General features: G+C 49.0%; 7 protein-coding genes across 11 annotated transcripts; 5 read left to right on the forward strand and 2 right to left on the reverse strand.

Annotated features, from left to right (window-relative positions):
- Positions 1-3,579: 3,579 nt before the first annotated feature.
- LOC120675748 (U-box domain-containing protein 16-like) lies at positions 3,580-6,169 on the reverse strand. Its single transcript, XM_039956956.1, has one exon. The coding sequence runs from the start codon at positions 5,900-5,902 to the stop codon at positions 3,833-3,835; it is 2,070 nt and encodes a 689-aa protein (XP_039812890.1). The 5' UTR covers positions 5,903-6,169; the 3' UTR covers positions 3,580-3,832.
- Positions 6,170-27,177: 21,008 nt separating this feature from the next.
- LOC120674116 lies at positions 27,178-28,993 on the forward strand. Its single transcript, XM_039955236.1, has 3 exons — positions 27,178-27,735; positions 28,059-28,096; positions 28,521-28,993. Exons 1-3 carry the CDS (start codon positions 27,573-27,575, stop codon positions 28,731-28,733), a joined length of 414 nt encoding a protein of 137 aa, XP_039811170.1. The 5' UTR covers positions 27,178-27,572; the 3' UTR covers positions 28,734-28,993.
- A 1,813-nt stretch (positions 28,994-30,806) lies between these two features.
- LOC120674112 (CBL-interacting protein kinase 11-like) lies at positions 30,807-35,233 on the forward strand. 2 transcript variants are annotated; one of them, XM_039955228.1, is made up of 3 exons: positions 30,807-31,212; positions 32,401-34,274; positions 35,093-35,233. In XM_039955228.1, exon 2 carries the CDS (start codon positions 32,690-32,692, stop codon positions 34,244-34,246), a length of 1,557 nt encoding a protein of 518 aa, XP_039811162.1. In that variant the 5' UTR covers positions 30,807-31,212; positions 32,401-32,689; the 3' UTR covers positions 34,247-34,274; positions 35,093-35,233. The 2 variants fall into 2 exon arrangements, with proteins under 2 accessions (XP_039811162.1, XP_039811161.1); XM_039955227.1 differs by lacking the exon at positions 35,093-35,233 and having other exon boundaries at positions 32,401-34,492.
- Positions 35,204-37,716, forward strand: LOC120674113. 4 transcript variants are annotated; one of them, XM_039955231.1, is made up of 5 exons: positions 35,204-35,349; positions 35,621-36,767; positions 36,927-36,985; positions 37,121-37,220; positions 37,394-37,716. In XM_039955231.1, the coding sequence occupies exons 1-5, from the start codon at positions 35,332-35,334 to the stop codon at positions 37,540-37,542; spliced, it is 1,473 nt and encodes a 490-aa protein (XP_039811165.1). In that variant the 5' UTR covers positions 35,204-35,331; the 3' UTR covers positions 37,543-37,716. The 4 variants fall into 4 exon arrangements, with proteins under 4 accessions (XP_039811165.1, XP_039811166.1, XP_039811164.1 ...); XM_039955232.1 differs by having other exon boundaries at positions 35,624-36,767; XM_039955230.1 differs by lacking the exon at positions 35,204-35,349 and having other exon boundaries at positions 35,393-36,767.
- Positions 37,717-37,915: 199 nt separating this feature from the next.
- Positions 37,916-41,200, forward strand: LOC120674114. Its single transcript, XM_039955234.1, has 3 exons — positions 37,916-38,064; positions 38,157-38,399; positions 39,808-41,200. The coding sequence occupies exons 2-3, from the start codon at positions 38,271-38,273 to the stop codon at positions 41,020-41,022; spliced, it is 1,344 nt and encodes a 447-aa protein (XP_039811168.1). The 5' UTR covers positions 37,916-38,064; positions 38,157-38,270; the 3' UTR covers positions 41,023-41,200.
- Positions 41,201-41,253: 53 nt separating this feature from the next.
- On the reverse strand, positions 41,254-47,734 carry LOC120674115. The gene is made up of 2 exons (XM_039955235.1): positions 41,640-47,734; positions 41,254-41,548 (listed from the first exon to the last, which is right to left on the reverse strand). Exon 1 carries the CDS (start codon positions 43,326-43,328, stop codon positions 42,420-42,422), a length of 909 nt encoding a protein of 302 aa, XP_039811169.1. The 5' UTR covers positions 43,329-47,734; the 3' UTR covers positions 41,254-41,548; positions 41,640-42,419.
- Positions 47,735-52,012: 4,278 nt separating this feature from the next.
- LOC120675810 lies at positions 52,013-53,160 on the forward strand. Its single transcript, XM_039957019.1, has one exon. It carries the CDS (start codon positions 52,101-52,103, stop codon positions 52,782-52,784), a length of 684 nt encoding a protein of 227 aa, XP_039812953.1. The 5' UTR covers positions 52,013-52,100; the 3' UTR covers positions 52,785-53,160.
- The last annotated feature ends 16,062 nt before the right edge of the window (positions 53,161-69,222 follow it).

Consider the following 69,222-nt stretch of genomic DNA (forward strand, 5'->3'; position numbering starts at 1 on the left):
CTAAGCATCTAGTCAGATTAAGTAATTAACTATCTAACTAGTGCCAAGAATAGGGATAACAAATCAAGGATGGATTATGCATGAAGATAGGTATCAAAATGCAATACATACATACTACATTTATAGCCCAACAATACCCAGTGGAATAGCTAAACTAAATTAGATTAGAAAGGTGCAAGGAATATGCTTAGCTGCTTGCCTGGGTTCACTTCCGACTCGACCACGAACGGGACTCCAGGTTCAGGCTCCACGGACTCGGCGGGTTCCACGGGTTCGTTCTCCGACGGTCCGGTCACTAAAATGCATGAATGCGATGCACGAATTAAAGAATGAACCAAACAACTAGCATAAACCATGAAATAATTTGAGCATGCAGAGCACATAACAAAGAACTCATGAAAATTGGTTTTGCAGCAAAAGCATTTTCCTACACATAACCATAAATATTTTAGCTTTCAGCCACTCTAAACAAGATAAATCGGGAAAGGCATTCAAACTGAACTAAACAAATCTAAGAAAATTATCTTTGAAACTAGGCAGCAATATAAGGCTAACAAAACTGGTTTCGCCATTTTCTCACTTTCCAACAAAAAGTTCTATACTAAACCATATGTTGGACAGCAAGCACGAAATCGAAATAACACCCTAACCAACAGCAAGGAAACACATGAGTAAGTTGCACTAATGGAAACTACACCTTACAAGGAGTCTAACAAAATTTGGTTTGACATTTTTCGAGCAGCACACAAATAACTAAGCAATAAACTCACTTTTGCAAGATAAAACTATAGATAAATCTACAACAAAGTAACATGCAAAACAATATTTTTATTGAGTAGATCTCAGCTAGAGGAACTTAACAAAACAAGTCTCACAATTTTTGGAGCTATACAAGATTTTCTATGGATTTTGCAAGCTTGCAGGAAAATAAAACCCTAAAAAAAACGCTAGGAACACCCGGCTTCCACGCCCACAGGCGCTGACGGGTGGGGCCCGTTGGCCAGCGGCCCACCCAGCCGGGTCAAGGCAGGGCACGCGCCCTGACCGCGGCGTGGGCGCGGCCACGGCGTCGCGGGCGACGCGCGGTGCGCGCGCACGCGTCGCGCGCAGCGACGGCGAGCGGCGGCGGCGCGAGGCGGCGCGGCGAAGTGGAGCCGAAGCGAAGCAGGGGAGGCGCGCACGAGGTGGACGGGATGGCGGCGAGCCTCACCGGTGGGGATGCGGGCGAGGAGTGGCGGCGAGACGGCGGCGCGACGAGCAGGGGCGGCGGCGGATGGAGGCGAGCGGCGGCGGCCTAGCAGGGAGGGAGAGGGGTCCGGGTTAGGGGCGAAATTGATCACGGGGAGGGAGATGAAGCTCCCAGCGCAAGGAATCGGGGCGGCGCTCACCGGCGACGGTGAATCGGCGATGGGGAGGGAGCTCGGGGCGGCGGCGTCAATGGAGGAGGGGGCTAGGGTTTGGGTTGGAAGGGAACGGGGGTCGACCGGGCGCGGATAAGGGCGTGGGGGAGGACGACCGTGGCACGGGACGCGAAGATGGCCGGCACGTGGCGCGTCTCGCGAGGATGAACGGCGGCGGCGACGTGTGCGGCGCGGCGCCGAGCGGAAAACAGAGAGGAGAGAGGGAAGGGGCTGACAGGTGGGCCCGGCGGGGAATTTTCATTTTCTTTTCTTTTCTTTTTTTTTCAGGGCTGTGACACGCAGGGCCCTGTTTGGATAGCTAGCACGAGTAGCACGCACATTTTCCGAAAAAAGAATCTTTAATGCATGGAGTACTAAACGAAGTTTATTTGCAAAACCTTTTCACGGATGAGTGTAACTTTTCACGACGAATCTAATGATAGTAATTAATCGATGATTGGCTACAGTGATGCTACAGTAACCATCCTCTAATCATGCGGTCAAAGACCTCATTAGTTTCGTCTCGCGAAGTAGTGCAAAGTTGTGGAGTTAGTTTTGTAAATTGCCTTTGTTTAGTACCTCTAATTATTGGTCAAATTTTTTGTGCTACTTGTGCTAGTCCTAACCAAACAGGGCCCAAAAACTAGGGGCCCTGTGTTTAGTTCGATTTTTTTTGGATTTCGTTACTAGCGCACGTACAACGGGTTGTTGATAGCCGTCGACATGCAGCACAATTTAGCAAAATCCCCCCTCACGAGCTGCAGTTAGAGCGGCGTCGTTGACTCGTTCATCTACGACCTGTTCTCGTGCTCCGAGGCATTTCGATGAGGCCGCCGCCCGTTGTACGGCTCAATGCGTGGAGATGGCAGCGCCAAAAGATTTGCTGCGCTCGGTGGAGATTCTTTTCGCGCGCAAGGTTCGCGCCTTCTCCGTGAAAGTCTCTTTCGCGCTCCTGTGAAATACTCCCTCTGCATCTCCCGAACTACGGCGAGGATTGCCCCAACAGCTGCCCGGCTAGTTCCCCCACGCCTCCAGGAACTCTCCCCGCCCTCATGCACGACCATGCCTCAACGGAGCGGGGCTCCCCGCGATGGCGCCCATGGCGCGGCGGCAAAAGGCGGCCAGAGCCGCTATGCTCGGCTAGAACCGCTCCCGGCGAGCCAACGGAACTGCAAGCACCACACGCACCTCCACTGCCCTCAACGCGACACCAGACGCAAAGGAAACGGCCCGGACATCGATCTCACCGGAGGCCCTGGGACGGCGACGCACAGAAGAAGTGCGACCATGGTAGGCAGCTATGGTGGAAGAGAGCTCGGAGTGGTTCAAATGGACTTGTGGGTCGCTAGTGGGGGTGTGCTAGTGGGGTGTGGCTTCAAGGAATCGATGGGACTCGGCTTGAGGACAATGGATTTCAATGTGGGCGGAGGCAAAAGGGGATGAATAGCAGGAGGAAGATGAACTGTAGGTCTTCAGCTTTTTGAATGGGCTTTGAACCATACGGGCACCCAAAATTAAACACTCCATCGCTTTGTATGTATTGTTCATTCTCTCATGTATGCAGCAAAATGGCTACAAAGATCAATTATGCACTAGATCACTATGAGTTTGTGTGTCAAATAATGAATTAATCATCCTGTAGACAGCTAAATAGACAGCTCATTGTACAAGCTGTCTGTTCAGCTGTCTGTTTGTAACAAAAAGGCAGCAGCTGTCTGCACTGTTGTAAATGCCCATATAGCACTTTTGTTTTTATTTGGTAATTAATGTCTAATTATGAACTAATTAGGCTCAAAAGATTCATCTCATCATTTACAGTTAAACTGTGCAATTGGTTATTTTCTAAAACTACATTTAATATTTCATACATATGTCCAAAAATTGATATAATGTGGAATTTTGAAATTTTTTGGAAACTAAACATGGCCTAGAAGCGCCAATGCAGCGCGGTCGCTTCGCCTTCTTCCTTCTGTTTACGCTGGATGGATGATGGAGCAGACGGGATGGACCCATCACTTGCCAATCGGAACAAACCCCGTTGCTTTCCCTCGTGTACCAAACAGTAGCTCAGACGTCCGGACGGTTCAGGAGCAAACAACCTCTTCTTCTTTTAGTTATCCTTGTTTTTTTTGAAATCTTTAGTTATCCTTGTTTGATGACAGGCCACACAAATAAGCAATTGGAGTCTCAAACTAATCCCATTTTTTTAATCATTGCGTGTTTAGAACCGCCGAAAAAATTCCGGTACAAATGGAGGAAATTGCATTGGGTACAGAGGTTTCCGTATGCACAGTTGATCAACCACTCGCCATTATCTCTCTCCGATCAAAGAATCGTGACAGCCTAAGCAAACTTTTTGTACATGATGAAGGGGAAGAGGGAAAAAAGTCGTTTCTTTTTCTGAGCTTATCCTATCTGGCATCACGACTCGATCATGTCGCCATCATGGCCGGCGGCACGACGCTGGCGGCGGGGCACCCGTTGCCGCGCTCGCCGTCGGCGGCCGAGGCGGCGGCCCACCGCCGGCATATCCGGCCGAGCGACGCGGCCTTGCGCCGGGCGCGCTCCGTGCCGGTGCCCATCAGCTCCCAGATGGCCCACTCCACGCCGGGCACGGCCATCACCTGCGTCACCGCGCGCGCGCCCAGCCGCCGGCACAGCAGCACCAGCGCCGCCGTCGCGTTCTCCCGGCCCCACTCCGTGCCGCGCCGCATCTCGGCGACCAGCCGCGCCACGGCGCCGTCCATGCCCACGATCGCCTCCGCGCCGCCGCGCTTCGCCAATGCGGCCAGCACCGCAGCCGCGGTCTCCTCCTCGCTGACCGCCGACAGGGCCACCTGCGCCACGCCGGCGTCCACGAGCTTCCCGACGTTCTCCCGCTCGCCGGCCAGCGACAGCAGCGCGGCCAGTGCGTCCTTCTTGGTGCTCGTCGGGCCGGTGCGCACCAGGTGCACTAACTTCTCCACGATGGACAGGTTCCGGCCGAGGCGGCGCCGGTAGGTGTGGACGGACGACAGGCTGAGCACGGCGGCCGCCGCGTTCTCCTTGGCGCGCCACGTCGCGCCGGAGCTCAGGATGTGGCCGAGCGCCTCCACGGCGCCCTCGGCGTGCATGATGCGCTTCTTGTTGGCCTCGAGGATGGACAGGTTCAGCAGCGCCGTGACGGCGTTCAGCTGGAGCCCCGCGTCCTCGGAGTAGAGCAGGGGCACCAGCAGCGGCACGGCACCGGCCTCCCCGACGAACGCGCGGCAGTCGTTGCCGGACTTGGACAGCAGCCGGATCTCGTGCACGACGCGGTTGGCCGCGTTAGGGGAGAATGAGATGGAGAGCTTCTTGACCAGGAACGACGCCGTCATGCGCGCCGCCTCCATCGCGGCCTTGTTCGCGGACACCGCCTGCGCCGGCTCGCTCTTGCTGGCCTCGCTGCTTTCCATGGCGACGCCATTCTCCCGGCACCACTTGGCGATGAGGTTCTTGAGAGCCTTGTTGGGCACGAGCTCCAGATTGGTGAGGACCTGCCCTGTCTTGGGGCACGTTGACCTGCCGGAATCGAACCACCGGGCGATGGGCTCGCGGTCGTATGTCTGGCCGCTGGCGACGACAACTGGTTCGCGCATGATGTCGAGGGTGATGGGGCAGCGGAAGTCCGGCGGCGGCGCCGGTGGCTCGCCCTCCTCGTCGACCTCGGGGTCCGTCTTGGAATCTGAAGGCCTGGGCGTGGCGCTGAACAGGACGCACTTGGCGTACCGGAGCAGGCCGACGAGCGCGATCATGGCGTCCGTCCACCTCTCCGAGGCGCGGTCGCCGATCTCCCGCTCGAGGGACTCGATCTCGTCGCTACAGCTCGCCGCGTCGTTGACGCCCACCTCGTCCAGGATCTCCTCCAGCCTCTCCCGCTCCGGCACGATCTCCCGCTCGATTCCCTGTATGAGCGACAGCACCCTCGCCTTGAGTGCCAGCTCCGCCCCGGCCGCCGGCGCGAACCGCCGGCACTGCCGCGACGCGAGCGCCAGCAGGTCCACGACGTCCTCGGCGAGGCCCAGCTCGGCGACGGGCAGGAGGTCGAGCAGCGTGGCCAGGTCCTGGTGCAGCTCCCGCACCTCCTCCTCGATGTCGTCCGACTGCAGCAGCAGCCGCATCCGGCTCCGCGCGGCGCAGTCGGCGGCGAGGGCCTTGAAGCGCTGCAGCACGAGGAGCACCTCGCGGAGGCACAGCGACGCGGAGCGCGGCAGGTCGCCCGCCGCGGCGCACATGACCAGGTCGTCGAACGCGGCCGCCAGGAGCTTGGACCGTCTCGTGATGGACGCGAGCGCGGCGCGCAGGAATGGCGCCGGCGTCTCGGCGGCGGCGACGGCGAACAGGTCCCGCGCGAGGCGGTGCAGCGACCGGAGCAGCTCCCCGTCGGACGGCGACGGCGGCTCGAACGCCGCCGCCGACGAGGAGGAGGAGCAGCAGCCGGGCGGCGACGGCGCGGAGGTCAGCACCGTTCTTGGATTAGCCATGGCGACTGAGAACGAGAATTGGAACTGCCTGTTCCGTAACTAACACCAGAGGAACGGCTGGTTAGTGGAAACGGTGTGCGATGACGGGGCGGGGAAGAGAGGGGGCAGAGTGGAAGGGTTATAAATGACGAGGCGGTAGGCGTGCGCAGTTTGTTGAGAGCTGGAGGGAATCACGCATGGGGTTTTGCTTTGCTTATCTTCCGTGATGGTTGTGCTCCATGTGCTTAGTTTAATGGTGGCGCCCGGGTTGAATATGGCTGGCCCTGGGATGGGTCAATCCAATTCCAATCAGGGCTCTAATCCACTCGCATATTGTTCAGCTGACGCGGTCAGAATTGTCCTGAGCAAGGTTTCCTCTCCTTTTTCTTCGTTTTTGTTTCTCCCTGCACAGTCCAGAGAGAGAGAGAGGGAGAGAGAGGGCGGCAGCAGCCTTGGAAGGATCCAAACACGTCGGATGACGAGGCTAATGCACAAGAGATCAAAGCAGATGCAAGGAGCTGGGCTCCTAAGTCCTAATTACGGGCGGCGGTGCCATGTGGAACAAGCCATCACCATTTTGACCCGATCGAATTCCAAGCCGCACGACGCCATTTGCAAGAGGCCACAGGCCACACGACCCGCGCCGCCGGCCGGGCCTAGCCGAACGGCCTGGCCACCTTTTGACCTGCTACTCTGTTAACCCCGACGGCCGCGGTTCGGCCGTCTCCAACCAGGCCGAAACCCGGAACGTGGTCTGGCCTGGCCTCGCCAGACCCTGCCGCCGACGCGGTGATGGTGCAGGGAACGTGGCCGATTCCCGAAGTTTGGATCCTTCACGTGTGCCTTCTTTTCGTTAAGCTGTGTGGGAGGCCTGACCGCTTTCCTTAACTTTCCTTGTGGTGGCGGGGCTTTCCGCCGGCTGCCCCGGCCGGCGTGTCCGGCACACGCGACGGCGTCTTTGCATTGGTTGGTGCGGGGGTGGTGGTGGGCTGGTGGCCAGACGGCCGGCGGCGCACGTAGACGCGCCGCGGCAAGACGGGCACGGCTCGAGCGCCTTTTGTTTGACTCGGCGGTCCTGGATTATATCATTATACGGTCAATTTAAGCAGGCTGCGCAGCCACCGATAATTGAATTCCGACCAATTTTGGAAGGCGACACCTAATTCGTAAACAGCGGGTGTTTGGGCTGACTGGATGTGGACCCATGGTCAATCGGTGCCATGGGATGGTATGCTCAGTGGGGAGTTATGTTTGTTGGGTCTCATGATTTACGGGCCTGGTTTAAAGCTGAAGAAAAAGATTTTTCCATGACTTGGGTGGAGATGGAGTCATTAACTAGTACTAGTCCTTACTCGCAAAAAAAAACCTAGTACTGCTCCTTGCAGTGATTAACAGATAAGTGCGTGCGCGTGGGTGTGTGGTTGGATGGTTCCTCCACGCTGATTTCCTCCACATGTTGTGTACCATTTATAATGACAACGAGAGTTCCTAATGAAAGTTCAAAAACGTATCCCATAGATTGAAATTACCAGTATGTTAAAACAGTTGCTGATAAAAGAAACTAAATTATGCTGCCATCATTTAATATTAATGTTGGGTATGTCCACACGGACATAGATGAATCATTGGTAGAGTTCTTTATGTGTACATCGATTGATGCTTATTCATCAAGCAGATCCTCTTATTTCTGCGCCTACCATTTTCTCTTGTCTCTGTTTTGCAGTACCTCATACTTACTTAAAATAGAGGAGGTATTAGGTTATTCTAGTCCAATCACACATTTATTCTCCCTTTTTATTTAACGATGTAGGGTGTACTAGTACGTTTTATTCATCATACGGATGATTGCGCTATCTTCCTGGTATACTATTGAAAGACGTCATCAATGTCTGTGGGGGGGAGAACAGACTGAAAGAAAAGGCAAAGGCACGGGGGAAAAGATACTAGTAGCATGATCAATGATATGATGCCGCACCTAATCTATCATCGAGATTTTATAAGCGGAGTCAATTAGGCACCTAATCTAATCATGAGTGTGCGCATGCTTGCATTCCTTCATCTTTAAGATGCCATAAACACTTGTTTCTGTACTACTTTTAGGACGATTCCCCCCCCCCCCCCCCCTTCGATCAGTAGTTCTATTGCACACTGACATCAATTAGACAGCAGTGTCATATAAAGGTTGGTTTGTGGCATCCGCATAAAAAAATTAAAATTAAAAAAAAATAGAGGGAACAAACCTATCGATCTTTTAACCCTTGAGCACGTAATGACCATCCATTGATATTCCTAACCCACAGAACCCTAGCTCAAATCGACAGAAAATATCAAACTCAAAAATATAGTCCACCTGCTAATTGAATGTTTGCCTATTGCTTCGTCCCCTTTCGTCCGTTTTGTCGTACGGAATTCAGGCGTGAAAGAAAGCTTGCACTGAACCAGCTGCTCCATTGTTTTATCCCAGCTGCTCCAACCAAGAAACAGCTTCTGGTGCCTGCGAGAGAGCGAGAGGACAGATGTATGGCCGGGAGCATAACTGGGGGCTCGTCGGACGTCGGTGCATGAAAGCTCGCACGACGACGCTTGTTGTAGCCGCGGCCGTATCAGTCGCCAGGGTGTCATGGATACGCCTTTTAGGTAAGTATGTACAGTAACTACTAACTAGATTGGAGGGGACATGGCTGGACATCCATGCGTGCATGTACCTGTGCTTTACCCTGCTCGCACAGAAATCTTGTTATCTGCAAGTAGTTGCGGTTGCCACACGCAAGACATTCCGGCGGTGGGGACGCCAGCTGCGGAGCACCGGCGCGGCAGCGAGCGAGACAGCCGCCGCCGCCGCGGATCGGAGGCGCAGCGCGCAGTGGAGCCTCGCCCTGCACGGCCGCCGCAGTAGGGATGAGACAGAGACCTGACCGACCTAGCTATCCGGGGCAAACAAATTGGCGCGCCTTGTGCGCTGGGTCCCCCGGCCGCCGGGGTGGTGTCAGCGTCGGCCCCTTGCCATTGAAGGCCGCTGCCAGTCCGAGCTGGAGCGATAAGCTCCGCCGCTGGTTTCGGTTGGCTCGGCTGCTCGCGACCGCGCGGCCCCGCCCACCGGATGGAACGGGGAGAATCGGGGCCGAGCAGAGCCGAGGCGGCAAGGCCCACGCCGCGCGCGCCGGATTTTGATGCGCCCCTGATCCTCTGAAGGTTAGGACGGGGCCGGCCGCGTCCGATCCGCCGCCGCGGGGTACCTCGTGGAGGGGAGACCATTTTGTATCGACGTTTCAGCACCCAAATCCCAAGCCATGTGCATCATCCGTGTCCCGTACGACGAGCCGTAGGCCGGAGGAGGAGCAGCGAGCGATGAGCAGTACCCTGCCAAATCGAAATCGGCCGTACGTGTGGCCGGGTCCAACCGATCCGCATTCTATAGCTTCGCGGTTGCAGCTAGTGCCAGCAGATCGAGCAGGAGCAAAGACTCGATCCGCTCGGTCACATCGCCCATCCCTCTCTGTCTCGGTCATCTAGAAGGCATGCGCGCCCGTCCTTTCCGAACGGTGGCATGTGGTTCTGGTTCAGCGCGGGACAGGGACGCAACAAGGAGAGACGAGAACAGCGCCGACGAGCAGAGACAGAGAGGGGGCGGATTAGGTCGGCTGTCCCTGCCTGGTAGGCCTGGAAACGGCGCTCGAGTTAAGAAAGTGGCCGCCCGGGTCCGGTCCGAAATGGCCGATCGCGAAAGGGCAACGGCATCTCCTCCGCTTGCTTTCGTGGCTGCCGCACCCCGCGCCCCACCGGCCTAAAGGAAACCAGGGCTGGTTTGGCTGGCTCCGGAGCCGGGGCAGCTCGGAGCGTTCCCGCGCGGCCGCCGGCGACGACGTGCCACCAACCTCGCATGCGGCATGCAGTCGCATCGCATGCACCACGTTACAGGTCCGCGTCCCCCTAAGCGCCAGGACGCAGCTAGCGAGCGAGTGAGCGACCTACGGTTGATTGCGTCGCGCTCTTTTCTGGGGCCGGGCCGCGGGGACGGCATCCAGCCATCCAGGTGACAAGGGGAGTAAACGCTGCGAAACGACTGTCGGAGGCGTTATTTGAATCTCGCTCAGGTGTCATGTCATGTGTGTGTCCCCACAAAGCACAGTGCGGTAGTATATGAACGCTGCGAAACGACTGTCGGAGGCGTTATTTGAATCTCGCTCAGGTGTCATGTCATGTGTGTGTCCCCACAAAGCACAGTGCGGTAGTATATGAACAGCAAGGGTCCGGTAGTACTATGTCAAAAAAAAAAAAAGAGTAAAAGCTTCACTTCGCGTCAAGCAGTCCCAACCCTCCAACTCAGCTGTTTTTTATGGCATTAAATATAGTGCCACATAAGCAAAAAAAACTGAGTTGGTAGGAGAGTTAACGAGGAGAGAAGAAAAAATATGAAGAAATTGGGTCTCATGAAAGAAACCATGTCGACGTGAAAATCAAGATAAAAGAAGAGGTGATTGGAGGGAGAAAAGAGAGAAAGAATATAATTGGATAGCAATTTATTTTGAAGAAATCATTCATTAGAAATATAATAGTGTCTATATGATATAAATATAGAAACTACTAGCCGTGTCGGTGTCACGCAGCTCCTGCAAAAGGAACGGGAATTAAAGCGAATGATTCTCTGCCAGGCGGATGGAAATGTGGAATCCAGCTATAGCTGTTGCCGTTTCAGCTGGATGGATTTCGCCTGCGGCCACGCCGGCCAGAGGACACCCTGGTGACGTTGACGACCGCCTAGAGCGGCAGGATGATGCCTGCAACTGCAACCGCTTCAACTTGCGGGTCACCCATCCAGCCATCCTCCTGTCACTCACCACGAACGAACCTTGTGCAACCTTGTGCGTCCGCGGCGTTCGGAGAAAGCACGACCGGTCGGTCCGTGCCCGTATCCGGACGCAGCCGCACCCGGCCGGCTCCGGCTGAGTCGGCATCTATCGGCACGCCCGTTCATAGTTCCTCAGCGCGATGCGACCCGCACCTCGCGTTGGTCTCGCCGTCGTCGTGCGGCCCGTGTGGTAATGGCCGATGATGAACACTGTAGTTGAATACAGGCGCGCGCCGGCGTGGAAGAGAATGTCAAGCATACGACAAGTTGAAACCGTTTTTTTTTCTAGAAGGACAGGCAAAGTTGGCGAGTTGAAACTCGTAGCTCGTGTTTGGACTTGAATTCTGGCCTTCTGGGCTCCCGCCGGTCATGCAAAATTGCAAATACACTGAAGGGCCTGCAGCTGCAAATAAGAACAGGCCGGCAAATGCATGCCCGGCAACTTGGGCCCATCTGGTGTGTGAAAAAAATCCTTCCTTCTTGCACCGCCTGAAAGTGTTCTTGGGCCTTGATCTGATCTCCACCAGGCCGTCGGGCGCCCTGCTCTCTTTCCATTCGGCTTTTGCGTTCGTCTCTCCGAGCGGCAAGTGTGCGCCGTCGCGCGCAAGCCTTTTTGGTACGTACTGTACAAGCTAATGCTAAGGTAAAATCTTAGCATGTTCTATTTGTGTTTTGAACGAAAATATAAGCATGGTGTCCCCGGCCTCCGGGTGTTTTTATGATTACCACGCAGTGCAGATGTGCAGATTCGGAGGCCTCTACTCTAAACTCAGCCGATCCTGTCGTGGCCTGGACCGGGACAGTAAATAACTCGCTCATTCGGTCATTCCTCAACCAGTCGGTAAGACATGGCCCTGTTTAGTTCTTTATTATATATAAATGCAAAAAAGTCGTAAACACATTAAAGTGAAAAGGAATCTTGCCAATTTGAAGTACTAAATGAAGTCTATTTACAAAAATTTTTGCATGAATGGGTTGTAAATCGCGAGACGAATCTAATGAGCCTACTTAACCCATGATTTGCAACAGTGATGCTACAGTAACCATCCGCTAATTATTGATTAAACATGAATTAATTAGCATCATTAGATTCGTCTCGCGATTTACAACCCATCTATGCAAAAAGTTTTGCAAATAGATTTCATTTAGTACTTCAAATGACCAAGATTCCTTTGCAAATTTTTTTTGCAAAATGAACTAAACAGGGCCATAGCAGGATAGAGCGTCCCGGTGGCTGGTGGTGCTCCCTGTTTGGTTTGGTCCATAGCACACGTAGCACAAACTTTGACCAATAATTAGGAGTACTAAATAAAGGCGGTTTACAAAACTAACTCCACAACCCCTGCGCTATTTCGCGAGACGAATCTAATGAGGTCTTTGATCGCATGATTAGAGGCTGGTCCTGTAGTATTACTGTAGCCAATTACCGTCATTATATTCGTAGCGAAAAGTTACACCCATCCGTGAAAAGGTTTTGTAAATAAACTTCGTTTAGTACTTTATACATGCAAGATTCTTTTTATAGCGCGAGTAGCGTAACTCATCCGAACAAGGCCAGTCTTGGAATTAAGGCCGTGAGTGCGTACGACAACTCGGATCGGCACGAATGGTGCTCCACGATCAGGCGACCTTGGAGACTTGAGTTTTGAGAGAGCCGACGAGCCAGCTAGTGGCGACCGGACATTCTCGATTCTTGTTACGGGCCATTCATGGCGGGAATCTCCCTCCAATGGGATCGAGCCGTCCTCACCGTGCTCGTTGTGAGGACACTTTCGGGTGGAAAACCTGGCCCTTCTTTAGTTGCATAATTCAAAATTCCAAAAAAAAAAATTCTAAGTCCGTGAGTGCGTACGACAACTCGGATCGGCACGAATGGTGCTCCACGATCAGGCGACCTTGGAGACTTGAGTTTTGAGAGAGCCGACGAGCCAGCTAGTGGCGACCGGACATTCTCGATTCTTGTTACGGGCCATTCATGGCGGGAATCTCCCTCCAATGGGATCGAGCCGTCCTCACCGTGCTCGTTGTGAGGACACTTTCGGGTGGAAAATCTGGCCCTTCTTTAGTTGCATAATTCAAAATTCCAAAAAAAATTCGACACCTGTATGGAGATTTAAATCTAGACGAAATAAAAAATATATTGCACAGTTTGACTGTAAATCGCGAGACGAATCTAATTAGGCCCTAATCAGACGCTAAACTGCTACAGTAATGCTACAGTAACAACCTCTAGTGATAAACTAATTAGACTTATTAGATTCGTCTCGCGATTTATAGACGAGTTCTGTAATTAATTTTATGATTATTCTATATTTAGTACTTCAAATATAAAAAAATTCTCTTTAAAAAATTTTACATCCTGCAACTAAACAAGCCCTGCTCCTCCAGCCCATGCATGGCATGGCGCAGGTCGTACGCCGCCCGCCATCGGCGTCCGTCCGTGCTCCTAGCTTGACCTTCCATACACGACGACGTCGACTGCTGCTGGGCTGTCGGTGACACTGATATCTATCACACGGGAGACCAGACCGGCTAGTCCATGCATGAACTAACGTGCAGAGCGCAGACACGGGTACTTGCACCGCGTTGCACGAACGCTCCGTACATCTACCCGCAAAAAGACGCTCCGTACATCTCTACCTCGTTACACGTGCGCAACAAAAAATGGTCTTCCCCGTAGAATCTCTAGTAAAAATGGTTTTTCTTTTACTGATGGTGTAGACGTTTAGTTGTTGCGTGACGTCACTTGTTCATTTTAGTTGCCCCGGCGGCCGGCGCAGCGAGTGTTGACCTTGCCTGCTGGTGGTGAGGCACGAGAACGGAGCAGCCGCGCCGGACGTATGTACGTGTCGCCCCCCGTCCGGATGCCACTGTTGCGCCACATGGCTCATGGCCCATGCCAGTTTGACACCAGGCCAGTAGGCAGTGGAGTCGAGTCGATGCCTTCGCATCGTCGTCTGCCGGATATGACCGCAGAGTGCGGGGCAGCAACAACTCCGATGGGACGCAACCTGTGGTGGAGGCGGGGAAATCTATTTGCCGCCCGAGTGGCTGGGAGGCGACACGTTGTAGAGGCGCTGTTCATTTTCAACCTCGCGACACGGGGCAACAGGGGAGGCGGAGCAGCGGCGGCGAGCTAGGGGAGGGAGAGGGGTGGCCGGGAGGGGTGGTGGGTGGGCGGAGCAGCCGCCGGCAAGACCGGCCGGGGTGGCGGTGGAGGCGGCGGATCTTTAGGGTTCGGGGTTGCCGGGGTCCGGGGGAGCTCCATGATCACCGGACCTAAAGGAGGGGGCCAGGGGTGGCGGCGGCCCAGCGGCGGAGGCGGTTCGGCCGGCGGAGGGCGCGGCGGCGTGGGAGCGCCGCCGGCCGGGCGGGGCCGGACCTCCGGTGGGCGGTGCCGGTGGCGGGGGCAAAAAGAAGACGACACGACGGTGGCTAGGCGGCGTGGTGGCGGGCTCGATTAGCGTGGCGGCGGTGGAGGGCAGCGGCGGAGGCAGCGGAGGCCGCCGGAGCCAGGGGCGGCGGGTGCGGCGAGGGCGGCGCTCGTTTCTGCGATTGGACGCCTTCCAATCGCAAAATGCGATGAATAGACGCTCCCTATGGAGGCTGGGTTGGACGGCGTACCCCGCCGGCTGCCGCAGCGTCCTGCGCGAGGGGACGGGTCAGTTCTGGGCGCCACGTGCGAGCACACAGACTTGTCGCCGGCGGCAGATTCCGGATCCTGCTGGCGAGTGGAGACGGCGCGACGCCGCCTGCTCGATCGATCAGGCCGACCAGGTCCTTGTTTAGTTGCAAATTTTTTTAGAATTTTGGTACTGTAGCATTTTGTTTGTATTTGGTAATTATTATCTAATTATAGGTTAACTAGGTTTAAAAAATTCGTCTCGCAATTACAGACAAAATATGTAATTAGTTATTTTGTTTAGCTATATTTAATACTTCATGCATGCGTTTAAAAATTTGATGTGAGGGGGAATTTTGGAATTTTAGATGCCACCACGCGTCGCCGGTGCCGGCCTTCCCTGTTCCTCGACGCGACCGAACTCCGTCCCGGCGCGCCGCGCGCCGCAAGGGAGCGTGACAGGACGGCGACCGACGACGGACGGGCGGCTGTTGAGCGAACAGGGGATACGTACAGGGATCGAATCATCGGATCGGGAAGCAGGAGGAATAACGACGTCGTGCCAGGACAAGGCCACCGCCTAATCTTTACTAGTACTGGGGAACATTGGTTGCCAGATGGCCTAGCCAACTGGCAATCTGCGGTTCTCAGCCGTCGTTAACGCGGTGTTTCGTCTCCTAATCACCGTGTTCGGCAGGCTGGAGCTGGAGGCTGGAGCTGGAGTGGTGTGAGAGAAAAACACTGTTCGGCAGGCTGGAGCTGGAGGCTGGAGCTGGAGGAATGTGAGAAAGAAATCCTGTAGAGCTGTTGGCTTGGTGACCAGCCGAACACGGTGAATTTGTGTGCGCGCGCATGCGTTCGTAAATTGGAGCGGGAATCAATTTGGGAGGGGTCCACAATCTGAACAGAGTCGGTGGCTGTGGTGGGAGAGAAGGAGAAGATACCAGTTTCATATTTTATATTTCATAATAAATTGTTTTATTACAAAACTTCCATAAAATGAAAATTCTATTTTTCAAACCGCGCAAGGAGCTAGATTTGTCGGTTTTCACATTTGATGATTATTATTGATGCCTGGCTTCATAGTTATGTCTTGAAAATTATTTTTTTATGATAGTTTCAGGGTGTGAATTGAACTTTTCACTTGATTCTAATATGCCATCCTCATTTTATATCTGACGGTATCCATTGTCTTGATTTACGCTCCATGCTCATCATTCCTGCTAAGGTTCTGTTTGGATCTAAGTACTAGCACTGGTTCATTCAAATGAGAGTGCTAATGAGGTGGACTAAGCTTTAGCTAAGATTTAAAAACTTTAGAATATGTATGAGTACTAATATGCGCTACAGTTTAGCAGTCAATTTTAGCTCATCCAAACAAACCCGAATCTAATTACATAATTGTTTTCTCAAAATGTAACGTACACATCGGTACTGGAACAAATTTGGATCTAGTTAGTTCCTGTTTGGAGAATAGTTTTTCTTATAGTTGCACCTATTACTTTTGAATAAATAAAATACAAACAGTTCAAAATAGTGCACTAACACAAGTTATATTTTGTAAAAAACAATAGTACCACTACCGTGTTTATATTTTGATATAAAATAAATTATTTTACATAGAACAGGAATTTTTTATTGTTCAAAAATGGGAAAAGACATTTGAAACCATACAAAGAGCTAAATTTGTCCCGTTTTGACATTTAAATGGGTCTATGGCAACTTCGATCCATTGCCACTTATGTGCTTTAGACAGTGTTTTTTTTTTTGCGAAACAAATTATGGGTTATGCTCCTAGGATTCTTGGTACGTTACTAAAACTATGCGATGCCTAGATGTTTTCTCTTCTAATTTCAAGTGTTGTACAACATATTGATTTCTCCCAAAATCTGAACGTTTGAAATTGAAGTGCTGGGTGTTGTAAACCGGAGATTTTTTTTTTACTCCAAGTCCTGAGTGCGACCTTGGAGCTGTTGCTGTGCGTGTGAGGACTGAGGAGTTGATTTCACCCGACACAAACTGCACCCCCGGTATGGATGGACCAGGCACGCAGCGCCAGCGCGCAGCTGCTCTGCTCTGTTCCTCGTTCCTCGCTGCGTGTGTGCACATTGTAAAAAGGGGGACCTGCGCTGTGTAAACTGTATAATCAGCAAAGCCTGCGGATCAAAAGCCGCTGCGAGGATAGTAAGAAAAGTTGGACGACTCGAAGACACAGTTTTAGGCGACAAGCTATCTTAGGATGCCTGCAGAGTCCACTAATAAGCTCGCCTAGTCCTCGTGGAGTTTGGTTCTTTCGTTCGCCCATGTCCATGGCCCCATGTGTTGGATTGATCTCTTTCACACGTCCTGATCGGGGGCGCCCAACCCTTAATGGTTGGTGCCCCCCGCTGTATAGCGCCGAATAAATAGGGGTGAGAGGCCGGGGCACTCGGTACAAAGTTCACCGCGCCGCCTACACCCTTGCCCACAGAAATCCTAAGCCGATCTACTAGGGGGCGCTGGAGCAGCGGGAAGTTCCGCCGCCGCCGCCGCAGCCGACTCCGTCCCGCCGTCGCCGCTACCGTCCTCGACATCGTCGCCCCAGCGTCGACCTCGCTGCGTCACTCGTTGCCGCCTTTGAGCGGATCTCCATCAACAAACCCGAGATGGCCGGCTCGAGCTCCACCGGTGGTACAGAAGGTCTTTCTCCCTCTCTGTGTACTCTCGTGTAGATCTAGGAACATCTTGTACTTGAACAAAGAAAAGAGAAAAAGATCCCTCTTGGTCGTGCATTGTGTTGATCCTAATTCTAACATTGGTATCAGAGGCCTACACTAAGTGTAGATCGAGATGGGGAATGCATATACGGTCACGAATCAAAGAATCAAGAAACAGAAAGGTAAATCGATGCAAATCGAAAAAGAAAAGAATAGTCGAAACCCTAACCCTAACCCTAAGGGAAAAAGGGCGGGGCCTTACCTGGGTCCAATCGCCGTCTCCACCGCTGGCCACCGGCCGCGCGGGAGCCCAACAGAGGGCCGGCTCGTCGGCACACAGATCGGAGTCGCCGCTCGTGGACTCGGGATGCCTTCTCCACGCGTGGGCTCGGAAAGGGCACCACCGCCAGGCCGCTCGACGGCGGCGTGCTCCCACACGGGGGAGCACGTGCGCCGGCGAGGAGGCTGGCGGCGGCGCCGCCGCTTCCTCCTCAGGCCAGCCTTCGGCGGCCGCTGCTCGATGCGAGACAGAAGGGGGGAGAGGGAATGAGCTAGGGTTTCGGGGTCTGCCAGCCGTCGCCGGTTTTGTTCGCGCGAGGCACGCGGGCGGCTGTCGGATTCAGATCCGATGGCGAGGGGGGACGCGGCGGAGAGAGGGCCAGATTTGTCCCAAGAGGGGCGCGGCGCTGGGCTGGTTTGGCGGCCTGGCCATCAGTTGTTGGGCCGAAGGCCCGAGCGCCGCACGCGCCGAGCAGGCCGGGCCAATTTTTGCGCCTGGGCTGCTGAACAGTGAAAGTTTTATGTTGTTTTTTCTATTTTTCAGAAGCATTCTCAATAGTTTTTTTAAGGGAAAATTCGATTCATGCCACCACAACTCCGTGAATTTGGGTGTCATGTTGAAAATCATGCCACTCAATGGCATGATTTTCAACATGAGATCCAATTTCAAGAAATTGGAGTGGTATGGATCCAACTAACCCTTTTTTTAAATAGTTTTGATTATAGTTTGATCTCTATTCTTTTTGTCACCAACGTGTACATTGTTTAGAGATAAAAGTCCATAGTATTGCTTCTGAAAATAGAAATTTAACATGTTTCCGCTGCAAAAGTTTAAAGTTATTGCTCTCTAATTTAATTCGAACCAACGAGACAATTAAATTTAAGAGCATGTTTAAAGTATTTTTGAGGATTATGGTATTGTTATTTTTCTGACCAACGTTGTTAATTACAATATTGTAATTTCATAGTTCTTGTGCATTTATTTCTATTTCTGCCTAACGATGATATAGATTTAAATGCATAAACAGTTGTATGTTCTATTTTTGACCAACGTTGGAATTATTACATGCAATTGTTGTTATATGTTCTCACTATTTTTTGAAATTTTCAGCGGGGATGAACTTGATGGGGTTCATCAATCACATCCCGACACTAAAAGGAGACAACTATGGTGAATGGATCAAGAAGGTTGATCTTGTTTTCGTCTGTGGAGAGGTGGATGAGATAATCACCACTCCAAAACCCACTGAGCCACCGGCTCCAGTGAGAGGGGAATCTGACACTGATGCTAAGTGGCCGAAAAAGAAAAGGGACTATGCTCCCTTAAAGATGGCTTATGATCTCAAAAAGACAAAGTGGAACAATTCCAACAAGAAATGTGTGGAAGTGATAAAGAACACAATTGATCCTAACATTTTGGGTTCAATTGGAGAGTGTGATTCTGCCGCAGAGTACCTTGAAAAGATAAAGAACCAGTTTCTTCAAAGACTTATGCCACACAGATCATAGAGCAGTTGATCACAAAGAGGTACTATGGCAATGCCGGTACTATAAGAGATCATATCATGGGGATGTGCGCCTTGAACTCCAAGCTCAAACCAATGGACTTGGATCTCAAGGAAGAGTTTATGGTGCACCTGCTGTTCGCCTCTCTGCCAAAAGAGTTTGCAACGTTCGTTGTAAACTATAACTCACAGCCAGAGAAGTGGAACATGGAAAAGGCAATTGGCATGTGTGCGCAAGAGGAAGATAGACTCAAGAAACATAATGGTGGGTCTATCAATTTTGTGCACAATAACAAGAAAAGACCCTTCCATGCTGCTTCTTCCCCTAAAGCAAATGTAAGCATCTAGGTTCTCTAGGTATGTTTCGGTGATTAATGGCAACCATTATTGTGACTAATGAGTTTGTGCAGCTTAATGAAACATTATTGCTCATTTGGTCATATGTTAAAGAGGCCCTTCAATTTCATTATTTAAAAAGGCGATCTCGGTATTCAACTCAAATATATAACAAGACTAAGGATCTTTCTAGTCCTAAGTGTCGTAAGGTTGAGAATGACACTTAGGTTAGTATAGGTTTTATAGTTTTGTAGAGGTCGCACTATTAAGAGGGGCTAAGGCTAAGTAACTTGAGCATGGACATGGTCAATCAAAAATGGATGCACACTATGGTCACTCAGGTTCTAAAGAAGTTCAAATAAGTGGTTTTCAACTTATATCTCAAGAATATTTTGATTTCATTCAAGACTCAAATCAGAAAAGGCAAAATCAGAAAAAGTCTATACACCGGTTTAACCGACGACTTCATTTTTCTATACGTCGGTTAAACGCAGTTATCAGAGTCTGGACAAGTATATACATCGGTTAAACCGACGATATGAAAATTAATGTCGGTGCAGTTGTCCAGAACGTTGGTTTTTCAGGGTGTTTCAAGGTTACATTCACCAGTTAAACCAACGATGTTTGAAATTAACGTCGGTGCATTTGTCCGGTGAGTTGGTTTTTCCAGGGATTTCAGAAGTTATACTCACCGGTTAAACCGACGATGGATTTGGGTAAACGTCGGTGCAGTTGTCCAGAGAATTGGTTTTTCAGTTGATCAGTGGACAACTACACTCACCGGTTAAACCGATGATACGTCGGTTAATCTGCCCAAGTTGTAACGGCTAGTTTTCCAAATGGGCAGTTTACATTCATCGGTTAAACCGACGATGACAATTGGATGACCGTCGGATTAACCGGCGTTGCGTACTTTTCTGGCAGTTTTTCTCCAACGGCTCTATTCGTGTGAGCTGCCTATATATACCCCTACAATGGGTCATTTTGCTCTATCTTGACACCAGGCAACATTCATACACTCATACTATTGTTGAGAGCCACCTTGAGCTTCATCTTCCACACATTTGTTCATTCAATCATTCAAGAAGCAAGACTAAGGACTTGAGTAGAGAGAAGCTTGTGTGCATCCGTTCTTGGTGATCGGTTCTTGCTCAAGTGAAGGCCCTAGCTTGTTACTCTTGGTGATTGGCAGCACCTAGGCGATCTTGGTGATTGAAGGTGTTTCTTCCGGAGCTTGCCAAGAATTATGGGAGCCCGAAGAAGTTTGTACGTAGCTTGAGCTCCACCACACCGAGATGGTGAACGGAGACTCTTAGTGAGCGCCCACGTCTCGGTGACATGGGAGGTGACAAGACTCTTAGTGAGTGTCACAATGTGGATTAGGGGTGTGTGCCAACACATCGACATCACGGGAAAAAATCCGGTTGTCTCTTGCCCTCTCTTTACTTTCAAGCACTTACTTTCATGCAATTATTCATGTGCTTGACCTTAGAGATCATAACTTAACTTTACCTTGCTTAGTTCCATATCTTGTTGTATCTTTGATAGCTTGTGTAGTTTGCTTAGTTAGCCGGTTGGTGAATTGAGCCTTACTAGTATTGCATAGGTTAATGTTGCTTTAATTTGTTTTAGAAATTTGAAAAAGGCTCAATTCACCCCCTCTTGGTCCATCGATCCTTACAGCAAAAGATAAAGCTCCCAAGCCACATCAGCATCAACAGCAGCGTCCTCCAGGAGGCAAGAATGAGTGCCACTACTGTCACAAGGAGGGACATTATAAGCAAGATTGTCCCAGCTACTTGCAAATGATAGTGGCAAAGAATGGTGAGAATGTTATTTAATTTGTAAATGAATCCCTGTATATAAAGTTTTCTAAATCTACTTGGTGGATTGACTTTGGTGCAACTGTGCATGTTGCAAATTTTTTACAGGGGTTCCGTTCGACAAGGACTACGCTAAGAAGCGAAAGACACATTAAAGTCGCGAACAGAGTACAAGCAGATGTGGAAGCTGTTGGCGATGTCTCCCTCGAACTAGTTAATGGTTTCATGCTTGTATTAAAAGATGTTTTATTTGTTCCTTCGCTTCAGGGAAACTTGATTAGTGTATCACGCTTAGATACATATGGTTTTGGTTGTCATTTTACAAATGGCAAATGTGAACTATGGTTTGATAATAATTATATTGGTGATGCTTTCCTTTACAATGATCTTTACTTATTATCTATGCATGACAAAGTGCATTCTGTATGTGATGTGAATGTGAATGAATCCTTGTCAGAGAAAGAAACAAAGAAAAGAAAGAGAACTCAAGATACTTCATCGAAATTATGGCACTGTCGTTTAGGCCATATTTCGAGGGGGGGAATTGAAAGATTAGTGAAGAGTGAAATTCTTCCTCCGCTAGAGTTCTCTGATTTTGAACAATGCGTTGAATGCATTAAAGGAAAATTTGTAAAGCAAATTAAAAAGGGTGCCAAACGAGGTGCAGGAACATTAGAAATAATCCACACTGATATATGTGGCCCGTTTCCTGTGAAAAGTGTGGATGGTTATGATTCGTTCATAACATTCACAGACGATTACTCCCGCTATGGTTACATTTATCCAATTAAAAAAAATCTGAGGCATTGGATAAATTTAAAATATTCAAAACTGAGGTTGAAAATCAGCTTGACAAAAGAATTAAAATAGTAAGGTCAGACCGTGGAGGGGAGTACTACGGTCGACATACCCCTTATGGACAAGTTTCTGGACCTTTTGCAAGGTTTTTACAGGAAAATGGTATAGTTGACCAATATTCCACACTGGGGGAGCCTCAGCAAAATAGAGTAGCTGAAAGGCGCAACCGTACACTGATGGATATGGTGTGCAGTATGATGAGTTATTCCACACTGCCATTGGATTTGTGGATGGAGGCGTTAAAAACCGCCATCTATATTCTCAACAGAGTGCCAAGCAAATCGATGCCCAAAACACCGTATGAGCTATGGACAGGAAGAGAACCCTCACTGACTCACCTGCGGGTCTGGGGGAGCCCAGCTGAGGCTAAAGTGTTTAATCCAAGTATTGGAAAACTGGATCCCAAAACTGTAAGCTGTCATTTTATTGGCTATCCTGAAAAGTCGAAAGATTTTCGTTTCTACTGTCCAGACAGACATACAAAGTTTGTAGAAACAAGACATGCTATTTTTTCTAGAAGACGAAATGATTAGGTAGAGCTTGGTACCTAGAGAAATTGACCTTGATGAGAAGAGGGTGTATATCCCTACTCCTATGATTCAACAGTCTTTTTTCTCACTACCTGTTGATGCTGCACCAAAAATTCCTGAAATTGTGACGCCAGTACCTTCTTCAGTTGTTGCTGTGCAAACTATTCCAGATATTACGGTATCAACACCTGTTGCAACTCCACCCAAACCAACAGTGAGCGAAGGTTTGGAACCTGTCATCCAGGAACCGCCTGAACCCGCGGTTGGACATGAGGAGGAGGAGCTACAATCCCCTATGGAAAATGTGCCAGAAGTTGAGGCACAAAATGTGCCACAAGCAGTGGCCCTTAAAAGGTCTCAAAGAGAAAGAAGGTCGGCCATTTCTAGCGACTATGAAGTTTATAATACAGAAGAGGTTCATATGGAGGGTGATCCCACTTCATGTGAAGAAGCCATGAGAAGTGTTCACTCATCTAAATGGCTGGAAGCTATGAAGGATGAGATGAAATCAATGAGTTCCAATAGTGTTTGGGACTTAGAGGAAATTCCTAAATGAGCCAAAATAGTAGGCTGTAAATGGGTCTACAAGATAAAACATGACTCCAAAGGGAATGTAGAAAGGTTCAAAGCACAACTCGTGGCAAAAAAATTTTACGCAAAGAGAAGGGATAGACTATAACAAAACTTTTTCTCCGGTTTTGTTTAAAGATTCCTTCAAGATTATAATGGCATTGGTGGCACATTATGACTTAGAGTTACATCAGATGGACGTAAAGACGGCATTCCTTAACGGGGATCTGTATGAAAATATTTACATGGCACAATCGAAAGTTTTTGTCGTGGAAGGAAAAGAACATATGGGATGTCGCTTAAAGAAATCCATTTATGGATTAAAGCAAGCCTCTAGGCAGTGGTACCTAAAGTTTGATGAGACAATAAGGAAATTTGGGTTTAAAAAAATAAGGAGGACAATTGCATTTATGCAAAGTTTAGAAGTGGAAAATTTATTTTTCTGATCCTGTATGTGGATGACATTCTACTTGCTAGTAGCGATGTTGGTCTGCTACTGGAGACAAAGAAATTTTTGTTCTCAAACTTTGACATGAAAGATCTCGGTGAAGCTTCATTTGTTTTGGGAATTGAAATTCACCGAGATAGAACAAAGGGGTTATTAGTACTATCACAAAAGACATATTTAGAAAAAGTTCTGAAGAAGTACAGTATGCATATGTACAAGCCTTCACCTGCTCCAATAGTCAAGGGCGATAGATTTGGGAAATTTCAATGTCCCAGGAACCAGTATGAGATCGATCAAATGAAAGCGGTTCCATATGCTTCAGCTGTATGAGATCGATCAAATGAAAGCGGTTCCATATGCTTCAGCTGTTGGAAGCCTATAGTACGCTCAAGTTTGTACACGTCCTGACTTAGTATTTGTTACCGGGATACTTGGCAGATATCAAAGTAATCCAGGACAGGCACACTGGATCATGGTAAAGAAAGCTTTACGTTATGTGCAAGGCACAAAAGGCCTCATGCTAACATACAGAAAATCTGATTCCCTAGAGATAGAAGGGTATTCAGATGCGGATTTTGCGGGGGACATTGATGACCGAAAGTCCATGTCCGGTTATGTGTTCACACTCGCAGGGGGAGCTATATCGTGGAAAAGCTCTAAACAAAGTGTCACTGCGTCATCGACGATGTACGCTGAATTTGTAGCATGTTATGAGGCCTCGGGGCAGGTTGAATGGTTAAAGAAATTTATACCTGGTTTAAGAGTGGTAGACATCATTCAAAGACCACTCAGAATGTACTGCGACAATGAACCAGCAGTGTTTTATGTTCACAACAATAAGTCAGGTGGTGCTGCCAAACACATTGACATAAAATTTTATATTGTGAAAGAGAAAATCCGGAATCACTCCATTACTCTCGAGCATATAAGTACGAAGAAAATGCTTGCGGATCCGCTCACTAAAGGCTTACCACCCAATGTGTTTATGGAACACATAGCTGGCATGGGTTTAAGGGAAAACATGTGATTTCTGGAGAATAAAAAGGGCTCAAAAGTTAAAGATTTTGTTTCAAAATAGCGATATGAGTGGTAGCTGTTGAGTCTATCGGTCTTGGACCGTGACGATAAAGCATGCTCTATTCATTAATCTGTGATGGAACGATTAAAGAAAAAAATTTCAAATTAAAGTACAAAGTGAGATCAAGGGGGAGAATATTGGATTGATCTCTTTCCTAATAGGCCCAACGGCCTATTAGGCCCCTTAATCACGCGTCCTGATCGGGGGTGCCCAACCCTTAATGGTTGGTGGGCCCCTGCTGTACAGCGCCAAATAAATAGGGGTGAGGGGCCGGGGCACTCGGTACGAGGTTCACCGCGCCGCCTACACCCTCACCCACAGAAACCCTAAGCCGATCTACTAGGGGGCGATGGAGCAGCGGGAAGTTCCGCCGCCGCCGCAGCCGACTCCGTCCCGCCGTCGCCGCTACCGTCCTCGACACCGTCGCCCCGGCGTCGACCTCATTGCGTCACTCGTCGCCGCCTTTGAGCGGATCTCCATCAACGAACCCGAGATGGCCGGCTCGAGCTCCACCGGTGGTACAGAAGGTCTCTCTCCCTCTCTGTGTACTCTCGTGTAGATCTAGGAACATCTTGTACTTGAACAAAGAAAAGAAAAAAGATTCCTCTTGGTCGTGCAATGTGTTGATCCTAATTCTAACACCATGGAGCTGTTTTATATCATTCGACTTTGTTGCCCAGCACTGACCAACCGCTACAAGCATCGGTGAAAACCCAAGAACTTGCCAAAAGAGAAACAGCAGAAGCCACGTCCGTTTTCAGCCAAGATCAGCTATGTTCATACTGAACGGTGGGCTTTGCAGGCAACTTGTGGCCGCCTTACAAACGGATCCACTCGTGCACACGGACGACCTCAAGCCCTAGACATCATCCGGCCCGCACGACGCCTCTCCTACAAATCTTGAACCCGAATCCACGGCTGCGCGTGTGCTCCTCGCCTCCTCCCACACTTGACCGAGCGCAAGGACGACCAGATTACCAGGCCCCTCACGAATCACGATCTGCATCTCTCTGCTGGACCACTGGCCGGCCGGGCTTGGCCCCCTATGTTTGTAGCGTTAACTTCTGCCAAGCACTGCAGGCTTTTCGGGCGCACATGCCATGCAGCAGCGCCCCCCATGCTCCCACCACCGTCCTGCCTGCGTTCCCCACCGTGCTCGGGTAGAGAGATCATGAGCCATGGCTCGCGACATGAGTGATGAAGGAGGAGTATTCGCCATCCGGTAGTATTTGGCCATGTTTAGTTGCGTAAACTTTAAAGTTTGAGTAAAATGCACTGTAGGTACATGAACTTGCAGTGCTGTGTCAAATAGGTCCATAAATTTAGAAACCGGACATCTAACCCCTCGAACTTGCGAACCCGTTCACCCCAAGTCCAGTCCGGTTTTGCATGGCTTGCATGGCACTGTGCGCCCGCGGTTACTACAGTAAACCCGGATTTGCTACAGTTGACGCGGTTTTGTTTTTTCTTTTCTAATTTATTTCGGCTGAATATTTGAAAAATCATAACTCTTCGATACGACATCGGATGAAGATGATTTTTATATGAAAATTGTAGCCCTCGACGAGATCTACAACTTTCTAGTTTTGAGTTTTTTCATTTGATGAAGTTAAGTTGCCCAAAAAAATTATACAAAAGTACAGCACCATAATAATCACGTACTTCTGCTTGTCGCACTAGAAAATTAATATATTTTTCTGTTTGTTGTCAAATGAAGACACTTGTATACTAAAATTTTAGTACTCTAAAAGATCTAGATTCTTAGAGTTTTAAGTTTTTATATTTGAAGTTGTTAAAATGTCGATAAAACAGTATAAAGCAGCATATTAAGTACACAAAAGACGTTGAGGCTTTATACTATTTTATCAATATCTTAACAACTTTAAATGTAAAAACTCAAAACTACAATAATCTAGATCGTTAAAAGTGTTAAAATTTTGGTATACAAAGTATCTTCATTTGACAACAAATAAAAAATATATTAATTTTCTAATGCGACAAGCAAAAGTACGCGATTATTATGGTGCTGTAATTTTATATAATTTTTTTGAGCACCTTAACATCATCAAATGAAAAAATTCAAAACTAGAAAGTTGTAGATCTCATCGAGGGCTATAATTTTCATATAAAAATCATCTTCATCCGATGTCGTATCGAAGAGTTATGATTTTTCAAAGATTCAGCCGAAATAAATTAGAAAAGAAAAAACAAAACCGCGGCAACTGTAACAAATCCGGGTTTACTGTAGCAAACCGCGGGCGCACAGCGCCATGCAAGTCATGCAAAACCGGACTGGACCTGGGGTGAACGGGTTCGCAAGTTCGAGGGGCTAGATGTCCGGTTTCTAAGTTTATGGACCTATTTGACACAGCACAGCAAATTCATGTACCCACAGTGCATTTTACTCTTAAAGTTTTAAGTACTGTAATATTTTTATTTGTATTTGTTAATTATTATTTAATTATGGGTTAACTATGTTCAAAAAATCGTTTCGCAAATTACAGACAAACTGTATAATTAGCTATTTTGTTTAGTTACATTTAATACTTCATGTCTGCGTTCAAAAATTCGATGTGATGAAAAATCTAGTAAAATTTTGAAATTTTGAAGGCAACTGAACACAGGCTTGGTGAGGCCGATTGACTGACGTCGGCCTGTAGCCGGCACTGGGCAGCCGCACACACCACAACTGGTGGGTAGAAGTCTACTAGTGACGAGTGAGGCGAGAGGCGGATGCAGAGCTAGCTACACACTACCGGAGTCAGTGCACAGTGCTTCCCTTCCGTCTCGCTGATGTATCAAGCTTGACGATCTGGTAGTCTTGTCCGAGAGAGCCGCAGCCGCGCCGAGATCTGACGCGGCTACAGTGGCGTCTGGTCCTGGGACTGGAAGAGGGGAGGAGTGTCTTTTAGGGCAGTGAGGGGAGCAGAGCACAGCCTCCCCCCGTCCCCCGTGCCTGCCTCTCTGCTTCCTAAATTTGGCCGCCTGCACTGCCGAGCTCCGTCTCTGCTCTACAGTTTTTGCTCCGGCTTCAGGGAATCAGGGTTTGTTGCAAAAGAAAAAAGGAGCCGTTTCCGCGAGGTGCCCAGCCCTGGCCATGGAGTCCGTCCGGGGGAAGCGGAGATGGAGGTGGAGTGGCGGATCCATGCTAAAGCTGGCGGGGCTGTGCCTCGCCGCGGCCATCTGCCTGTGCGGCGTTCGGTCCCTGGCTTGCGCCGGCGGCAGCGGCTGCAGGCCGCGTACTGTGCTGCTCCGTTCAGGTAAGGAATCAAGCGAGCTGTTCCGTTTTCACGCAGATGTTCGCCGCATTCCGGTAACTTTGTTTGGGTTGGTGTTGCACTTGCACATTTCTCGTCCGTTTCGTTCTTGCCGGGGATCATTCCTCGTTGCAATATGCATGCGTGCGTGTCGTTCTTGTTCCTCCATGCATCTGCTTATTGCTGCGCTGCAGCCTGCAGGCCTGACGAGAAAGTGAAAATAGACTAATCTTTGTTGCAACACTGGATTGCTGCATTTTAGCTTAGGACTGAGGATCGCTAGCTAAGAACTCTAACTTCGTTGTTCTCTTTCTTTGCTCTTTCAGACTTTTGGAGACGAGCTGCAGCTTCTTGCGGTAATCAGGTGCGTACGTGTCTCCCTCTTCTAGCTAATCTTCTCCTCTACTGCTTTCCGGTGAGACAGCGCAGAGATCAAACGGTGATTAGATTAGCTGTTCTCCTTGCGCATACTCTGCTCCGTGCACACAGTGTGCCAGAGCACACCGGCTCCGCCATGGCTGGTGCACACTGCTGCTCCCACTAGCGCGCACAAGGACAGGCACGGCCGCGCCAGCTCACGGCTCCCGTCCGACAACCCTTCAACGCCGCGGGGTCCCATGGCCTTTTGACCACGCGTCGCTGCCGATCGATCGATCAGTTCGACGCAACAACGCCGCGCACGACAGCGACCTTACTACCAACACAAGATGCCGGCACACGTTTGATGATTGAGCGACGGACCCCTCGGCGCTGACGGCTTCATCATTGTTCTCGCTGCTCGCTCGCAGGTGTGCTCTTGTGGCGGGCGGCAATGGCTTCGGCGGCGGCGGCTGCTGGCGGAGGGGCCGGGGTCCTACCCGCCGCGGTGCGCGTCCAAGTGCGGCGACTGCAGCCCGTGCTACCCGGTGCACGTGGCCGTGCCGCCGGGCGTGCCGGTGACCACCGAGTACTACCCGGAGGCGTGGCGGTGCAAGTGCGGCAACCGGCTCTACATGCCGTGAACGCCCGGTCCGCCGCAGCCGGAGCCAAGGAGGGCGGGCGGGCGGCCCGACCGGCCGGTGAGCCCGTGTCGACTCGAGCGCAGCCTGCCGCTCTGCGCTCGTGCGCAGCGCCGGTCGGGCGCCGCATTATTGCGCCGGGCCGGTGTGGCTCGCCTGCGGCGCGCGCGCACCAGCAGCGCATGGGCGGGATCTGCAGCGCGCGTAGTGGCGACCTACCACAGGCCCGGCCCGGCTGCGATACTGAAGACTGTGCGTGTCCTTTCTCCGTGGGGTGGGGATTGGGGAGGCGCTGGAATTCGTCGCACGGCCCTACCACGAGGCGTCCAGGCATGGCGGGCGTACGGCGCGTCAGCGCGTGCTGGATCGAGCCGAGGAGGGAGACGGCGAGCTGCGACGGGGAGATGCTGCTCTGCTGCGGGCGGGCGGGCGGGCGGGCGGGCGGCGGCCCACTCCTGCACGTGTCCGGAAACTCTGTTGAAGTGTTGGTGCACCATGTTTACAATCTCTTGTTGAGCTGTTTTCGGACCTGAGCTTGTTACAACATTTTATGGTCCATTTTGTAGCTGAAAGTAAATGACTCGTACTACTATCTCGTGGTACTCCTTCCGTTCTTAAATATATGACACCATTGACTTTTTTTTATTTGATTATTTGTTTTTTTCTACAAATATTTATGCAAATAGCCAAATCTTCAAGTTAGATTCAAGAGACTCTTGATAATAGATGTAAAGGTACTTATTTCACTTCATTTAACTAACTGATTATTTAAATATTATTGGTCAAAGTAGGAAAAAAAGTCAATGATATCATATAAAAAAGAACGGAGGGAGTAGGATGGAACCATTCGAACTAGGTGCAGTGTGGAGTAGAATGGAATTACTGTCTCTGGGTATGACAGTGTGCAGTCTCTGCATTCCTGCGTCCTGGTCCAGCCCAACACATCATGTGCGGCCGCAGTGCCGCTGTAAAACTCTCTGGAGTGTTTCAGTGGAATCGGACAGTGCGACTGTGGCAGTCTGGGCCTTGTAAACCTTTGGAACGGTGCCTTCGGACATGTTTGGTCCATACCATAAACTGGACCGAATGCCTGGGACTCAAGTCCGCTGTCCATATCGGTTTTACTGGGCCATGTAACCCAGTTGCCTTATTTGTTCTTTTCCATCATGCGCATGTGGCCCATAACCATCGCCAGGTGTTGATTAAGCGCTCCATGCCTGTCAGGAATATAGGCCCAACATTTGCAACGCATTTGAGCCCAGATACTTGACCGTATTTGCACGAGGCGGCGGGGGACTCGAACCCGTTCTCACAGGCCGAAAACAGCCCAAACTGAAGTTATTAGTTGATCAAAATCCAAAGAAACATTTTTTGCCTGCCCATTACGATGGTCGCGCTTGTTGGAGAAATACGCCACGAAAAGTTCGCACCGGACTTCTTCGAAAAAAGGTTCGCACCGGGCCCGGCCTAAAGACTGACGGCCTACGGAGATCTTTGCTGCTTTTGCCTGTGCTATCACTACGGTCTGCCGAGCTGAACCTGAACCTTGACCCTCGAAAGTGGACGACTCATCTCACCGCACACGTACGCCCGGACGGACGTGGCGCCCGTGAATTCGGCGCCGGCCGGCGGGTCGCCGCAATGATACACGACGGCTCGCGGCGGCCGCGGGGTCACGGGAAAGCCCGCGGCGGCGCTGCGCTGGGCCTCGTCCGTCCAGTGTGGCGACGTGGCGTGGGGGGCACTACCACTGCCACGACAGCTCTGCCCCTCTCCGCTTTGGTCGCCCGTCGTGCTTCCCTTCGCGCTCTCGCTTTGGTCTCCATCAACGGCCACACTATCTCGCGACTCGCGAGTCGCGCCGACCAACCGGCCGTCCATCTCCTCCTCTTCCGCATCTGCCCCTACGCTTCCAGGGGAACTACAGGTGTGCCACCTGGCCTACCGGGACTGGCCCACGCCCATCCGTCTCCACACCATCCCACCGGTTGTCGCCTGTCTCTGACAGATCGACCCCTAGAGATCCCTCGCGTCCAGGGGCTAAAACGTCCACTCCCACTCCGCACAACCAACCCACGACGGTGTACAGCTACAACTAACGGCCACCCGACTTGCGCCGCCGGCCGCCGCCAAACGCGAGGCCGGGAGCTACGGGCGGAATCAGAAGATCCCCGGGGATCCAACGCACCGAACGGCCTCTGCTGCGCCCGCGCGGAAGAAATCTGGGGGCGCAGCGCAGCGCCGCAGCAAACTCTAGACGGAAACAAGCTGCTGTGGCTGCCAGGGAGGAGGGCTCGAGTGCTCAACTGGGGCTCGGGAGGTCGGAGGCTCAGGCACCCGGGCCGTCTCGGTTTTTTATTCGCGAGACGGAGCTCCGCCCCGGAGCAGACCAGAGACAGGCGGCCGCGCTGGTGCTGTGGGTTGGCATAGAGATGGGGCCGAGATCCATCCCGATTCGGCATTGAGCTGCTCTGCTTTGCTGGTAAGCAACCCTAGCTTTGCTTGGATGGAATTGTTCGAGGAGCAAGTTTACCTGTAGGAGATCTTATTTTGGATACGCGCTGCGAGCAACGAGCAATCGGATCCAATCCAATAGTGATTCCTTTCGGTCCGTTAGGGTGGATTTCGTTGCCGCGCGGTGGCGTGGAGTGCCAATCTGCTCCGCTTTCGCTCGATTGGATTTCGCTCTTCTTCTTGTTTGGCGCGCCCATTATCTATCTCAGTCGATACCACAGGACTTGACACAAGGTCTGAGCCCGAATGCCCCCCACACTGTGTACGCCCCCTGCTTCTAGATGGAGTTTTAGTGAACTCTACATGCCTCTTGCTGGAGTTGTTTGGATGCTTTGTCGATCTCTGCAATAGAACTTAGGTGCTGTTTGGTTTCAAGGTTCCTTTAGCGCAAACGTAAACGGGGTGAGTTCACAACAATAATGAAAATGGAATGATCGTTCACCTGATTTGTTTGGTTCATCACGTAAAGGGATTGAATAGAACCTGATCGTGGCCTGCGGCCTAGCTCGGACACCACCGCATTTATGCCATCATCACAGGGATGCTTGTTGGGTGTGTCGTGCGAACTTGTGTGCGGATGGGAGTCGCACTGTGGGGATCGCATAATGTTGGGTCATGGGTGGTATTGTGGTAACGACTTCACATAGCACCGTATCGAATCGTGTTGTGAAGCGATTACATCTCAGCCCAACGAAGCGTGATTTAATGCTATCAGGTGGCGCTGTGAATCGTTTACGGGGCAAAGTAGCCCAATCAAACAGCACCTTAGCTTTGTGTTAGAACAACTTAGAATTTTGGAGGCTTACTGATATTGTTTCTTAGGGACTGAAATTAGAGCATTTTTATCTTGAGAACCATTATGGATCATGGCTGTTCTGATTGGTAGTATGTTTATTATACTTGTATGCCATACTTAATCAGACCATAATTCAAGGGAACTTGTATGCCATACTTAATCAGACCATAATCAGACCTTAGTCTGACCATGATTGGTAGTCTGTTTGATAGTGCAAGGACTGTGCTGGAGCCATAATTCCCTTTAAGTTCCCCTAATATTCCCTAGATCTTCTGAATTTTTGTTTAGCAACTGAGTCGCAGTTTTCAACACACCTATATCTATATCTGTTCTAATTTGGTTTGTTCTTCCACCTGGCAGTCTATAACCTACCACAGAAGACTTGGGAATGCAGAAAGATGTGCTTGCTCAACAAGAAGCAAATATTCCGTGCAAACGAGACCCGGGTTTTATTCAAGCTGATATTGTTGGGCTCTCATGGGAATTGGCTTCATGCTGATACCATTCTTCTTTTCCGTAATTTAAAGCACAGTAGATCGAAGGCCTCTATATTTGTAGTCCATCATCTTGGAGACGACGGTTTAAAAAGTTCTCTTATATAAGTGGTGCACTGTTTGCTCTTTATACTATAGCTGCGCAGCTTGATACGATGGACGAAAGGAGGACAATTTTGATGGGACGTTATGAAATCGGGAAACAGTTGGGACAAGGAACCTTTGCAAAAGTCTTTTATGCTCGGAATCTTACTACCAGCCAAGCTGTTGCCATAAAGATGATTAACAAGGACAAGGTCATGAAGGTTGGGCTCATGGAACAGATAAAGAGGGAGATTTCAATAATGAGGTTAGTGAAGCATCCAAATGTTCTTCAGCTTTTTGAGGTTATGGCTAGTAAGAGCAAGATTTATTTTGTCTTGGAGTATGCTAAAGGTGGCGAGCTTTTCAACAAAATAGCTAAAGGGGGAAAGCTCAGTGAGGATGCTGCGAGGAAATATTTCCACCAGTTGATCAGTGCTGTCGATTATTGCCATAGTCGAGGTGTCTATCACCGTGACTTGAAGCCCGAAAACCTTCTATTGGATGAGAATGAAAACCTTAAAGTCTCAGATTTTGGTCTGAGTGCTCTAGCTGAGTCCAAAAGGCAAGATGGTCTCCTCCACACCACATGTGGAACTCCAGCTTATGTTGCTCCTGAAGTGCTAAGCAGAAAAGGCTATGATGGTGCAAAGGCAGATATATGGTCATGTGGAGTAATTCTATTTGTTCTTGTGGCTGGTTACCTTCCTTTCCATGACACAAATTTGATAGAGATGTACAGAAAGATTTCCAGAGCAGATTTTAGATGCCCTCGGGGTTTCTCTGCTGAGCTGAAGGATCTGCTACATAGAATTCTTGACCCAGATCCAAGCACTAGAATTTCTATCTCAAGGATAAAGCGGAGTGCTTGGTACAGAAAACCGGTTGAAGTCAACGCAAAGAAAAATGAGACTGAAACACCTGAAAATACCTGCACAGGTGAAGCTACAACCTCTGGCTCGACAGAATGCAGCACATCTGAGGGGAATCAAGGTTCATTAAGCCTTCCAAACTTGAATGCATTTGACATAATCTCTCTCTCAACAGGTTTTAATCTCTCTGGATTTTTTGAGGATAAGTATGGTCTCAACAGGGAAGAAAGATTCACAACTAGGCAGTCTGTAACTACAGTATTTGCAAAGCTGAAGGAGCTTTCCAGACACTTAAAGCTAAAGGTTAAGAAGAAAGAAAACGGGATCTTGAAATTGGCAGCTCCAAAGGAAGGAAAGAAGGGGGTACTTGAGCTTGATGCAGAGATCTTTGAGGTTGCCCCTTCTTTACTCCTAGTTGAGTTGAAAAAGACTAATGGTGACACTATGGAGTATCAAAAGCTAGTGAAAGAGGAGATACGACCAGCACTCAAGGATATTGTTTGGGTTTGGCAAGGTGATCAGCACCAGCACTCACAGCCAACTCTTCAAGAACAGCAGCCGGGACCACTATTCTCACCACAGCATGATCAGTTGCAAGCATCATTACCACGGCAGGAGCAGCAGGACTTGCCCAATGCACCATTGGCACCACAAGAGCCGCTGGATCAGCTGCAATCGCCCTTTGCCCAAGAGCAACCAGAGCAGTTGCCACCACAAGAGCAGTTGGACCAGTCGCCATTGCCAGTTGCTCTGGAGTAGCCAAAGAACTAGTTCTAATAGCCAACTGGTAATTCATATGTCCTCAACCATAGAGTAGCTGTGCCGCTTTTACCCTCCTCTTTTTTTTTTCCTGTCTGCTTCTAATTCTTCTGCAATTGTAAAGCTGTATGCCTGTTTGTAATACAGAAGTGCCATATTTTTCAATTTGGAATCTACCGGAGAATTGATCTTGATGTTGAGCCAAAATTTTTGATAGAATAACTGAATAACAGCCATTGACCATCATTTTGAGTTTTATGAGTTATGATTGATAAATCTTTTTTTATTGATGAATTCCTTTACTGTCTCACCGTTATGAGTTCTGTGGGCTGTGGGCCTGCTATTTGTGCTGTGTATTTTTACAGATATAGCAACCGAGCTGATTGCCATGTGGTAGACAAGGCACTAAGGTAGAATGCCATGCTAACTATGCTGACCTCATTGTTCTTTACATTTCAATTCTCCCCTTTGTTGACACTGAAGAAATATTAAAGTCTGTACAGGTTTGTGAATACAGTCCCAGTAGTGGAATTAGGGCATTAGGCAGAAGTTAAGTCATTGCATAGTTTGGATTTTTATCTTGCAACTTTCAAGTTTATCTTTTTTGGTAGAGCCAACCCTGTGCAAACTGTGAAGTTATGATTACAAATTATTGAAATTTCTTTGTTTGGAGATGAAATGATTAAGATTGCACCTGCTTTGTAGTCATTTATGTATCCAAAAGTCTCACGGATGGTTTACAGTACAGCAGATGAACTTGTCTTGCTCCCATGGGTGAAAATTGAAATACAAGTGTTGGCCAAATTAGCAAATTAATAATGCCGTCTAACTTCCCTCCCATGACAGGTCAATGAAAAGTACATCGATAATTGATTTTAATACTTGTTGATCTGGTGGAAGAAGACGAAAATGATTGCAGCTTCCCTGATAGCTTCCTCTGCAAAGAGCAAGTCTTCGTCTACCCATGTGCACCAGCAAAACAAGAAAAGTCAGAATCCATCCATGTTTCAGTTTGTTCCTACATACGGTGCTCGCTCTGACCCTGCTGGCACAGACGGTGAGCTGCATTGGCTGATACCTGAGAAATGAATGAACAACTGCAGGTAACTTAACCTTAATCTGTGATAGATATCCGGATTTCTATTTGTTATATATCCTGATCTGTTTTATCTCTTGATTTTCACCACCACTGTGCACTTGTGCTTTAGTAAATTTGCCATGGAATAAGGGGTCTCGGGTTGTTTTTTGCTGTTTGGATCCAGAGTTTGTTGCGCCACATGATTCTGTAGTAGATGATTTATCTAAATTGTTTCCATGGAAATCTATCTTCTATGGTGGTTCTTACCTCTCTCTGTTCTTCAATTCTCTTTGCAGCAGGGATTAAACATCGAAGGTGGGCCGCCACTCCATGGAACTGGATCAACAGAGGAACTGGCAAAATCTGAGTCCGAACGGATAAAAACCTTCTACCAGACAATCCTCTCGGTGCTCGTGGTGTTCATCGTAGCGGCACTGTCAGGCTACAAGGACATCAAGGAGCTCTACTCGATCACGAACCACAAGAAAGTACATCTCAGTAACCTTCTTGTCGCTGAGGGCCTCTTGATAATCATGACCTTCTTGTGTGCGGTTGCCCTAATGATGGTCGAGTTCTTCGTGTACCAATATGCCCGGCGAGGCCGTTCCTGGGACAGGGTTGTTACCATCCTTGTCGCGGTCACCGGCACGATGCTAATTGCGGCCAACACGGTCCTCGTCATCGTCACCAACAGAAACAACTCGGCGCTCTCCGTTATTCTCGCGCCGGTGGTGGTGCTTGTCAGTGTGGCTGTGCATGCCGGAGCATGGATGGAGGAAGAGCGCAGCGCAACGCTTGGCAGCAGGTACGACATGGTGATGAAGGGCACCTTTGACATGGCCACCATTGGCACTATGGCTTCCTTCGCTCTGCAGGGGACCGTCGCCTTCGGCTACCTGAAAACCCCTGACAACAATCAGGGCAAAGGGGACCCGCCGCTGGACCTTGCTGTGTGCTTCGCCACCTCCACGTTCTCCCTGGTCATGATGATGATCTGCGCCATGCCTCTGGTGCTTCTCCCGGCCAACATGCTGGAGGATCTCATCAGGGTCGTCGAGAGGCTCAGGCACGTCGTGCTTGCCGCGCTTGCTGTGATGGCGCTGGTAGTCTCCGTGGAGTTCCTGGAGGGCTTCGTCGTGCTCACCGTCTGCCCGGAGGCTGTCGCCCTGGTCCTGTATTACGCGGTGGAGTTCTTCTCACGTGAGGCCCATGGGGGGAGCTTGCCATGGCTGGACTTCGTCTTCCGGATCGTTGCCGCTGTGGGATTCTCGCTCATGACCGGCCTTTATGGTGCTTTCCTTGGGACCGACCACTACAGCGTGTACCTCAAGGCCGCCATGTTCATCCTCCTACTGGCAGTTCTGTCAAGCTTGAGCCGCTTGGCCATCCCGCTTGACCTCCCTGAGGTGGGAGGAGCAGGAGCTCTTGAGATGGGCATCGCGGGTATAGTCAGTGGCGGATCCAGGTCACAGCCATAGGGGGGCTGAAGCCTTCTTCTCCCTTCACTTTCTCCTCCTCTAGCTCCCCTTGTTCCAATGGAGGTTGCAGCCCGTAGGGGGGACTGGAGCCCCCCAGCCCCCCCCCCTTTGGATCCGCCATTGGGTATAGTGGTCGCCTTCCCGGTGGCGGCGCTCCTGGCTGCCATTCCATTGGTGCTCAAGGTCTTCCTCGACCTCTACCTCAATCGCTATTTTTTTACAGTGTTTGGGGAGCTAGCAATTCTTAATGTCGCAGAGGGAAACGCTGTACACTAGTGAGCGTTTTTTTTATTCACTTGGTTTTGGTATGCATTCCAGTGCAGCTTCCTGTTGCATCAGCATTACTGTAGCAGCATCGTATCATGGAGCTTCGCTTTGCAAGCCCTATTTCACAAGGCAAACAATTTTTCCTTATGTGGTACGTGAGTTGGATTCCTTTGCCTTTGCCTTTGCCTTTGCCTTTTTGTGCTGTTGATATGATTTTCTAGGACCGGTTCTCCAGAGCTGTACTTGGCATACCAGTTCCATGCTTCTTCCAGTTCGTGCCGAATTCACCACTGTACCAGCAGCAGATAAATCTATTCCCTGCAGGGTGCAGACTGCAGGCTGCGGCATGGATTTGGCGAGGCATTCTGCTCCAGAATTGGGCAAGCAAGGACTTGGACTGGACGGTAGATGCTTTCCTTTGCTTACCAGCTCGCTGCACGGAAAGCAACAGCCGCCTTAACCCTTTCGGCTGAGGCTCGACAGCTGCTTGACCACGGAGACCATTTTTGCTGCGAAATTGTCCAGTGCGTCGACGCTAATAGGCTCTTGTAAGCTCATACTCGGCAACCGAGGGAACATGGAAATGCCACCAGCACAGCACAGAGCGAAAGGCGCATCGATGAGCACGTATTGTTGTTAACAAAGTCAAGCCGCCTCCATTTTGTCATTTGGTGTGGAGATGCTTTGCCGTTCCAATCACTGTTCAATCAGACGTGGACCCCAGGATTTTTGGCCGCGGTGTCGGCACTGCGATCGTGATGGTGGGGAGAGTACACCTAGGAAAATTATCTGTCTAAACAAGAGTAACTAAATACTCAGTTATACAAGAGCCAACACTTAAATAATAGCGACAGGTTTATAGTTTATAGTACTACTAGCAGGCTGCCAACACTCAGTTAATAGTGACAGTGAAACTTTTAGCTTCTTTACCAAGTAATCTACTTACTGAGCAGTGGTCATATCATCTCCAAAAAATGAAGATCACAGATATTAAGGTATTTTCCCGGGGTCTCAGTTGAACCATGCTACTAAAATTTTTCGGTGTATTTATGGTTAAAGTGTTCTAAAGTTTATAGCATCAATCTAGGATGAGATACACGGAGACAAAAGAGAACAGCGACTGCTGCATTATACAACTCTTAGAGAAATCAATTACTTTCGGTGGTCAGGAATTTCCCAGCAATTGATACGTTGACTGACTATGAACAGAAAGTCTTTCCGGCCTTGCTGCTTCCCCCTCCCCTCTTTCTTTCCTACTGTCAAGGACCACCTCTGCTTCCAAGTTCCCCCGGGGGTGAACGCCATGGCAGCAGACTCGCCTCCTTCACAGGTACACAGGCAAATCCTCCCTTGGTTCAATTTTTGCACCTTTTCGATGGCTATCTTCGATCTTTTCATGCGCGTTTTCCTAGTTTTCTTTTCCCCTTTTTCTGGACACAGATCTATAGTGAACTCCATGTTAAGCATGATTTCTGTCGCATCAATTAGATCTGTTGCAAAATCCATGATATTTCATAACATGTGTCTCCGTGTTCTGAACACAAGTACTAATTGTTTGGAGTCCTGACGCAAACTGAACTTGCTGTGCTGTCCTGTCTTGTACTATATTTAGCAATACCCATGTCAGCTTATCTGTTAGCAGCTTATCCTGTTTACACAGCAATCCACAAGAAATACGTAAGATGATCATTCTACAGATCTTTTGAAGTAGGTTTTGATTTTATTGTTAAGTTGAATTATACAATGAATAAATTGTTGATGCAATATTTATCTTAGACACACACACACCCTGCACTCAACGAAGCATATCTTAAGACAGTTAGACATACATGTACTGCTACACGTTTTCAAGTAGTTCTACGAAGTATGTCTCGATGCAGTATTTGAAAGTTGTTGTTTTACCTTGTCTGTTAACAGTATATGTCTTGTAGTATGACCTAATTTCTAGTTGATCAAATCTCTATCATGAGTTTTTTTAGTGTGTTGAAAATATGGCCTGAAGTTTATTGCCAACCTACAGCTGTACCTACTCTTATCTAGTCATATAAAGAACTTCCTTTGTTTCACAGTAGTTGATTCTTGATGGAAACTGAGCTTACTGCCATGCCTATTCCTATGTATTATTACTACTTGTATATTCATGCCACACTTAGAAATATTTTGAAGGGCAGTATGCAACATCTTGATCAGCATCTCCTTAGAAATATTTTTAAGGGTAGTGTGTAACATCTTGATCAGCATCTCCTTAGTTAGAAATGCCAATGCTTAATGTGAGCACACGATGTTGCAAGAGTTAAATGAAATTAGCCCAATAAGCGTATTATTATTGTCAAATATGAATACATTGGGTTCGATATTCTTGCCCTGACCTGTATAGTTCTTATTCCTCTTCTTATAGTGGTGTCTTGAGGAATTAAGTACGAACCGATTCCTAGTTGTTTACCTCTCTGACATATGTACTCTTTTGTGTTGAAAGCATTGTCCAAATTTGGCAGTGATCTTTCCTGTAAAGCATTGGGGCTGCTGGTTGACGTTGTTTCTGAAATCAGCTTTAGCTTCTGAAAGCAGTGTTCGTTGTGCTATGAATTGATTCCTATCTTGTACCTCTCTGAAGTGTATTAGGTGTGCCGAGATCATTGCACCAAGTGTTGAGGCTTCTAATAGACATTTATTCTAAAACCAGCTTTATCTTCTGAGAGATAATTTTTTAACCACCGATAAACTTTTCTTTTTTGAAGGTAAAGGGTACAATGGATGACCCAGAGATGGATTCTCCTCGCGAAGACCTAGACGAGCAGTCAACTCAGGCAACAAATAAGATACTGAAGCGTACCACATCGTTCGCTCAAGGCACCATTGCCACTGCAACTGGCTTCGTCACCGCAGGATTCTCCGTGCACAAAGATGTTCTCTTGCACCGGCATGTCCTGGTGGCTGGCGGTTGCTTCCTGGTCATTGCATACCTATCTGCTCTCCTGCTGGTATACTTGAAACTGTTCTTGTCAGGATACAGGCAGCTGCACAAGGGGCACATCCGGTTCATCCAGTTCCTCTGCGTGATCAGCGGCGCGGCTCTGATCGCGACGAACTCCCTGCTGCTGGTCCTCATAAGCGAAGGCAACTTCTTGTTGTCTCTAAATCTGCTTCCCATACAGGGCCTCATCGGCGTTCTCGCGTACCACGCGACGCCGACGGAGGACAGCATGCGCGACGAGGCGTTCGACGCGGGGATCAAGAGCGGCCGCAAGGTCGCCCTGTTCGCCACGGCGACGGCCTTCGCCGTGCAGACCACTCTCCTCTTCGGCTACCTCAGCAACTCCAGCTTCCGGGCGCTGGGCCACCGGTTCGACCTCTCGGTGTCCTTCCTGGCGTTGGCGCTCAGCGTGTTCCTGGTCGTCGCCACCTGCATGCCGCTCGGGTACAAGAGCGAGGCCTCGAGGGACAAGGTGCTGTCCCTCGTGAGGTACCTCAAGGACGCCGTCATCGCCTTGCTCGCGGTGACCGCGGTGACTATTGGCAAGGAGTTTCTCGGCGGCGACACCGTGCTCGCGCTCTTTCCGGAGATCACCGTGGCTGCCATGTACTATGCCGTGAACCTGTTCAGTGACGAGACCCCGGAGCTGGGCCGCCAGCGTGACGCCGCGGAGCACAAGATGGAGATACTGCCGGCCGCCGTCGTGGCGACGTTCGGCTTCGGCATGCTGGGCGCGGCGTACGCGGCGCTGCTCGGGACGCCGGAGTACGACATGTACACCAAGGCGCTGGTCTTCACCTTGGTCTCCGCCGTCATGTCCAGCCTGGGACGCGTGGCGGGGCCGCTCTGCAGCCCGCGGCGCGACAAGAACGCGGCGGCGTGCGTGGTGTTCCTGAGCAACATCCTCCCCATCGTGGAGATGCTGGTGGCCGTCCCGCTCGCCGCGAAGGTCGTCATCAACGTGCTCCCCGCGTCCTAATTCTGTACTAGTATTATGCAAATTTTTGTTGTTGTCAGACTTGGTACTGGAGATCTTTTGTTGTTCAGAGCAGTGGACTCAACTCTTGTATATAGTAGCATAAATAATTTTTTTTTCACACACTATCTGCTATCTATGCTGTGTTTAATTTATGCAGAAATGGTAATTATAGCTGTAACAGAGCTAGTAAGCCTTGATTTCAGTAGCTGATTATAGCCTCATTGTGTTTTTTACTCTCTGAAGGGCTGTCTAGCCTCCCTCCTTACAACAGGCAGATCCTCCTGCCGGTTCGTTTTTTTTTAACACAAAGTACTGTTTTCTATGTCAGCTGAACTAAACATTGTTATTAGCAAACAGCTACAGACATCTCAGAATTCTTGAATAAAGAATGCTTTGCCAGAGTAAAATGGGAGGCTTCTGTGCACGACTAAACTACAGCACTGCAACCAGTTCCGACAACTGGATGATATCCACAAACTGGACCAAGATATGCACAATTTATCAGCTTTCAGGAATCTTTGATCACCTGCAGAAAAAGAGAAAAAATTGAATGGCCTATTGACAACCTTACCAGACAGTCCTGAGATGTTATCAACATAAACAAGGCTCGTCCGCACCTTTTTTTTTTCTTGTTGCCTAAACATGATCCTTTTGCCCCCTGCAGAATATCCCAATTTCTATTCCACTTTCAAGTGAGACCAAGCAGCGCAATTTATCATCAGACCAACCAAACGAGGAAGAAATCTACAGAAACCCCCTCCCCCCGAAAAAAAACTATTATGGTTGGACTGCATCACCATTCACCCTCCAACTAAAAAAAAACCCAAATATTTTACCCTTCAACTTCACAAAACCGTTTACTTAACCCTTTCAGCTGGTTTTGCAAACCGGTTTTAGCCAGGTGTGCTGAGCTTGGACCCGCTGACATATGGAGCCTATCTATAAGCGACATGCCCTTCTCTCCTCTCTTTTTCCGCCCTATCTTTCCGCTGGCCCTCTTCCACCGCTGTGATGTGCTCCTCAGTCGGCACCAATGTAAGCAAGGACTAGGTCCTGATTGCCCCCGTTCCTTTCACCGGTCCTCTTCCCCCGAACGTTGACGAAACAAGGATGATCCTTGACTCGGGCCCATTGTGGGACCAGAGGAGGTGAACGGGAGCTGATAAAAAAAATCATACAAAAAACGCACTCCAACTCACTGCCCAAACACATCTTTTCTAATCGCCAAGATGACACGAGCCTACTGGTGACACGCTTATCATAGGAACAATTAGAAGTATTTAACACAAAGCGAAGCAACGCAAAAAGTATGGCGAAGAAAAACTTGCTCCGAAAAACAAGCTAAATTACTTCTAAAGCACCTTAACTTTTTTTTTTGTGCAACACCGGAGCTTTCATTACGGAATCACAAAGTTTTTACAATCTGCAGCGAGCAGGTCATGCAGCTCTGGTGGTGGACAAGGCCACTCCTCCACCAGCGAACTACTCGATACAAGTTTTGTGCATTGATGGGCTACTCTATTACAAAGTCTACCTTCAAACAATAAGACAAACCCATCTGAGCTCCGGCTTCGTTGTTGAATGTCCGCCAAGATTGGAGAAATCAGCGAGCGTTGACAAACACCCAGCTCCCATAACTTGACTAATTCCTGGCAATCCGTCGCCAAAATCAAATTCCTGGCACCTTTTTCAAGGGCGAACTCTATTCCTTCCTTTGCAGCCTGCGCTTCCATGGACAAAGCATCCAGAGAATGATTTTGCCATCTAGCTCGCGTTCCTGCAAAGGCACCCCGGTGGTCACGTAGAACTAGCCCGATCGCATCAGAACCGTCAACAGGATAGTAAGCCCCATCAACGTTGCATTTCATCCAGTCGATCTCTGGAGGCTTCCATCTCAACACGTCACGGGCCGGCTGGTTTCCATTCTTGCTATGTAAAATCTGCCAGAGATCAAAGGCTGTGTCTCTAGCCCAGAACACCGCTTGCTGCACTGGGATGGGCCTTTCCCCATGGCGTCTTCGGTTTCTTGCCATCCATAGCGCCCACATTCCACACATTATCACAGCAGCCTCCCTTCTTGAGCAAACTTTCGCTAGCAGGAGGTCCCTTGCCCAAGTATCCTGATGCGGGTGAGGTAACTTCACTCCTGCCAGCTTTTTAGTGTGTTCCCAAAAGACTTTAGCCATCGTGCATTCCAGTAAGACATGCCTGATTGTCTCCCTCTCCGCCCCACAGACTTCACAAGCTGCAATACGCTCAATGTGTCTTCTGTGAAGAATCTGTTTAGCGGGCAAGAATTCATGCATTACCCTCCATCAGAAAATTCTCACTTTCGGTGGCACTTCTAGCTTCCAGATTAACTTCTAGTCACCATCACTAGATGACCCAGGCCCATCTCCCTGTAGAAGCCGACATCTGTCATCATTAAGCATCTGGTATGCTGAACGGACTGTGTACATACCATGTTTTTCCTTTGCCCAAGACCAGGTATCTGCATTTAGTCCTCTACACGGTGTACGCAGAATTGCTTCAGCATCAAAATGCACAAAAATTTCCCGGATCAAACTTTCATTCCATTGTCCACTTGGTGTTAAAAGATCTGACACCAGTTGGACCTCCTGAGTTTCAGATGATATTTGCCTTCCACTGAAATGATTTGCTATCCATTTCTCCCTCCATATACTTGTGGTCGTCCCATCACCAATCCTCCTCACAAGTCCTTTTGTTAGAACATCCCTTCCTGCAAGGATTGCACGCCACGTATGGCTTGCATGTTTTTTCCTTGTCCTCCAGGAAGTCCTTGTCATGGAAGTATCTACCTTTCAGCACACGAGCACATAGTGAGTCAGGTCTCTCCATCAACCTCCAACCTTGCTTTCCCAGCATTGCAAGATTAAAAAGTGGTAGGTCCCTGAAACCCATTCCACCTTTTGCCTTTGGCTTTGTAAGATGCTCCCAGCTTTGCCAATGTATACGTGAGCTATCTGCTGAGCTCCCCCACCAGTAGTTGGCTATTGCACTCTTCATTTTTTTTGCAGGTATCAATAGGTAGGAGAAAGCAAGACATCGGATAGGTAGGCACTGCCTGTGCGACAGACTTCAGAAGTATCTCCCTACCTGCACAGCTAGCCTCTCTGCATCTCCAGCCCCGAATTAGGCCGTTAATTCTATTCGGCATTGTTACAAAAACTCCTTTGATTGCCCTACCAAGAGTTGTAGGAAGGCCCAGATATTTCTCTGCCAATGCTTCATTCTCAATAGCCAGAGTTTCTCGGACTTCGTTCTTCATATTATCAGTGCAGTTCCGACTGAAGAAAACTGAAGATTTATCTCTATTAACCAATTGGCCTGAACCTCTTCCATAAGTATTTAGTATTTCCTGCAGTCTGCTGGCCCCTCTGAGCGACGCTTCAGCAAAAACTAAGCAATCATCCGCAAAGAGCAAATGCGAGATCCATGGAGCATGAACACCAACTCTCACTCCTCTGGATAAGTGCATCGGACCAACTGTCTTTAGTAAGCAGGATAAGCCTTCGCTACAAAGAAGGAACATATAGCGTGATATCGGATCTCCTTGCCGAATCCCCCTGGAAGGTTTGAACACCTCTGATAGGTGTCCATTCAATTTGACAGAGAAGCAAACAGAATTGACACACCTCAGAATTAAAGTCACAAAGGACTCACGAAAGCCCAGCTTTAGCATGATGCTTCTGAGGTACTCCCACTCCACTCTGTCATAGGCTTTGGCCATGTCCAACTTAATTGCACACGCACCAGATTTTCCTTTCTTTCGCTTCAGATAGTGTGTGCACTCATACACCACTAGCACATTGTCCGTGATTAATCTTCCCGGGACAAATGCACTCTGCTCCACTGAAATAATATCATCAAGAACCTCTCGCAGTCTGTTAGCAATGACCTTAGAGCAAATTTTATAAACAACATTACATAAAGAGATAGGTCGAAATTGCTTTAGGTTCTGCGGGTTCTTACACTTTGGGATAAGTACTATGGTAGTACTATTAACATCTGGTGGGAGTTCCCCTCCATTCAAAAAATTCAGAACCGCCCGAGTAACACACGGGCCAACAATATCCCAATGATGCTGATAGAAACCTGCCGTAAAACCATCCGGCCCAGGTGCTTTGTTTGGGCCCATCATAAATAGAGCCCTCCTGACTTCATCCGCCGTGAACGGTTTACATAAACCCTCATTCATATCATCTGTGACACGATGCGGCACGTGCTGCACTATCTGTTCCGGTTCCAAATTAGGCTGAGCCGTGAACAGATTTGAATAGAAATCCACAGCAAGTGCTTCCAAATCCTGTTGATCAGTCACCACGTCGCCCTGTTCATTTTGCAGCGACTCAATCCGATTCTTCCTAGCTCTTTCCTTTGATTTGGCTTGGAAGAATTCCGTATTGCGATCTCCATCTTTAAGCCAGGTAAGACGTGATCTTTGCTTCTCTAGCTCCTCCTCTCGAGCTAGTAATTCTGAAATTTGCGCCATAAGACGCCTCTCTATTCTTGACGGTCCCGATCGCAGCAGCCTTCCCCTTTCCTGCTCAAGTGCTTTACGAAGTTCAGCTAAGTTCTTTTTCACATGTCCAAACACCGATCTGTCCCAGTCCTAGAGTTCACCCTGAACTTGATTTAGGGAGGCCTTTAACTGCCCTAGATTCTGGATGTTGTCACCATCCCCCCACACATGATCGACAAACTCCTTGTACTCCGGATGTCGTCTCCACATATTTTCATATTGAAAAATTCGAGCGCCTCTCCCTTTCGCATTGGAAGTGGCGCACTTAATCATTAGGCAGCAATGGTCAGACTCAGTGGTTTGGCAGTGCCACACCCTTATGTCACGGAATAGATCAGAAAAAAAATGAGTTTGCAAAAGCTCTATCCAATCTGACCTTTATATTGCTATCCCCTTGCTGCCGGTTATCCCACATGTAAGGTAGACCAATAAAACCCAAATCAAAGAAACCACATGTATCGACAGCGTCCCGAAAACCATCCATCTGTCTCTCCGATCTGGTGAGGCCCCCAAACTGTTCACTTGCGTCAAGAATTTCATTGAAATCCCCCGCGCAGAGCCAAGGACTTGCACTCTGCGTGTTAAGGTATTTGAGTAGATCCCAGCTTCTGTAACCAAGCTCTCTTCTCGATTCCCCATAGAAGCCTGTGAATCTCCAAAGCTGTCCACCCGTTACCGGGTCTATTACCATCGCATCCGTCCTGATTGCCCCCGTTCCTTTCACCGGTCCTCTTCCCCCGAACGTTGACGAAACAAGGATGATCCTTGACTCGGGCCCATTGTGGGACCAGAGGAGGTGAACAGGAGCGGATAAAAAAAATCATACGAAAAACACACTCCAAATCACTGCCCAAACACATCTTTTCTAATCGCCAAGATGACACGAGCCTACTGGTGACACGCTTATCATAGGAACAATTAGAAGTATTTAACACAAAACGAACCAACACAAAAAGTATGGCGAAGAAAAACTTGCTCCGAAAAACAAGCTAAATTACTTCTAAAGCACCTTAACTAAGCATGCATAAATTAACTAATATTAGCAGGAATAAAAACTAATTTAAATTAGCTAATTAAGCATGCAAAGATTTAAAAACAATCAGAAAGATTAAACACTAATTAACTAGAAAACTAGTCATAGCATAACAACAGGAAATAAATAAATGCGAGAAGAGAAGAAGAAGAAAATAGGCTCACGGAGTCACGGTGCTTTCTTGTTGCTGTGCTGCTGTGCCGCCTGGTGCACCTGGGCCGCAAGCTGATGGCTGGTGATGTGGGCCCTGCGCAAGCCGCCTGTGGCGCCCTTTCCTAGGCCGACAGTTGCTCCCACCGACCTGGGCCGCTTCCCTCGCTTCGGGCCGCGCTGTGCCCCCGCATGGGAATGGGGCTCCTCGGCCTCTCTGCTGGACCGCGAGGCCACCGCGCCTTCTCGAGCCGAGTGGACCGGCCGCTAGCCCTTCCTGGCCGGACCGAGCGTGGGCCGCGTGCCTCACGGCCTGCTCGGCCAGCTCGCTCCGAGAGCTGCAGCCGCCGCAAGCGCTGTCTTCCTGCTGCAGCGCGCCGGCCGCCGCCGCCGGGAGCTGCTCGCCTCGAGCGCGCCCCGCTGAGCCAGCGGCTCCGCTAGCCACGCACCTCGGACTGGAGCCGCTCTTGCAGGCGTGCGCTCCTCGTGCGATTCCTCCCGGAAGCACAAGAACAGAAAGAGAAAAGTGAAAGCCAAGAACAAGGCCGAAAATTCAAACGCAAAATACTAATTCGAAACTCCATGGATCCAAACCAAACTTAAGCCATAGATGCGCAATATCAAGCTGTGACAGGTTCAGAAAGAAGTTTGCAAAAAGATCAAGTAAACCTCACGAATCGAAAATCGGAACAAAAATACCCCGAAAATACGTAAAAATAAAAACGCACGGGAATAAGAAAAGAGGCAATCACAGGCCAGAACTTGAATCTCAAAGCCCAAAGCCCAAAGAACATTAGGAGGTTAGGGCCTCCATTCCTTAAAAAAAAACCTAATTTGAAAATTAGAAAAAAAGAATGAAACTAGGGTTAGAGGGCGGCCTGGATTCTCTGACTAACTTTAGCCACCTCATCCGTTTCCCATCCAATGGCTGATGGACCCATAAGCTTTTCCAATGGACCGTGCTAATGCGCGACAGGTTGCGCAGTCACCGATCGCGCAGTCACCGATCGCGCCACCCGTCCCAAGCCTAGCACAATTGTACCTATTCAGCAGGACATGTGCATGTTGTATTGGATGACACAATACGCCGGTTGGTAGATAGATGAATGATATCAACTAACTTTGGGAGATTTTTTTTTACACAAAACTGCTTTATAAAAAATGTTTTATCTTCTTCATATGATATCCGTTTTAAGTACCGATTGCATCCTTGTGTCTACTTGATAAGACGAATAAATCTAGATCCCACTTACATATATTTTGAATACGTTTTGCACTAATAGCAACTTATGTGTAAATTTAAATTTGATGTTACTAAACGAGTTGCTACAATATACATATATAAGTTGCCAGCATGTATATGGTAGCAATTTATGTGCAAGTTATCACCATAGTAATAAGTTGATATACATATAAGTTACTACAGTAAAAAAATAAGTAGTCACATAAGTTGCCATAAAAATGAAGTATCAACCATAAATGTGCTTCTGGGGCAAATCAAGGCCGCTTGCGGATTGTGAGATGGGTCTTAAAGCGGGAGGTCATAAAAGAAGAAGGGCCGCTAGAGGGAGGATACGGGTCGCGCGGGAGAAGAGATGTATGGAGGCGCTGGACCGAGCCTATGTACATAAGTTGCTACTATACACATACTAGCAACTTATATATGTATATTATAGCAACTCATTTGATAACCTTTAAACTTAAATTTTTATATAAATTGCTACTAGTATAAAATATCGTTTAAACATATGCAAGTGGGGTCTAGTTTTGTTCGTTTCGTCGTGTAGAATATATTGGTGTAATCGGTTTTTGAAACAGAAATAATATAGAGTAGATACAACATTTTTTAGGTAGCTTCATACAAAAAGAAATCCCTCATGCGTGCTAGGCGCATGGGTATAAAATTGTAGGGATGGTCACTGGGACGTAGATACTAGACAGACAATTAAAAGGACTGGACGGCTCGTACGTGAAGTTGGTGGGCCGCAAATGTAAAGCAGGCCAGAGGTAGGCCGGCGCAGTCGCGGGCTTGCATCGACGCGCGACTAGTCGCCAGGTAGCTTTTTTCTTTTTCAATGCATAACAGTTAGCTCAGGTGAAGCAATAGCCTAAATAAAGCCCAAGATGCAAATTAGCCCAGCTGGAGATTGAGATAATAAACAGACAGGAAGCAAATAATTTTAATCTTTTGAACAGTTTCATGCACTAAAATATCCAAAATAATCTCCACCAAAAGTCATATGAATTTTTACAGACTACCCTGGAGTTATCGGGCCACTAAATCTCCACCAAAAGCCATCATTCTGTATAGTTAGCGCTAAAGTTTCAACAAAGTGTCCAACACATTCATCCCAAAGAACAAAATAGCATCCCATGTGGCATCGGCTACTAATCAGGAGCCTAAAGAGATCTTGAACAGACATGTCATCAATGTCACTAGGACCCTGCAAAGCCAAAGAAAAATATTTAAAAAGTTAAAATGTGTTAAAAGAAGATGTGGTAGAGCAATATGATGGACATAACATTACCGTCAGCACTGCCATGCTTATAAAAGCTGCACTGGCACTCTTTTTCAGAACATAAAACTGTTTGCTCTAAAGGATTACCAACTACTATGTGCTCTTTTTCAGAACTGAAATCACCATGGGATCTCACAATTGCAACAGCATACGTGTTATTTTCATTCAATTCTCCAACACATGCAGCCATGGATCTTTCACCTTGGAATGCAAATATTGGAGCTGTGTAAAGTTTACCGCCTTGCAGTAGCATAGGTGTCCTCATTCTTATCCTAGGTTTCTTCCAGATAAAAGGCAAAGATTCAGTGGATACTGCACAAACATGAACGAATATGAGTGGTTTTTTCAATTTTGAGAACAAAGGTGAGGGGAAGAGGAAAGATTTCTTTGGATTACCTGTAGAGCAGCATCACATGGAGGAAAGGGAAGATCGCCAGATCGCCAATAAGACTATAGGAGAGTCCACGATGCCTATGCAACGATCTTTCTCGCCAAATTACGCCTTTCGTCCAGTGTTCCCCACCAAATTGTGTTTGGCACCTCGGATCCCGCTAAAATGTTTCTTTCCATGACTTGCTCGTGATTTGGGCCTTTATATGGGCCAAAACTTTCTGGTTCCGAAACTCATGTAAACATTCTGTATTTCCGTTGCTGCAATGGAAATGGGGGGAGCCTCGGTTCAAAAAAAAAAAGGGCCAAAACTTGCATCTGGGCTGACCAGCAAAGTTGAGGAATCCAGCAGCCATTGGATGGAGAACGGATAATATCGAAGAGGGCTAAAGTTAGCCCTTACTTCCCTTCAAGAAGTTAGAGAATCCACGTCGGTTTGAGGGATACCCTCCAACTAGCCATGCTTTAAGGTCATCGGCAAATAAACGAAAATACCCCTACGCTAATAACTACGATACACGCCCACGCAGGGGCAAAATAGTCCAACTTTTTGTAAAAGCATCAGATAGACACGCCATCTTCACGACCTTGCTTTGTCTTGACACAAGTTTTGCGATGGAACCACGTGCTCTCGATTCCATCTCCGCTATCCAACCTCACAAGACGTGCCCCCGATTTTGAGGTCCCAACTGGGAAATGTGCCAACACGGTGGTTTTGAGACTCAAACCACCCAAACCAACCATCTCCACTTGGCCACCACGCGACCTCCTTGATATCGATGTGTGTACAGTCTCCGCCAAGCCTGTGACGCATCTGTCTCGCTTGACTCGACCGACGCTGTCTTCATCCATCCATATACTCTTGCTTTTCAGTGCACCATGTGGATCGCCCGTAAGTCCGTACCCCGCCTAGACTTCTCGGGTCCCTCAGTCCAAACCTATTCGCGTTTGTCCTTCACCACCCTCGGTTCATCGGCACAAACCTTTTGCTTGACCTTCACCGCACCAGTTGACCGCTACGTCATATCCTACACCTGCACATCACGAGCCAAAAGACATCAAATTCACTCAACATTATCAATCACTAATCATCCATGTTTAACCACGTCCTCACCCATCAAGATCATGAAAGCTGAAACGGACCAACTACTTTCACCTAGCTTTTTTTAAAAATAAAAAAATGAAAAGACTTTCACCTAGCTGCCTTGGCACACCTCAGCTGCCATCCGTGTCGTCGACTCGCCAAGTAATGATGATGAACAATGACTACTACACGGGCAGGTCCATCACGTTCGGCAACAAGTAAAGAGGATAAAATTGATGGCAGGAAGGTGAGGCATTGCTGTTCCAGATCGCACGGTCCTTCGATCTACCTTCTCCTTCCTGAAGCACACACCAGATTCCCAAGCATATACACGCAAGGGGGGGGGGGGGGGGGGGGGGGGGCAGAGCCGAGAGCACGACGCGTCCAGCTCCAGCAGCGAACTGTCTGACCGATACGATCTGCCAGACCTGCAGGGACAGCGAGATCATCCATTCATCCCCGCATCCAAGAGCCATCCTATGAACCGGACTGATGACTAACCGACAGAGTGCTCGTCAATATGATTCCTCAGACGGCCTCGTCAAAAATCAACAAACTGTATAGCTTGCCCGTCGCTTTACGAAGTGAATGTGGGTTTCTTTTAACTTTAAGCAGGCATCATTGCAGTCCACGGCCGGATGAGGTGTCGTCAGTTGCATCATCCATCTGTTTCTTGGCTAATGGCTATGGCCTAACAGTAAACTGCTATTTCTGTCTCTAGCATAGGCTGCCGTGCCGCAAGACGTTTCCTCGGTCATCGCCTCTCTTTTCTTACATGAATGGTGCCCCCCATTTTATACAGGTGAGGTCGCAGCGTAACACTAATGACAAGCTACGGTTCAGAGACATGTTCCTCTCTAGCCTCTGCTGCTGGATTGTTCAGACATGAGAAAAAATGTTATAAGGAGCATCATTTTCCCCCCTAAGAAGGAGCATCATTACTGAGAAGAACTTTATTAAACTGCTCTTCTGCACATTGCATTCGGCATGTATAGAAAAAAGTACTGTACCCTCCAAGAAAAGTACTGTACCGGCCAACTGCTGAAGAGTATGGCGCAGTCTGCTCTCATCGGTTGAAGCTGGACCATGCCCATTGCCTTGCATATCCATCCATCCATCCCCCATCTCGCGGCACCGATCGTGTCCGCCTGCTCGGTGGCACTCCGTCGTCTCCCACTGCAACTGCAAGCGTTCGTACGAAAAGTGACGTCCAACCACCGAGCAAGATCCGTTCTATAAGACGCCGCCGCGTCCTTGCCACCCACAGCGCAAGTACACTCTGATCCCGGAGCACACGGGCGCTTGGACCGGCTCCGCACGGTGACATCAGTCTCTTCAGGGAGAGGGAGCGAGAGCGAGATGCCTCCCGCTCCCGGCGTGGCAGACCAGGCGCCGCGGCGGAGCCCTCACCGGGGAAACGGCGCCGTCATCATGCCGCAGAGCCCGCTGCGCATCAGGCAGGACGGCAAGTTCTACGAGCGGCTGCTCACCAAGGAGAGCTCCGCGGCCAACCTGTCGTTCCGCTACTACTGGGCGGAGCCGGGGGCGGTGCCGTTCGTGTGGGAGTCGCAGCCGGGCACGCCCAAGGACGTCGCGCGGATGGCCGCCGCCGGCGCGCTCCCGGCCATCACGCCGCCGCCGTCCTACCCACTCCGCCACGGCAACGGTGGCGGCGGCGGCAGGCAGGCGGCGCGCCATGATCAGAACCAGAAGAGCGGCAGGCAGAAGCAGCGGTGCAGGCTCAGGCGGATCAGGGTCGGCTTCATCGCGGGCATCTTCCGGAGGCTCCGCCTCGGCAAGCCGTGGCTGCGGTCGGCGCCGCCGGTCAAGGTGTCCTCCTCCTCCAGCCGCTGGCTGTTCTCATCCGTGGCCACGGAGACTGCAGGCGAGCACACCCTCCCCCACCAGGACGAGATCGCCGCCGTCGCCAGGAAGCAGCAGCACAAGGCCGCGCCGTGCAGCTTCCCGGCCCCGTGGCTGCTGCGCTTCCGCGGCAGCTCCGGGAGCCGGGGCGGCGGCGGCGGCACCCACGGCTGGGCGTAGCCGTAGAACGGTCGCCCGCAGGGGTGGTGACGCCAGGAAAGGAAGGGTGGAAAAATCAATCGCAAGTCAGAAAAGTGGTTTGTTTTGGCTACGAAAGACGTTGACGGTTGTGGTCGTGCATGCGCAGACTTTGTTTAGAGTATCTCCATCAAGTACAAGGCCAAAGCCAAACGCTTGGCGTTGCCTAGCGAGTTCTGCATGAAATTTTTATTCCTTTGTGTTCATCGTGCCTACAGATGTTTGAAGTTCACGAGCTTGGAATGTCTCGTCAGCGTCGTCTAGCGAGCGTTTCATGTTCAGACAGTATATACCTCCACTTTTTGTTGTACATGTACTGAACTATTCAGATGGAATCGATCCTGCGTTTGCTCTGCTAGTTGTCCTAATGTTAATATGTGATCCTATCATAGTATCATTACCATCATCATATAAATTAGTTGCATGCAATTGACAGGGGTGCTCAGATGACTCGCTTCAACTAATGGAAATGATGAAACAGCGATGTAAACCCCATGATGTCAGTAGTGACTTGGGAACCAACCGATAACGAGATCAATTTCTCAGAATAAGAGCATAAATTCCCTTGATCAATGAAAGTACATATTTAACCGCACGACTGATCTTGATGTAGCATTACTGTAGCAATGTTTAATGTAGCATTACTGTAGCAATTTAGTGTCTAATCACATCATAATTAGGCTCATTAGATTCGTCTCGCGATTTACAGTCCATTTGTGTAATGCGATTTATTTTTTGACTATATTTAGTCCACCATGCAAGTGATTTATAAAAATTTTGTATTTTGCGTTTTGGGATCCAAACAAGGCCACAATGTCAGTTAGCTAGCTTGTGGGACCGAAGCCGGCGACCAGAGGGGGGTGAATGGGAGCCGATCAAAATTTCTTCCGAAATTCAAACCGTCGGCCTATATCCCGAAAATCACCCGAGCCCTCAAGCGTTCTGGCCAAAGTTTGGAATAGCTATGGAAAAGCTAAACCAACACAAAAGACCTTGAACGAGCGAGCGAAACCACAAAGCAAATCGGAAGCGAAACGGGAAACTGCAGAACTGATCTGCCTGGACCAGTCTGACCGGTGCGCTCGACCGGTCTGACCGGTGCGCTAGACCGGTCTAACCGGTCGTGCCTACCGGTCTGACCGGTAGCACCCAGAACCCCCCGAGAAATTGGATTCAAACGTTGAATCTCGAGCAAACGACTACGAAAATCGGTGAAACTTGGGGGATTGCTTCGCCTCTACTCCGTGAACATATCCCCAAAAGATCTCGTCCTAAAGATCAACGATTCTTGAGAATTCGAGAGGAGATCAAAAGGGTTGGGGTTTTCTCTAAAACTCAAGAACTCGAATTCGAAAGAGCTCGTGATTCCAGAGAGAGTAGAACAGGGCTAGATGCACGGGAATCACAGCTAAGAACTCGTAGCCTCCTCTCAATCAAGTGTGCCAAGAACGAAATCGAAAATCCATTGCACAAGGCACAAAACCAGGGGATTGAATCGAATCAAAAGCCCAGAGGGCACGAGGAGGATAGGGCCTCCTTTCCCAATCAAATCCCTTATAAGGTTTCAACAATCCATGGACAAAATCAACTCAAACGAGAGGAACAGAGGGAGAGGAACACAGGGGCGGCGGCCTGGAGAAACAGAGAGTCCACGAACAGATTACAAAAGCCGCTATTAACCTAACACAAGTGAAGGGGTATTTATACCCGCGGGACCGGTCAGACCGGTACGCTGGACCGGTCAGACCGGTTGGTTAGACCAGTCAGACCGGTGTCAGGGACCGGTCAGACCGGTTGGCCTGCAGCACCCCCTGTACACGATCTCATCCGACGGCCGAGGTTCTTTCTTCGAAACGAAGTCTTCTCCGCGATGCCGCCGTCTTGATGAAGATCCAGTCCGCGGTTTTGGAGGGTCCGCGAAACCCGGGTAGGTGGCCGGTTTTGAGAAAACCGCCAAAATCTCACGCGCGGGAAGATTCCCGCCTCCGCGCCGTGGCCCTAGACGCCGTTCCCGCCTCAGCCTTCTGACAGCCCTAGACGCCGTCCGATGCCCGTCACCTCCTCGCCTGCAGCGAGGCCCTAGACGCCGTCGACGCCCGTCGCCTCCGTCAGTCCCGAGACCGACGCCCGTGCCTCCACGACTCGGCGTCTTCAACCGCCGTCCGCCTCCTTGGTTTTGTGGCGCAAACCAAGAAACCCGCCTTCCATCGCCGCTTGCGCCCTCGATCTAGGAGTGGACGCCACAGCTGCCGCCCGGTCCAAGCTCCGGTCCCGGCTGCCCTTCACCGCCGTCCACCGCACGGTCCATCGGCCACAGCAACTCCACGGCAGCTCCCCGTCGACACTCGACGCCCGTGTACCTGCAATCCAAAGACCAAGCGCACGATCACACCCCACGGTTGACAATTCACTCATCACAAGCAGGATAGAGTACTCAACATTCCTCATAGCTTGATTTAAGTTCGTTCCAACTAGTAACTGATCGTACCATCAAACTTTTTTTTCTTTGCCTGCATCACAATGCTTGGAGGTTCTGCTTCAAATAGATCTATCTAGCTAGCAGCTACCTGCGTGTGTGTCAAAGACCCTATCTGCTGAGCTTGTTAGTCTCGGCTTAAATGTATGGATATACATACACACTCTCTAGCGCAGCTACCTGTATAATACAAGTCCTGGCATGTTTATGCATGTTAGGTCAGCAGTCAGCTGACCTGTCTGTAGCAGTAGTATTCCTAGTATAGGGTGGCTACTGAATACTGACTAGGGTAAGCATGGCTACCGTTTTGTCACATTTGGTTGCTGAGCTTCGTTGGCACGTCCCTTGAGACCGTGGCGAAGAGGCCAGTTAACAGGACAACCACACCTATGAGGAGCTTAGGAGCGTCATGTAGTATTGTAGTCTAGCAGTGTACGCATTCATGAGTTCTGGTAGATCGTTCTTGCAATGCAGTGCTGCAGATTTTTTTTCCAACCTCGCATGAGCACATTTTTCATTATGAGGAGAACGCGCAGATCGATTGGCACACTCATGGTTTCGGCCAAACTCAGATAAAATTAGAATTAAGGTCGCTGTTATTAGCGAGCGCACGATCAGAGTCGCGCGTCAAGTCATCACCTACTGTGTTGGTCGATAGATTTTTGGCAGTATTATGGGTACTTAATTGGTAATGACTGGTTTTTGTGACATGATAGGCACTCCGTCCAAAGGGAGCCATAACCCCCCACCAAATTGCGCTGCTTACAGGTTTAAACAGGAAGTTTGTTGGAAGCTGTTTTCTAGCCCGGCCGGCATGTGCCCATGGACACTTTCTTGATGAACCTGACTAGGGGAACCAAATTCTTCGCGCTCGTGGGTGTGGAAAAGGTTTGTTACAATCTCCATAAAATCATTTAAACTTTTTTCCCTGGCGAATGCATATGGCTAATGCTAATGTTATTTTTTTACGAACCAGGTAAATTAGATGTTGACGATTGTATTGAAAGGAAGGAGAGGGCCCAAGCTTAAATATTCATATGTATAGTACCAAATAAATTGAGTACTAACACATATTTCACCGCAGATTTAATGAAACTTATTGGATGAATTGTTGGTGCTTTAAACATTATCAAATTTTGATAAGTTTACTTAGACTATAGTTTGTAAAAGTTTGATTGAAATGGAATTTTATAGAAATGGAACGTGTATATGTTTCTTACATCGAGAGCAAACCTATTCGGCACTATTAATTCATTCATAGCCTGACCAGAAGGCCCGTTGAGCCCAAAATCTAGACGGGCCAAATTAAAACCACATGCCTTTAATAGCATTGCTGGTAGAATACAGCCCAATGCACCTCCTGAAAGTTACAAATACAGCTCCATCATTACTCGTCTAGAGTGTTTGCATAATCTGTTCAGCTGCCTGTGACTGTTAGCTGGTGCTGATTTATTGTCGAGAAAAGTACTGCTGACTGGCTAGTGGCTGATGGCTGATATTGATTTAGTGTGAGAGAAAAGTACTGCCGGCTGGCTGGCTGACAAGCCAGCTGAACAGAGTGTGTCTTCAAGTTTGACGGAAACAATGCAAGTTTTGATTTTTAACTGCAGCGGGTCACTCCAAACTGACCTCAGAGAGAAAAAAAAAACTCTATCGATGATTCATGAATTCAATCAAGACGAATTCGAAGTGTTAGGGATCGCCACCCCCAAGCTCTGAAGGCCCTCGAAGGTTGACCTCGAAGGTTTGGAAATCTTTTGCTATTTTCTAATTGCCCGTTCCAGGGGAAAGATAGACCATTGTCACACGGGACGCAAGACGGTGAGGTCTCCGGATGACTCGAAGGTTGGTTGTCCGAAGATCCAAAACATTCAATGGCGGATCCGCATCGGCGAAGCTGGCAAGACGACCCTCGAAGCGGACAGTCGTGTGAAACGTGATTTGATAGGAGTAGGCAAATTGTACATTCTCACCGCTATATAAACACCCTTCGCCTAGAATATTCCTCTGAATATTCCAGGCAACCATGGGCATTTTGGGAATGAAGCAATAAAAGTTAGGGGTATAAATACCTTGTACGAACATGTACTGGACACGGGAATGTTTACGAAGGAAAAACTCTATCCCTTTCCATTCTTGTTGACCTTCGATCTACTTTGATTTCACTGTTTTATGCTTCCTGTTTGGGTAAAGAAACCGAGAACCCAACAGGGAGGGACCGACGTTGCAGAGAGGGAAGTGAAAGTGAGACAAAAAATTTCCGTACCGATCGAAACCGTTTTCTGTATTATGACATCATTTTCAACCGTTTTCATTTTTAGAAAAAAAATAAAAAAGTTATTGTTGGGAACCGAGGTGGCCCTAATACCAACTAAGCTGAGGACCTACACCTAAGACACACAACTCACTCTAGAGTCGGTTAGACTTTTTAATTTCTAGCTACTTTGTGTATAAGGTCCGTTCGACGGCAAAGTGGCTTCCGGGAGGCAGAGCCTTCCTACGATGAAGCCCAAACCTTTGTGATCCCGGGTGGCGGAGCCGGCCTACGATAGATCACAATTTACACACTAAGTACTTAGAAACTGGGAGACTAACACTTACAAAACATTTGATTTATTACAACACAATAGTATTACACAAGAGTACACAACACACTCTCTCTAGCTGTTGGTACCGATGATGGTACTACTCTTACTGTAGAAATTGTCCATTGGGATGGAGAGAGGTTCAAAAAATGCAATAGAATTCAGGTATGTTTTCTTCTCCATATAAGGCCCTGTTAATCATTTGCTTCAATTCTAAGCGAGTTGAGCGGAATAAGCCCGCCGCCAAATGGCCCGCGATGGCCTCCATCATAGAAGCAGTGTTCACGTTTGATTCCCACCCCACAAACGGCGATTGGAAACGCGACCTTGTGCCCGCGATTTGGAAAACACAGCTCACGTTCCCAACTGCATTTGTGGTTTCATTTATTTAGAATAAACCACATATGTTTATTTGTATCCTCTTTTCTATTAAGATTCGATTCATCCTCCTTTATTTCACAGGTCTCCACAAGGCATGAACTGGTTTTAGTTTGCTGGGAAACCACTGGAAAGTACATGTTAGCCATATTAGGCCCAATTGAAGGAACGGACTCAAAAATGGTTGTGATGAAAAATCCAACAAAAGTGTGCATAACGTCTACTGTAAATACTGGATACAAGAGATCTTTTTCGGCAGTCTTCCGACCCTATTGCCATTACATCATGTCATGTTCAGCAGATGTTGGCACAATCGGGGTGTGGAGAGAGACTGAATCAAATGTTTGGATGAAATTTTCATCGATGTAAGTATAAAATATTTCATGTGTTATTGTGTCATACATGATACATTTGTGTTTGAAAGCTTAATTGAAAAATTGCTAAACTTATGAATAAAATTTTCAATGAATTTATTTCATGGTCTTGCAGTAGAATTGGTGTAGGCATAAGCAAGATGAGCTTGAAAGCATCTAGGCCGATGGATGCTAGTGGTAAATTTCGGTCAAGACAAGCTATGGAACTCAGAAAAAATACTTGGAAGAAGAAAGAATCGAAGAATCAATCAAATCCAAGTCAGAAAACAAAGAATCAGAAAAATTCAGAAGACATCGAAATATCCGGTGGGCCGTCGGACCAACCGGTCACACACCGTCGGACTATCCAGCTCGTCGAAATGTTGGGAAAAAATGTCTCCCCCCTTTCTCGCACATGGCTCGTCGAAACTCTTCGTCCGAAGCCTTTTAGGGTGCTTCGGGTGTTATGTGTTTGAATGCTTTAGAAAAGCGTCTCCCGCTTTCTAGTTGCTTTTGGCAAGGGTAAGTACCTTCGCGTGAAGATTTGTCGGGCTTAAGAAAAATGTCTCCACCTTACGTTGGGTGTTGGCTGTATCCTTCGGGTAGTGAGGTGTTGCCATCGAAAGTAATGAGCGTTAGGGTTATGTTTTTTGGAGAGAAATGTCTCCCCCCATTCCTAACGGCTCGTTGCTTGAGGGTTACCGGTGTTAGTGGCAGTTCGGGAGAGAAAGGTTCCCTTCTTTCTGTTGGCCTTCGAGAGGTAGTATGTTCACTGGCGAGGCAACGTGCGCGAATTTGGTGTTTTGGAAAAAACGTCTAGGCCGATGGATGCTAGTGGTAAATTTCGGTGATTAGTGATAATCTTATATGACTAACGATTGTTTTGAAGAAATTATCTTTTAAATGTTAAGTCGCGAATTAAATATGAATGGAGACCCCTCAAAATTCATGTTCAACGAGCCACAGACTCAAATCTTCAAGATTAAGGACCTTTCTAGATTCAAGTGTCACAAGAAGATGAAGGACACTTGATTTAGTATAGGTTTTATAGTTTTTAGTTCATGACCGTACTATAGAGAGGGGTTCATGAGTTAGTAGCTTGACCAAAGTTGAGTTGGCCTTGGAATTCTCGCACACTCGCTCAAGTTCAGCTCAAGACAGGCTATGGAACTCAGAAAAATACTTGGAAGAAGAAAGAATCGAAGAATCAATCAAATCCAAGTCAGAAAACCAAGAATCAGAAAAATTCAGAAGACACCGAAATATCCGGTGGGCTGTCGGACTATCCAGCTCCATAGGACCGGACTAATTCTGATAGGTTCTGATTTCAATTGATAATGTCTTAACCATCAGATGATCCGACGCCTGCAACTGGACCCCATCGAACTAATCATCGGAGTAACATGCATAGAGCATGTTTCTCAGGCTTTGGAACTTCCTTCAGCACCCGATAGTCTAAGCATGTTTCTTCTTTGTATTTGCTTCGGTGGGGTCGAATGATGGATGCCGAGGGTTCGGACAGAAAAACATCTCCCCCCTTTCTGGCTTCCATCTTTCGATTCTTCCGAGGGTATCTTTGATTTGTGTCTTCAGGAAATTGAGGTTCCTTGGCGCTTGGTGCACTTTTTCCTTCGTTTAGAGCCGAAGGTTTTTGATTTGTTTGGCAGTTATTGTGTTTTTGTGCCGAAGGTTTTGATTCGTGCCTTTTGATAAAAAAGGCCGGAGCCCCTTGGTCTTGGACTTTTCGTACCTTTTGTGCCGAAGGTGTTTTGGTTCGGACCTTTTGAAAGGTCGAAGCCCCTTGGCGTTTGGTTTGCACTTGTTGCGCCTTTTGGTGCCGAAGGTTTTGATTCGTGCCTTTTGAAAAAGGCCGGAGCCTCTTGGTCTTGGACTTGTTGTACCTTTTGTGCCGAAAGTTTTTTGGTTCGGACCTTTTGAAAGGTCGAAGCCCCTTGGCGTTTGGTTTGCACTAGTTGTGCCTTTTGGTGCCGAAGGTTTTTTGGTTCGGACTTTTTGAAAGGTCGAAGCCCCTTGGTGTTTGGTTTGCACTTGTTGTGCCTTTGGGTGCTGAAGGTTTGTTGGTTCGGACCTTTTAATAGGTTGAAGCCACTTGGCGTTTGGTTTGCACTTGTTGTGCCTTTTGGTGCCGAGGGTTTTTTTGGTTCGGACCTTTTGAAAGGTCGAAGCCCCTTGGCGTTTATTTAGCAAGCACTTATTGTGCCTTTGGGTGCCGAAGGTTTTTTGGTTCGGACCTTTTGATAGGTCGAAGCCACTTGGCGTTTGGTTAGATAAGTATGCAAAGTTTGCGGATTCTGCATACTTTGCTAACTTACTGTTTTGAGGAGCATGTAGATGCTTGCCGAAGCTTGCCATTTGGGCTGCTTAGGCGAAGGGGACACTTTTCTTTGGGGAAAATTCATTGTATTGAATTAGCTTACAATGGGTCCGCCTCGTTATAAACCTCACCTCCGGTATGGAGTTTCCCCCTGTGAGGAAAAGAGTACGGCCCTTTACAATGTTAAAAGAAATGAAAACAGCTACGAAGGTCCGCAATCGCTTATAGTCTTGCAATGCGGCCTTTTTACATGCTCATATGTAGTACTTTTTGAGGCTGTCAGCATTCCACGGATGCTGCAGCTCGTTGCCTTCGGCGTCAGACGGGTGGTAAGACCCTGGCATGTTGCTTTTGGTCACTAGGAAAGGCCCTTCCCACTTTGAGTTAAGCTTACCGAAAGTTTTGGCGTTTGGTTTTATTTTTAGGACCCAGTCCCCTACTGTGATGTTCTTTTTCACAACCTTTTTGTCTCTCCACTTCGTGCTTTTTGGTTGATACTTCTCAAGGTTTTCCGAAGCTTGAAGGATATCTAGTTCCATAAGATCCCTATCGCTCGATGGTATGGCCTCGACTTGGTGAGTCACCCTTAGGCTTTGGTTTTTAAGCTCCTCTGGTGTCATTGCTTCAGCACCATAGAGTAGCCTGAATGGGGTGAACTTCGTTGTTCTTGATTCTGAGGTGTTGTGGGACCAGATGACCTTCGGCAGTTCATCCGCCCATTTGCCCTTTTTCTGGTCAAACATGCATTTTTTGATGCTACCGAAGATGATGCCGTTGGCTCTTTCGACGGCCCCATTAGATTGCGGGTGGTAAACTGAAGCAAATATTGCCTTCGTGCCCACACTGTAACAGAACTCTCTGAAGAGTTGTGAATCAAACTGTTTGTCATTATCGACGGTAATTTCCCGTGGGACCCCGAACCTGCAGATGATATTCTGCCAGAAGAATTTTCTAATTGTTTCTGATGTGTTGTTGATAAGGGGCTTGGCTTCGATCCACTTTGTGAAGTACTCGACAGCAACTGCTGCGTACTTGTAATTGCATTGAGCAGTGGGTAGTGGTCCAACCAGGTCAATTCCCCATCTTTGCAGGGGCCAGATCGGAGGTATTAGCTGGGTTGGCTCCGAATGTTTTGAGGACTTCGGGCCCATCATTTGGCATGCTTGGCATGTCTTGACTATGTGCAGGGCATCCTTTAGCACCGTGGGCCAGAAAAATCCTTGCCTGAAGGCTTTGGAGACGAGTTGTCTGAAGCCAATGTGGGATCCACAGAACCCGGAGTGTATTTCCTTGAGGAGCTCAATGCCTTCAGCTATGGAGATGCATTTTAGCCATGGGCTGGTGACGCCTGACTTGTACAGCTCACCCTCGGAGATTATGTAGCCCCTTGCTCTTTGGTTGGAGATGCATTTTTTTCTCCTCTTTCTCATTTGCCAGTTCAATGTTTCCCCGAAGGTACTCCTTTATCGGTGTTCTCCAGTCTTCAGCTGAGATGACTGAGACCTGCTTTTCTTTCCTTGGTTTGACCGAAGGTTCTGTGATTTCTTCGAAGAATACATCCGAAGGTAACTGCTCTTTTCTTGATGCTGCCTTTGCCAGCTTGTCAGCTTCGTCGTTCATGTGCCTCGGGATATGGACAATATCGAAGCCCTTGAAATACTTCTCCATGGATCTGACGGCATCGAGGTACTCGATGAGCTCTGGTTTTCTTGCCTCTGAGTCCTTTTCGATGTGGTCTCTGACAACCTTCGAATCTGTTATGACTATGAAGTTTTAATGGCCAAGTGCTTTCATTTTGCGAAGGCCCAGGAGCAAGGCTTCATACTCGGTGGTGTTGTTGGTTGATGATTCGAGGTTGCCGAAGCTTAGACGTGCTGCGTATCTTGTTTTTGCTCCCGAAGGAGACTCTATGATTGCAGCAATACCCGCTCCTTTGTTGCACCAGGCCCCGTCGCAGTGCACGATCCAGGTTTCAGTCCAAGGTTCCTCCTTGAAGGTCGGGGATGTCCAATCGGCAATGAAGTCTGCCAATACTTGTGACTTGATGGCTGTTCTTCTCTCAAAGTCTATGTAGAACTCAGAGAGTTCCGAAGCCCATTTGGAAATTCTGACTGACGCCTCTCTGTTACTGAACAAATCATGCAGAGGTTGATCTGTGACTACGATTATCTTGTAAGCTTTGAAATAATATTGAAGCTTCCGAGCAGACATGACTACTGCATATGCAATTTTCTCTAGCTCTGAGTACAGGAGCTTCGAGCCTGCAAGAGCTTCGGATACGAAGTAGACAGGTAGCTGCTTCTTCTTTCCCCCAACTTCTCTCTCGAGGACGAGCACTGCACTGACAGCAGAGTAGGATGCTGCGATGTACAGGAGCAACACATCCTTCAGGTCAGGTGAGGTCATTTTGACCATGTTCTGGAGATGATTTTTGAGTGGCCGAAGGGCTTCACTTTGCTCGAGACCCCACTCGAATTTGTTCGCATTGCGAAGGACCTTGAAGAATGGTAGGTTTCGGTCAGCAGAGCGAGGGGTAAATCTGTTTAGTGCTGCTATCCTCCCTGTGAGTTTCTGAACGTCCCATGATAGTTACCATTTTGTCAGGAAGGTGCTCGTCTAGGGGGATTTTCTTGACTTCGCAATCTTCTTCGAATGTTGCTTTTTCTTTGTCTTTCTGCTGCTCTTTGAAGGTATGGGACTTGGATTCGGTCCGAAAGTTGTGGACATTTTTCTGGCCTGGGGTGTAGCCCCGCTCTATGTCTCTTGCAAGCTGCTAGTCGCCACAGACAGTGATGATCCCCGTAGGTGCTGGAATCTTCATGCATAAGTACAGTTGGTGAACAATAGCTTCAAACTTGTTGATGGTCCCCCTTCCTAGGATTGCTCGATAGGGATAGAGCATCTCTACCACATTGAAGGTGATATGTTCTGTTCTTGCGTTGGCTGTGTCACCGAAGGACACAGAGAGTGATAGTTTGCCGATTGCATTCACTCTTTTTCCTCTGAATCCCATTAAAGGGATTTCCGAAGGCTGAAGCAGGCTTTGGTCGATGCCCGTTTTGTCGAAGGTGTCAGAAAAGATGATATCTGTAGAACTACCAGTGTCAACTAGTATTCTGCCAATCCTCCAGCCCTGAATATTTGCCTCGATGACAAGAGCATTTATGTGTGGGTAGCTGACGAGGTTGACATCTTCTTAGGGGAAGGTGATCGGAGAGTGTGACCACTGGGTTCTCTTGGTTGGACCTTCGGAGACGATGCAATGGACTTGCCTGAAGTAGTCTCTGCGCTGTCTCTTGTTTTCGAAGTCCAGGGTGGAACCTCCAGAGATGGGCATGATCATCCCGAAGGTTGGTAGTGCCGCGGGTTGGCTATTTGTGGTTTGGTTTTCTTATTTTGGTGGGTGGATTGGGGGTGGTGGTAGCTGCTCTTGTGTTGGCTGAGCTTGGGTGGTGTGTTGACTGGGTTGTATTTGAGGGTTTGGCTGCGGCTGCCAGTTGTGGTTGTAGTTGTAGTTGAATGTGGGTGGGCGGTATGCTTGGGTAAATGAGGGGGGGTGGAACGAATGAAGGTTGTGTGTACTGTATTTGTTGAGGTTGAGTTTGTGGAGTCTGAGGCCATGTAGTATGCCTAACTAGTTTGGCTTTTTTCTCGGACTCCAGTCTCTCAAGGGTCTTCTGCTTTTCCGGGCACTGGTTTGTTCTATGATCAGAGTCAGACCCGTGGAAGTGACAGAAGAGTTTTTTGGGCTCACGCGAAGCTCCGTGACCTTGGCCTCTTCCTCTGCCGCGGCCTCTGCCCCGTGCCCCGGACGAAGGTTGCTTGTCATCTGTGTGTTGAGGTTCCGACTCTGGTGGTATCATGAAGGGATCAAAGGTTAACTGTTCCTCATCATCTTGTGAGGGTTCCACAGGTAAAATGAGTTGCTGAGCTGGCTACTTCTCTTTCTGCCATGTTTGCTGATTGTATTTTTCTGCCTGACGCATAATTCTTCTTTGCTCTACCCTTCTGCGGTGGTCGGCATCTGACTTCGCATACTTCTCTGCTTCTGTATAGAGCTCCTCCAGGGTCTTCGGGGGCTCTCTTGTGAGATGAGAAGCAAGCTGGCCAGGCAGGAGGCCTTCGATGCATTTATGTAACAGCCCAAAAATTTACAAAAATAAATCACGCGCTAAAAATATTTTCAAATCTCTCTTCATCGTTGAGCTCAATCCATCCGAAATCGTCCACCGCCCAATCTCCCAATACTCCCGAAAAACCTGTCCCGACATCCGAATCCAATTGTCGTCCCATCTTCTTGTTTTCCCTCGTTCCGCGCGTCACGCCCGACCGGCGCGCGTGCTCGTCCGGTCGCGGTCGCCGCCGCGAAACACGCCGGCGCGATCTGTTTTTCTTTCTCTCTCTTTTTTCTCTATCCTTTTTTCTTTTCTTTTTTCCTTTCTCTTTTTCTTTTTCTTTTTCCCCTCTCTCTCTCTCCTCCCTCCCTTTCCTCTCTATCACGCCCTCCCGCACGCGCAGCAAGGCACCGAGTGCGCTCGACGCCGGCCGCCCCTCCCCAGCCCCAGCTCGCCAGCCCACACGACGGGCTCCCTTCCCTGCCCACGCGCACCACGCGGCCGCGCCGTCCGCCGCTGCCGAATCATCCCATCGCCCCCAAGCTCTGCACGCGCACGAGCCTGTGCGCAACACGCGTTCCACATGGCCGCACCGCTCGCCGTGCCGCCCGTCGACCGCACAGCGCCGTCGCCTCGCCGCCCGAGCCGCACAGCTCGCGCACAGCGACGCCGTCGGCCGCACAGCACCCCGCCTCGCCGCTCGAGCCGCACTGCTCGACGCCGAGCCCCACAGCCGTCCCCTCCACGTGCTCATCCTCCCCTACGCGTCATCACTGCCTGAGCCGTCGCGTCACTGCCGCGAATTGCGTCGCCGCACCAAGCGCCATTAAGGCCGCCCGCCGAGCTCGCCAGCCTCCACCGCGCCCCGCTCTCCCCACCGCCTTACTCGGCCTATAAAGAGACCCCTGCGCCGCTCCCCAACTCCACGACCACCTCCACCATCGTGCAGCTCTCTCCCCGAGCTCCCAGCGCCGCCACCACCACCATAGCCGCTGAGCCTCGCCGGCCACCGCAGAGCCATCTCCTCGCGCTGTCCCTGCTCGAGGTAAGGAGGGCGATAGAATCTCCTTGCCTCCCTCTTTCTTTTCCCCCAGCTCCGGGCCGCCGCCAAGCCTCGTCGTGCCGCCGCCACGAATACCAGAGACGGCCGCCGCCCGCCGCCATGACACCGCCTCCACGGACCACCACCGCCCAAATTAAGGGGGGGTCGACTCACCGTGGACCCCTCTCCGTTTTCCCCCTAGTCTCGGCCACTGTCGTACCCCGGACGGCCGGCAAGGGCTGCCTCCGCCCCTCACGCACCCCTCCCCTGTTTCCCGGTCGGGCGGAAGAAGAGAAGGGCAAATATGCCCAAAACCCCCTGCACTATTTCCTTTTTATTTAAGAGCCCTCTCACTCTCTAACCTTTTGCAAAATAAACCCTTCCCTTTATTATATTCCAAAACAAACCCTTCCACCATATAAACAAAATTCCAAATATACCCCTGCCCATTTTTAGAATAGCCTAGTTATTTTCTAAAATTCCAATCAAGCCCTTGCCCTCTCAAAAATATTTACAAATAGACCACTGATCCCGGTTTAACCCCTGGACCCCTCTTTAACTCGTCATTTCATGCGCCAAAAATCTTCCGATCAACCTGAAACTTTACCACACCATTTCTAATATAATTTTGGCTATGCCATTAGGAAACCGCCCAAAAATATTACTCCTATCCCCATATCTTAATTGTTTCCGACTCGAGCTCAGCGTAAAACCTTTATCTCCTTTTCTTGATTGTGCGCTTGCTTGTGTGCCTCGTAGATCACGGTGTGAACGAGGGAGAACCCGTCGACGAGCAGTACCGCAAGCAAGTGAACGAGGACCAGTTCCGTGACCCTGAACCCGAAGGACAGTACCTCGATAAGGACTTCCCGGAAGGCTTTGAGAACGGCAAGTTCAATCCTGCCCTTTGATGCATGTTTTGTTCCAGTTTTTATAAATATAACCTATTGGCCTGTTTTACAAAACTGCATATGTTTTACCTGCTGAAAACACAGTTGGATAGCCACCCCATGATTTGTTATAACCATTCCTTGACCACCTAGGTTAATGTCTGAATGTGATCTGTTTGGACGTTAATCACTGCTAGAACGCTTAGGATCTTAAACATGGTACACCTTGTTTTATAAAAGGAAAATGTGTGAGTGTGTGGGAAGGGAGAAATGTGAAATTCTTAAACATGGCACTTCTGTGTGAATTTTTCCGAATGGTGTGCTCATACCTGTGTGGTTGAGCAAGAAAGGGAGATATCCATCTTGTTACAATGAAGGACCAAGTTGGTGTGTCATCTTGCCTAACTCCACTATCGTGCAAACCACTCGACCGTTGTATGGGCAACGACTTAGCATAAACCCCACTAGTTAGCCTGATAGCCATCAGGAGAGCTGAGAGCAACGGGTGAGCAAGGAGAAGGGATGAGCTTTGTGTGACTGATGCCCCGGTTAAACCTCGGTGATAGGTCGATGACCCCTTGGTGGATCCCGTGGTGGCTAGTCAGGTCTAGCTAAGGTGGGTAATGGCTTTGTTGGGATCTGCACCGACACTAAGGTGATCGTGCTGTGGTACCTCGCTTGTGGGTAAAGTTGCACACCTCTGCAGAGTTAAAATCTATTCGAATAGCCGTGCCCACGGTACTGGGCGAGTTACGGTTTGGTCACACAACTAGTGTTTCTTCTGGGAATAGATGGGTTGGCATGAGTCATTTTGAAAAAGTGTCCGGCAGTTGTGCCGTATGCTACGGCGGATGAGGAATCCGGTAGCAATTTAAAACTTGGATCCTGTGTGGATCAATCCTACGGGTGACTCAGTGCAAGATAATGGCTTTTGAAAACCCATTTCTTTCAAATAAACCCATGCATAAAAATTAGTTTTTCGCAAATTAAACCTTAGCCTTATCCTTGATTTACCCTATGCATTATATTCTATATATACCCCCCTTCCGTGGGTGTGGTTGGACTTGCTGAGTACGTTTGTACTCACCCCTTTCTTAATTTTTACAGAGGAAGATCTAGACTTTATTCCTGAAGACATTGAGTAGGAGTTCCGTCCTACACCCAACCTTGCTTGTGGATTGGGTCACCCGCAGGGAGCTCCGTATGGTGCAAGACTCTGATGACCTCTTCGTAGTTAATGTCGTGGTGTGGGTTTTAGTGATTATCCTCGCGATAGTGGCGCTTCGCTGCCCATTACCGCGTAGAGTTGTACGGTGATGTACCATCTGATGTAATAAATGTGTTATCAGCCTCCTGGGACTGATGTTGTATCACATTTAAGTCTTCTCTTTTGAGGGGACGTTTCAGGTGATATCAGAGCCGTAGGTTGGCCGTAGGACGTGACCCTAGGATCGAGACTCTTTTTTTTCGAGCCTTTTCACATTAGGATCTTTCCTTGCTTAATCCTTTTTCCACACAAGCACTCACCACTGGTTCTTACCCTGTTTCAGATGGCTGACAATGGATGGAGTGGCGGAATCTGCCATGCAGAGCCCGGCCTTCCTAAGTTATTGCTACTCAGCCTGGAACGCGTCGGAGGTGTGGACCCACCAGAGTACGTCTACCGGGAGTACGACTCCAGGGGCACCCTTCGGTGTGACATGATGATCTTCGTGGGGAAGAGCACCCGCTACCCTGACATGGACCCCTGGCTCATCTCCACCACCGGCTTTCGCTTCCCAGACACCTATCGAAAGGCCGCCCGAAAAGCCCTGCGACGTCTACGTGTGGTCTACAAGCATCATCTTCAGCGGACTCCTATGAGATTTTTCCCGCCTACTGGGGAAAGAGGACGCTCATGGATTGCCCGAATGAGAGGACTCGGGAGAGAAGAAGAAGACCTAGAAGATACGGTCTCCCACCTATCCATCTACCTCACCGGCCTGGATGAACTCTACCGCGAACAAGCAGAACAACTGAAGCATCAAATCCGCAGGGCAGAAAAGGCAATCCAAGAAATGGAGGAACAATGGACCAGAGCCGTACGAGTCGAGTATTCACTAGCCACTCTCCAAGCCCAATGGCAAGAAGACGAGGCTCACAGAGGAGTAGGTGGGTGGATAGAAGAAGAACCCGAAGAAACCCATTGGGATAGGGGTACTCAGACCGAAGATGATGTGATGGAGCAGTGTCTTCCACCAAAGAAG

The sequence above is a fragment of the Panicum virgatum genome, chromosome 5N (genome assembly GCF_016808335.1).
Source record: "Panicum virgatum strain AP13 chromosome 5N, P.virgatum_v5, whole genome shotgun sequence".
Lineage (NCBI taxonomy): Eukaryota > Viridiplantae > Streptophyta > Magnoliopsida > Poales > Poaceae > Panicum > Panicum virgatum.

What these genes read in the sequence shown, in the direction of transcription:
- LOC120675748 (XM_039956956.1), bottom strand. Translation starts at nt 5,902, where the DNA reads ATGGCTAATCCAAGAACGGTGCTGACCTCCGCGCCGTCGCCGCCCGGC.
- LOC120674116 (XM_039955236.1), top strand. Translation starts at nt 27,573, where the DNA reads ATGGAGTCCGTCCGGGGGAAGCGGAGATGGAGGTGGAGTGGCGGATCC. An exon ending in TACTGTGCTGCTCCGTTCAG is followed by an intron (nt 27,736 to 28,058) that starts GTAAGGAATCAA and finishes TTGCTCTTTCAG; the next exon opens with ACTTTTGGAGACGAGCTGCA. An exon ending in CAGCTTCTTGCGGTAATCAG is followed by an intron (nt 28,097 to 28,520) that starts GTGCGTACGTGT and finishes GCTCGCTCGCAG; the next exon opens with GTGTGCTCTTGTGGCGGGCG.
- LOC120674112 (XM_039955228.1), top strand. Translation starts at nt 32,690, where the DNA reads ATGGACGAAAGGAGGACAATTTTGATGGGACGTTATGAAATCGGGAAA.
- LOC120674113 (XM_039955230.1), top strand. Translation starts at nt 35,561, where the DNA reads ATGGAAATCTATCTTCTATGGTGGTTCTTACCTCTCTCTGTTCTTCAA. An exon ending in TCTTGAGATGGGCATCGCGG is followed by an intron (nt 36,768 to 36,926) that starts GTATAGTCAGTG and finishes ATCCGCCATTGG; the next exon opens with GTATAGTGGTCGCCTTCCCG. An exon ending in CCATTCCATTGGTGCTCAAG is followed by an intron (nt 36,986 to 37,120) that starts GTCTTCCTCGAC and finishes TATGCATTCCAG; the next exon opens with TGCAGCTTCCTGTTGCATCA.
- LOC120674114 (XM_039955234.1), top strand. Translation starts at nt 38,271, where the DNA reads ATGAACAGAAAGTCTTTCCGGCCTTGCTGCTTCCCCCTCCCCTCTTTC. An exon ending in CAGACTCGCCTCCTTCACAG is followed by an intron (nt 38,400 to 39,807) that starts GTACACAGGCAA and finishes TCTTTTTTGAAG; the next exon opens with GTAAAGGGTACAATGGATGA.
- LOC120674115 (XM_039955235.1), bottom strand. Translation starts at nt 43,328, where the DNA reads ATGCATGAATTCTTGCCCGCTAAACAGATTCTTCACAGAAGACACATT.
- LOC120675810 (XM_039957019.1), top strand. Translation starts at nt 52,101, where the DNA reads ATGCCTCCCGCTCCCGGCGTGGCAGACCAGGCGCCGCGGCGGAGCCCT.